Source organism: Mesoplodon mirus, assembly GCF_964341445.2.
Source record: "Mesoplodon mirus genome assembly, chromosome: 12".
Taxonomy (NCBI): Eukaryota; Metazoa; Chordata; class Mammalia; order Artiodactyla; family Ziphiidae; genus Mesoplodon; species Mesoplodon mirus.
In genome coordinates, this window is record NC_138988.1 from 80511972 (window position 1) to 80584060 (window position 72089).

The 72089-nt window shown below is 43.1% G+C and overlaps 1 protein-coding gene across 3 annotated transcripts; it reads left to right on the forward strand.

Annotated features, from left to right (window-relative positions):
* Positions 1-2164: 2164 nt before the first annotated feature.
* Positions 2165-28992, forward strand: TFAP2B (transcription factor AP-2 beta; the record flags this gene model as incomplete). 3 transcript variants are annotated; one of them, XM_082638734.1, is made up of 8 exons in its annotated part: positions 2165-2245; positions 6558-7016; positions 11805-11865; positions 19338-19557; positions 21110-21228; positions 23356-23497; positions 26380-26639; positions 28970-28992. In XM_082638734.1, 8 exons carry the CDS (start codon positions 2165-2167, stop codon positions 28990-28992), a joined length of 1365 nt encoding a protein of 454 aa, XP_082494860.1. The 3 variants fall into 3 exon arrangements, with proteins under 3 accessions (XP_082494860.1, XP_082494858.1, XP_082494859.1); XM_082638732.1 differs by lacking the exon at positions 28970-28992 and adding an exon at positions 5365-5391 and having other exon boundaries at positions 26380-27238; XM_082638733.1 differs by lacking the exon at positions 28970-28992 and having other exon boundaries at positions 26380-27238.
* Positions 28993-72089: the final 43097 nt, after the last annotated feature.

Below are 72089 nucleotides of genomic sequence, written 5' to 3' on the forward strand. Positions count from 1 at the left end.
TTAAGATTTTCTCCAAGTGCTTTTTATTTGGGTTGGAATGATCTTTAGGTAAAAAAGATAAAGGGGTTATTGGTTTGAAAAGGAAAAGACAGTTATTCCCATTAACAAATTTCTGTCTAGAGAATCTGAATTTCCAAGTCTATAATATTTATCTTGCAAAATATTGATCTGGGACTGATTTTAGTTCTGGAAAGGGAGGGTAAAAGCCATTTCAAATCCCACCACACAACAAAATTAGGAAGAATGCCTCCCCATGTCCAGACTAGCTCTGGGGGCAAAGAAGGAAATCTTCGCTCAAGCTCCTCATGGAAAATCTGTACAGATTTTGTATACTTTAAGCTGTTAATGTTTAACATAGAGGAAAGGAGAAAGGAAGGAAAAAGGAAGAAAGGAAGGGAGTCAGGGAGGGAGGGAGGGAGGAAGGGAAACGGAATGGAGGAAAAAGGAAGGAGGGGGAGGGAGGGAGGGAAAGGCAAAACATAAAAATTAAACAGGAAATGAAGAAAGGGTTTATTTCTGAAGTTCCTTCTGAAGCACCTTCTTCGAGTTCCTTTCATTTGGCTTATCTTTGAAAACCTTAAATTAAAAATCTGCAGAATTTTTCATTCTGCACGATATGAAGCATCTCCCTGGTTTTTATCGAATCGATATCCACCGTGGTTGGCCGGAGCCCTCTCTTCCGAGCGCACAGCAGCGCTCAGCAGTCCTGAGATTTACAGACAATCGCCCTTTGCAGATTCACTCTTATCAGGTTTAATAACTTCCACCCCAAATTGCCCTGGTCCCTCCTCATTCCCTCCTGTCATTTATTTTCTGCCCCAGGGGCAGAGAGCCTTCACTGGACTTCCCTTCTGGCTGTGGGAATCCTTCCGCACCCTGGAAGGAAGTAGAAAAAAAGTGGGGGTGGGTGGGAAAAGGGGCCAGTGAGGTGAGTATTCACTTTGTGATGAAATTCGGAAACACTGTGCCTTAAAGGGTGCCCATTTTCGAAGTTTGGTTAACTTTGTTCTTGTTGATGTTTATGTTTTCCTTTTCTTGGGGGGGGGGAAGCTATACAAATCACCTTACCAAGAAAAAATACACTCAAAACAAACAAAAAACCCACACACCGTATAGTATTTTTCAATATCTCCTTGAAAAACATTCTGCTTAAACCTTCCAGAGGTTCAGGTGACCATTTCTTGACTCTCCATGATTAAAACCACTTAAAAGTTATAGACAGCAGATGCAGATATAAAATGTCCCATGCCTCTGCAAAGAAGGCTTGAAATTAACATTGTGTGATTGTGCACGTATGTTGCTCCCTACATCTGAAAAAAGAAAGAAAAGAAAAAAACCTTCATAAAATGGAGACTTCAGCCAAGAAGAGAATGGCACATGGAATCCACTGAAAATACAGACAAACAACCCTTAAACAATAAGCAGTACAAACTGAGGTGCTTCATACAGTATTTAAGGTTTCAAATTTGTTGGGCAGAATGGCAGGAAAATATGAGAAATGGTCACTGTGGTGAGCCGGGTTTTTTGTTCTACAGTGACTAAAATACAGTGAAAAAAAAGAAAAAGTTGTGTAGCCATCAACACAGAGAGATCACCCTTAAAATCCCCAAATCCAGCTTTCAAAACCCTCCTGCTGAACAAACAAGAAGAGGAGCTTTTGTGTTTAAAAATCTCAGTAATCTTCCCCCTTTAAAAATCTGCATAGAAAATGGGGGACTGTTGGCATCCTGGTTTCTCCTTATGAACTGTAAAGACTTTAGTCAGTGGCTACAATGATTCATCATTTTCAATATAGAGGTTTTTAAATGTCTGTATTTATATTAATCACACTGACCGACTCTCTCTCCTTTAAATGCATGTTTAGAGTCTGTAGGCTCTGTGTGACCCAGGGGTGCTTATATAACTAAATGTGGGTGTCTGGGTATAAGTACGTGTTTATGATTTTTATAAATATATGTCTGTGGGTTGCATCTAACTCCTGTGTGTGTAATAATGTTTTTCTCTCAGCTGAGGCTTACTTCTCCAGCCTATTGTTTGAGACAACAGATATAAGTTGAGATGGGAGAGGAGCGTCGGATTTGGTGTGTATCCCCCATTTCCAATTATAGATGGATCATTACAGACAGCGGAGTCCTGAGAAGCCAGACATCTGCTCCTCACATGAATGCACTCACCTCCTAGAGACCCGGCTGCCATCATGCTCTGGAAGCTCGTGGAGAATGTCAAGTACGAAGATATCTATGAGGTGAGCCGACACCCCCGGTTGCACCTTAGAGCTTTGCAGATAGAGAATTTGAGCTTCTTGACACCCCCAACTCATCTATATTTTTAAGCTATTTGCTCGTAGATTTCCGGTCGGTTTTCTCAGCTTTCTCCAACTTTTAGAAAAGCTGGCTTGGGGAAACTTCGCTATTCTGAAAAAGGACTTTAAGGTGGAAATCTGACGACTTTAACTTAGGGGATTTCTCTTTTTTTTGTTATTTTATTTTTCTTTCTTCGTCGCCCCCCCTTTAGTATCTGATGGGGAGCAGTGTGCTAGTGAATGTGGGCAGAGAAAATAGAGACTGATAAAGGCAGAGGCTCTCCACGTTTTGAGTGTGGGAGAGAATTAGGTTTTCAAGACTACTTCGTAACAGATTCGAGCTTTTAATTTTTATTTTCAATAACATTTTTGAAATCGATAACCAACGGATCCCAGTAGAGGACGAACATATAGAAGGAGGGAGGTCGACGGATAGACGGACAGATGGATAGATGGATGTAGAGAGAGCACAAGCCAAGGAGCCGTAACAGACAATTTTTTAATTTTCTTTTTTTCTCGTGTTTTGCTTCTTTGAGAGTCGGGGCGTCCAAACCACCCCATGTCTTAGCATTTTTAACGAAAATTTCTGCCCGGGTCGAGTGCGCACCATTCTTTACCGCTGAGGCCAGGGAGACGCGGGTGGAGATGCTGCCCGAAGCCAGGCGGGAGCCTGCCTCCCCGCGGGCGGGGCGCGCCGGCCGTGCGCTCGGGTCTCGGGCGCCGACGGAGCGGCGGGGCGGCGGGGCTGCGCGTGGGCCGGGCTGCCGGGCGGAGAGGGGACGGCGGCCCAGGACCGCGGAACTTCGCTCCGAGCTCACCAGCCTGGGAGTCCCCGAATTAGGCGTGAGGGGAAGCGGGGAAGCGAAGACTCCGAGGAGACGTCGAGGGAGGGAAGCGGGAAAGAAAAACTTGGCGGAAGGCGAAGAGAAAGGGGCAGAGGAGTAAGGGACGGGGAAGGTAGAAGCTGGCGAGCGGGCAGCGGTCGGAGGTCGGAAGGAGGGGAAGTCGGAGAGGGGAGGGAACACGAGAAGCCAAGTCTCGAGCGATCGGCGCGGGAAGCGCTCGGTCGGGCGAAGCGGTCGCGATGGGACGCCAAGAGGATCCCCACCCCGCGGGGGACACGCCATCCCGCCGGCTCCGGGACGACTCCTGAAAGCCGGGCAGGGAGCCGCCGTGCGTACGCTAGGAACGGGCTCCTCCCGACGCCGCCGGCCCAGCCCCGCGACCCAGACTGCGGCTCCGCGGAGCCCACGCGCGCCCCGCCGCTGCCCGGCTGAGTTTCGCAAGCAGCGCCCGGCGCCCGCGCCTGGAGCCTCGCAGCTCTGCCCAGCCCCGAATCTTGATTTTGGGGTGTGTGTGCGTGTGCGTGTGTGTGTGTGTGTGTGTGAGAGAGAGAGAGAGAGAGGTGAGAGGGAGAGAGGAGATTCGTCTTTCTGCGGAATGATGATTGGGGCTTTCCTCTCCTCTTTGTGGTTGTGTATTGACTGTAACGAAGAGCCGCGCCTCCGCCTGGTGGGGTTTGTTTCTGTTCGGCCTCCTCTTCCTTCTTTAACAGGCGGGATAATGGTCTAGTCGAAGGAGCTAGAACTGTCCTAAAGAATGTGAGCGCCCGAAGTGGGCTTGGCACGGGTGGGGAAGGGGCCACGGTGTAAATAGCTCAGGGTATACAGAGAGGGACTTCACTGGGTTCCGAAAAGTAAGCAGGATAAAACTCGTTCTAAGAGTCTGGAAGGTAGACTGGCTAAATGGGAAAGGAGGGAGGGAGAGAAGAAAGCAGGGAGGGAGGGAGGGAGGGAGGAAGAGGGAGGGGTGGAGTGGAAGAGGGAAAGAGGGGAGAATAAAGGGGGAGGGAGAGAGAAGAGACAGAGAGAGAGACAGAGAGAGAGAGAGAGGAGAGAGAGAGAGAGAAAATCCTGCAGGTATTCCTATCTGCCTATTTTTTCTGCTCAAAAAATATAGGAGAACCCGCAGCCCGGTGGAAGGAGCCTATTTAAGTCGGGAGAAAGGTTGAACTTTAACAGAAATGGCAGTTAGGCCAGTTGAACGGGTTCCTGAAACATCCAAAAAGGTTTTCTGTTGCCCCTGGCTTTGCCTGGAAAGGATAAGTTTAGTGTACTTGAAGATTGATTGCATATATTTTAAATTGAAGTAAAAAAAATCACAGACTGCAGAAGCACTAAAGAGGGAAAGGCTGCACGAGGGATGGAAAGCCCCCATCTCGCCTCTCTCCTTTAATAAATAAGCATAATCTCCAGTATGCGTGAAAGTCTGCAAACGTCACTGTAAACAACCGGGCCCACCGGTTTACTTTGCTCTCCCCTCCAAAGGAGGAGGCAACGCCTTTTTATTTTGTTTTTTAATCTGCACAGGAAGCACCTAGGGCGATCCATTCTTCCCAGTAGGAAAGTCCCTCTCCAGAAACCAGGACACCTACGTTCTGCACAAGCCCCCAGCGATGCTGTCTCCCTCACTGCCTGGTCCAGGGGAGCAGGGGCTGCTTTACGCGCGTCCCCGGCTCAGTTAATTGAAGTTCTGCCTCTTTCCTGCTAAACTTTTTCCCCGGTCTGCCTTCGCCAGCCCCCTCGTCTGATTACATCTAGTAATTCTCCACTGAATGAACGTCATTTACAATAGTAGGGAGCTCTGCGCCCGCTGCTGCTTCACGCTCCATTTGTCCTCCATTCTCCCTTTAAAGTACTCGTGTAATATTAATAGTCATGAATATCAATTATTACGAGGAGGTGTAGGCAAGCGGAGGGAGGAAGGGGCGGCCGAGCAGTCTGAGCCCAGCTTCGGGCGGAAGAGGACTGCTTCTGGAGCCCCGAAGAACCGCAGAAGAAAAAAGCCAAAAAAACAGCAAGAGACCGATGAACAGCTCTGTGTGTGTGTGACAGGCGACGCCAATCTCGTTGGGGGGGGGGTAAATTTTTTTTTTTTTGATGGCTTGTCCTGGAAACACCTCAAGCTCGGCTCCTGTGTCCAGCTCGTTTCTCTGCTGGACTCCTTGATTTTTTTTTTAATCATTGTTTGATTTTGAGAAGTAACCAGGCTTTTTTTTCCAGATGTTAGTCCACACCTATTCATCCATGGTGAGTCTGGATTCACGTTGTACCAGAATTGCATGCTCCCTTCTCTTACTGTCTCTCTGTCTCTGTCTCTTGTGTGTGCAGTCTCACTCTCTCGTCTCTGTCTTCCTTCGAGCGCCTTTGGCTTGGTAATTTAGCACCATAATTGGACGAGGCTGCAGCTGCTTCTCTGCATTGTGTGTTCGTCTGAGCTCCATGAGTCAACTGGGGAGGGGGGGGAGGCCGAACAGAAAAACTTTTTATTTGCCATTGCAGTTTGGAAATTTAGGTGACTATTTCTCCAGAAAGAACCATGGGGACTTTACCATGGCATTTCCACAGAGGAGAGGGAGAAACTCACACACACACACACACACACACACCTCCCCCCCTCCCTTTTCACTGAGTTTAGCACTCCACTTAGGACCAGCGCTAAGTTGTCTGGGCCTTTTTTTGTTCGTTTTTTTTTTCCCCCTCCCAACCCCAGGTCCTTCATCTTCATTCCCTGGAGTAGGACAGCAATAGATATATTTAGAAAAGCAACCTTAGAAAAACTCCTGCGAACCACAGTTCAACTTTAACAGCGACTCAGGATATGATTTCGAATGAGATCCATTTCAATCAAACACTACATAAATTATTTAATTCCTCTTGGGTAGGGAGAGGGACTGGAAACTCAGATCAGGCAGATTCCTGGGTCTCCCGGAATGACCAAGTCGTGTGGGGAGCTCCTGGTCAGCCGGCTGGGTTAGGAAGAGGAACAGCACAGCTAATTAGTATGAAGTTTTATTTGTCATGCTTTGGGGCCTCTGGAAGAGTTAGGAAAATATAGTTTAAAACACCCAGAGGAGCAAATACCCTATGTCAGACTCCTGTATTTTTCGTTAGGGAATTGAGAATCTCCCCCCATACACACTGTTACTTTACCCTCACCCCTTTTGCCGGCTTTGCACCCCAACAGAGGGCTTAGATGTTGGTTAAGTGGGTGATTCTCCCCCTTTTCCCCCCAAAGCCTCACATTTGGAATTGCTGAAATCATGTACCCTCTGAGTCAGCTTGGGAGCCTAAGTTTCAGACTCTTGCGTCCCCTATCCCGGGAAAAAGAAGATGCCAAAGGCGGGCTTCTCCATTTGTCGATTGTATTTTTTCCTCCCCTTCTCTCTCTCTCTCTTTCTTCTCTCCGCTCCCAGGACCGGCACGATGGCGTCCCGAGTCACAGCTCACGGCTCTCCCAGCTGGGCTCGGTGTCCCAAGGACCTTACTCCAGCGCCCCGCCGCTGTCCCACACGCCGTCGTCAGATTTCCAGCCACCCTACTTCCCGCCCCCCTACCAGCCGCTCCCCTACCACCAGAGCCAGGACCCCTACTCCCACGTCAACGACCCCTACTCCCTGAACCCCCTGCACCAGCCCCAGCAGCACCCCTGGGGACAGCGACAGCGGCAAGAAGTGGGTTCAGAAGCCGGCTCTCTCCTGCCCCAGCCTCGGGCCGCCCTGCCCCAGCTCTCGGGCCTCGACCCCCGGAGGGACTACCACTCGGTCCGCCGGCCGGACGTGCTCCTGCACTCAGCACACCACGGCCTGGACGCAGGCATGGGTGACAGCCTCTCGCTGCACGGTCTCGGCCACCCCGGAATGGAAGACGTCCAGGTAATGGCACACAAACAAACACACAGTAAACAAATAACAAATGCCCCGGGAGGGGGGACACGCAGGGAGGGACAGCTGTGTCTCCTTTGGGGGAGGTAGTTTGCATCTTTAGAACAGCACCAGCTGGACACCACGTACGGAACTGTGTGTATACGTGTATGGCTCTCTAGTGGCGATTTCTGGAGGTCCGATGATGAAAGCTAGAAGCACTAGAAATGAAAGAATGAAGGAGAAAAATATATGTGTGTTTTGCTAGTTTAGGATCATCAGAATCAAGGCTAGATGTTTTTGTCTTGCCTTAGCTATGAGACTCCTTCCTGTTCTCTTGCGCTTCGTGCGAGCAAGCTGGGTGCCCTCCCCAACCCACCCGCTCTGCATGCCCAGTAGTGGGCCTGGGCCCCCTGACATGGCAGGTGGAGTCCTGACTGCCTGAAGCTACAGCGTGGAGGTGCAGGGACCTCTATAGAGGTTCTTGCTGGATTTGCAAAGACTTTGTTAAGCATGACAATGCACAGTGGAAGAAAAACATGTGCTATTTTGTCCAAGCCAGGTCTTACTTTGAATGTCCCATAAGCTGTTGAACCCTTTTCCAAGATAATTGAGTTCCAGGGTCATCATGTGAGAAATGGAAGATCTGTGAGGAGAGACCCAGAAAGTCATAATTCTGTTTGGGAATTCATGAGGACACATGTGATTTTTGGAGATCCTTTTCCCCCTTTGGACCATTAAACGACTGTGGAGCAATGTTCTCCAGTCCTCCTGTCCACTAATACCCTCTCCCCAGTGTCACCACCCCAGTTGAAGAGGCATCATATGTTTGTTTCTTAAAAGGCTCCAAACACTCCCCCACCCACTCACTATCCCATCTGCAACCTACACAATGGAGCCTGATTTGGTGGAGAATACTTGGTTAAACTAAACAAAGAAACATCAAAGAAATGATTTATAAAAACTCTCTGGGTGATTCTGAGCAGGTCTCCTTTTCCTCCCTAATTTAAATAGTCTCCAGAAAAGATAAATATGGTTGAAAGGTATTCAATGGATCCTTCGGTCTCATTGGCATGGTTGTATATATTAGGCATCATTATGGACATACCTCTGAAGAAAAGGAAAACAATATGGGAAAGCGAAAGGGTGCATGAGTCCTTCCTCTTTACCTTGCTGAAGAAAATGTATTTTGAACAGTTAAAATGTGGGGACAGAATTAAATGCTGTCTGTGTGTAGTCTATGATGGTTTACTGCTTTCAAGGAAGTTCAGTTATTTAATATTTCCAAAAATGACAGAATCACCTGAGTTGTGGCTGGATTTACCCATAGTCATAAGAATGGTAGTTTTGTTGATTTAGCCGAGCTTAACTGTCCCTGTCTGGAGATAATGCTCATTTCAGAATATCATATGAGAAAGGAAATATTTAATCGTTTTTTTTAATGCATTGGGGTAATATATGTCTGGGGGGAAAAGTTTTTAAATTAACCTTTCTGGGTACGGTTCAAAGTGCTAGATAATGGAAGTGGATCAACTCATCAGCGTTGCTGTTGGCAATGCTGCACTGGCCGTGTCACCACACTCGGCAGGCCTAGTGGTTTAGGCGACCGAACCCAGGGATTGCGCCCAAAGAGGGAACAGATTTCTTTGGTTTTAGTTTTTTGTTTTTTGAAAGAGAGAATCGTGAGCGGTTTGGAGTGTTTTGGTCAAATGCAAGGGGCCAGAGAAAAACAGGGCCAGGTCGATGTGCATTTGGGAGAGCACCCTTGTCGGAGTTGTGGCCGGAGCTCAGACCCGGGAGGTGGACAGAGCCCAGAGCAGAGACAGCGCAGGCCCAGGGCCCTCGCTGCTCCCCGCCCACCCCACCTCTCCCCGTTCCTCCCCGGATGCATCCCAGCAGGTCGCCTGGCGAGGTGGGGAGGCCCGCGGGACTTTCTCGGGTCGACCCTCACTGCAAGGGGTCTCGGGGGATACACTCCGCGCCTGTCCCAGGAGGGGAACGACAGGGGCTGGGGCGATCTCTGTCTCCGCCGCGATGACAGGCGTCCTGAGGCCGGGGTGTGGTTGACGTGACACGGGGCAGGTGACAAAGAAAGACAGGGGAAGAGATGGACCTAGGACCAGACCCTCGAGTCCAGAGGCTCTGCCTCCTCCGTCCGGTCCCGGAGGATCCACTTCTGACTTAGGGATCTGGAACGCGGTGGGGGGCGGCGGCTAAAGTTGCAGGAGCTGATGGCGGTTTCAGCGTTTCGCGTTTCCTGCAGCTACGGGATGCGTGGGCTGCGCCCCACCTGTCTGTAAAAGGGACCAGGGGTGCCTCAGCCTGGACCCCAGTCACTCGTTCCATCTCAAGGGCCTGTTGTGTGTGCTGGATCCCCCTACCCAATTCAGCCGCGGATCAGGCAGATCCCAGGGCGCTGCCAGGCCGGGGGCCCTCACACCCAGCGGTGCTCACCTGGCCTAGGGCTGGGGGGAGATGTTGTGTGACCCAGACACACACGCGGGGCCACCGCCCCGACCGTGAGAGAAGCAAATGAGGAGAGCTAATTAACCAAATGCTTCTAATAATTTTTTAAATGAAACTATAAAACCCTGTCAATTTCTCTTTCAATTTACTCACAGGGGCTATTAAACCAGCAAATCGCTGTTTGGGTTCTGGGTATGCTACATTCTACCCATTGTGTGTGTGTGTGTGTGTGTGTGTGTGTGTGTGTGTGTGTGTGTGTGTGTGTGTGTGTGTGTGTGTGTGTGTGTGAGCGCGCACGTGGGGAGGGGGGCGGTGTTTAAAACTCAGAAAAACAGCATCAGAAAGAAGAGAGCGTGAGGTGACACCTAGTTTGGAGCTTGTTTAGTTGCTGTGAACACCTCTTTCCTTCTTCCGATCTTTGCTCCTAACCTCTCATCACCTTTACTACCTAAGAGTGTAAACATATAAGGATGTTAAGTCAAAGCCCTACACACGCACACACACACACACACACACACTCAAACACACCCTAGTGTCTTAAAGCAACCCCTGGTATCACTTTTAACTAAAGAAGTCTAGTAATTACGAGTCTGAGTCGTTTTCTGGGCTTCCGCATGCAGTCCTAATTAAATCTTTACGATCCTCCCTGTGACGATTAAGCGCCAGCATGCTGCGTGAATATCCTGTACAAAAACCCAGCAGGCGTCCGTAATTAGATCGAAAATCAGACAAGAGCCTTCTCATTAACTACCACAACTACCCCACGTCGCTGATGAGGCGTATATACATATTTACGTACCGACGTGAGGGTGAGGTGTGGGCGCTCACGGTCCGGGGCCTGTGAGATCGCGGGTCTGCCCGCCCACAGATACAGGCGGATATTTCTGTTCTGCGTGGACACGTCGCCACTGTAGACACGTGAGCACAAAAGGCGTGAATCTTGTGTGTGCGCGCCCGCGTGCATGGTGGGGTCTGCTGGGAGTTCCGAACAAGTTACATGAAGCCTTTTTCTTTTTTTTTTTTAAGCTTTGTACTATTAAGTTGGAGATGGCATGCATGGAAAATGGTCCTTACGGAGAATAACAATTTTCCCCATCTTTCTGAGAACAGAAGAGTGGCTATGAAAAACGGAAAGAAACAAATGAACATGACCCCTCCATGATTAGATCATCTCGTTTCTAATGTGCTGCTTGTTTGGGGTACACAGTCTCTTTCTGTAATGAACACACCCCCTGTCTGGGGACGCAGCTTGAGTGGGTGGGAAGTGCTGTCTAAACACAACCCCCCTTACAAGCCCTTTGCTTTTTACTCCTCTGTAGAGTGGGTGACAGATTAGTCCAAACATAGGTGTCTAAGGATCAAGGAAAGCAGCTGTACATGGCAGAAAGGCCTAGCATTGATTTTCTCTTGGGAGTAGGGGGAGGGAATCCACTGCCTTTGGATGCCCTGGGATACACGGCTAGAACCCTGTTCTGGTGCATCCTGACAGTAAGAATATCATTCTAACAGCTATTTCCCCTCTGAGATGCAGCCAACATCTAGGGTCGAAACTTTCCTTCTCTGGGATGAAAATGGCAAGGAAGGTGAATGCTCTTTGCCATTACCCAGGTGCTGACTGGGAGATCCTCCGTGTGTGTGTGTGTGTGTGTATGTTGGTGTGTCTGTAGTTACTGCCTTCCTAACAGGTGTGCTTCTTGCTGGGTAGCAGAGGTGGCAGGGTTGGGAGGGGAGTAGATTGTGCAGGTCCCCCGCAAGCGATTGTCCTGCAGCAGGAAGCTCACCCAGCACAGGGATGTGTGTGAACTGCAGTGGGTGTGTGGTCCTGACAGCCTGCAGACGTGTTCCTATGTGTTGCTGTTTGCATTCCATTCCAAATTGCTCAGACTTTAATTAAAATCCTATAATGTAAACTATTATGTATTTGTAAAATGACTCTGGGGTTAAGATGCACTGGGATAGCATAGAAAACAGAAATTGCTCTAATATTGGTGAAAATCCTTCAGTGCCGCCAGATTTTCACAACTCATAAGAGCAAATAATATAAAAGTTTATGTGTCTATGTAATATCTATGTTTAATGTAATAACTAAACCAATCCTGCATCCCAGATGTCTCTCACAGTTTCCTTTTTCCTCTTCTTCCATTGGAAGAATTTATAATTTGGGTGAATTTCATTTCTGTGTCCATTTGGAGGTAATAATGGTAATAATAAAACCTCCCTTTGTGAATTAATATAAATGGAAATAACAGCAACTCCAGTTTGGAATGACATGATTTATGAGTGTGATTCTTTAATATCCAGTCGATTTGAATAGTGATGTTTTTATATTCACAGTCAGTTGAAGATGCCAATAACAGCGGCATGAATCTATTGGACCAGTCTGTCATAAAAAAAGGTATGGATTCTTCCCCCCGCAAAGTAAGAAAAGTTTCCTCCACGTTCATGTCTTTATGATGAGTTTTCACTTTGAAGGGTTTCATTATTTTATAAGACACAAATGTGTGTTCACAATCATAGCACAGCGACTATCTGGATGAAAATGCCTGTTGGGAAGAAGGAATGGGGGTGGGGGACCGCAGGGAGAAACCCGGATGAGAGAGACAGAGGAACAGAAACTATTGCCATTTTTCTCACGGTACCTTCGCTAGCAATTCTAGATACATTGTAAATAATTGAACTACCATCACGTATGGAACTGGCTGGGAGACGCTGCTTTCAAAAATATGCTATAGTTATTTCATTGATAACTGGAGTTTGTTGAGCTAAACCTTATGCCATTGGGGTAGCTCCTTCTCTCTTGGCCTTTGTATTTTTGGGGTGGTCATTTTGTTCCCAGTTCTCTGTGTTTTATGAGTTGTTTCTTCTGATTTTTTAAAATTGTGCCAAATGTGTTGCTAAATATGCTTTTCCTGAGAAGCTGAGCCGGGCTCTGCACATTTCTCAATCTTCCTACATATGCATTCATGATTTAGTGTGACTGTGGAATCACCCCATACTGTTAAAGGGCATGTGATATTAACAAATGTTTGCAGTCTCTTGTACAGCTGTAAGCAAAATAATTAACTAATTAAACTAATTAAATGTAATTACAATAACTCATTTCGGGCGTATTGCAGCTGCTTAGTTTTTCCCCCCCTCTTCTCTGACAGTCACTGAGAGAATGCCTGGCGATTAGGATGGCTGCCTGCCGAAAGGCCCGAATGTCACTCACACGCCACAAATTTAGGAGTTTGAATGTGTAAACAGTGCAATCTTTAATTATCACAAGAACTGGTATTTGGAGCTACAATTTTAACTACTATAACCCTTTCTTATCGATGCCGGAGAAGGCCTGTCCTTCTGTCTGGTGTCAACAGTCCCTAGCTGCAGTCACTTCTGATTCATTTGAGCCAGAGGACATTCACAAAAACAAGTAAAAGAGAAAAAGATGCTTCAGAAAGTAATGCAGAATCAAGCTGGTAGAATAGGAGGGTTGTGAAGGAAGGATTCCAAACAGGGTGAGGTGTTCTCAATTTTCTTCTCTCACAAAAGCAGAAAAAGTCGCTTTGAGAGGTGGGAGGTGGGAGGTGGAAGCTGTACCTGAAATGATGCCATTTGGCTTTGGAACGTAATATCCCCAAGAAGACTAGTAGGGTTTGGGGCAAAACTATTTTAAGTGTTGCTCCAAACATCTCTCCTGCTCTTCTTTAGATAGTATCGTTACGGTTTTTAATGCCAGGGTTCGGTTTTGCTGGGACACTCAGGCTCGTGCTTTGATTAGCAACTGCGCTGACAGCTCACTTTCACCATTTCCTCCTGGGTCTTCTCTTCTGGTTAATTGCTGGTTGATGGGAGGTGGGTATGGGGAGGAGGAGAGGCGCTTCTTCATTGGCTTTCTTGGTTTCTTTTCTGTTTTAGTTTCCGTCCCTTTTCATGGAAAGCTAGAACCCCTTAGCTCAGGGTTCTGTATCCTAGAAACAGCGTTGGGGCTGGCTGTAGGGCATGCCCAACTGATGACCAATCAGAAATGTTCTTAACAGCCAGGCCAATAAAAATATTTGGAACGTAGCTTACCTAACAAAATGGAGCTGAAAATATTCTTAGATGTGGGATGCTTTGGTTTCAGGGCTTGTATATGTTTGTCAGTGAAATGTGAATATGTATGTATATGGGTATCTCCAGGAATAAGAAGAGGAGAATGCTGACTAATGTCACTGGTTCTGTTCTGGAAACGCAGAGTACTTCTTATGGCCTCCAGAATCTTTTTTTTAAAATGTGCAGCTTAAAGTATCTAAGTGGCACCCCAGTCATTTTATTGATTTAGGGAGTGTGGTATGAATATAAAGTGTGAGGTCAATTCTATTATTTAATATTTCAGGTATTTGCTTTATTACATGATGAAAATATACTAATATATTTTTATCTTTGGAGAGCCATGGGCAAAAGAGGAATAAGTGGTTGATTTACTTTTCTAGATCACTGTGAATCACTTAAAATAAGGTTATGGGTTCATTAGCTCCTTCCCTGCCCTCTGGTCTCCCGTCTCTGCCCCTCCGCCACCTTTATGAGGGATGACTCCCAGAGATTAATTTCATAAAAGAGGAGGTGAGAACGTTTCCTGAACTAAATATTCTAAATTTCAACAACTGGCAAGGGACTAGGTTGCTTTGTTTGTTTTCTAATGGGCTTTTAGAGAGATTTAAAAAATTCTACCTCATTAATAAAAAAAGGCAGCAACTGGCCCAGGTTTAGGTGTCTCTGCTTCTGTGTGATGTATTGAAGGCGGAAGACTTAAGACATAAAGGATATATGTCTCTGTGTGTGTCTCTCTCTCTAATTATGGAAGGTCTCCCTCCTAAAATTTAACCAGTCCAATTTTCACCCGTGTTGCTATCACCCCATAGATGGTAGGTGAGCTCTCTTGTTATGTTTGCTATCTGGGCTTAGCTGACATTTCTGAAGTAATTTAGTTAAGAGGAAATGAGTTGTTCCCAGTAGAGAGAGCAAACGAGTGGAGTGAAGGTAGCCAGTGTGATAAATGGCTCTTTCATTTGAAGATCTCCAGAGCTCGTTTACGGCTAATTTTCTGTATTGGCCCCCTTTGAGCTATTAATGCAATCGGCAGGGATGGGGGCCCCTCTCCTCTTAGCTGCCCCATTAGAGCTCCCATTAAGCCAGCGAGTCTCAACTCCATGGCAGGAGTGGGGGGAGTAATGAAAGGTGCTTTTTAAACTCTCCTAATCTAAACCGGCAGAGGGTGGTTAATACGATTTGAAGGGGGCTGGTCCATGAGCAATCAATAAAGTAATAATGAGAAGGATTCGGTGCATTAACAGTCTAAAAATCCAACGAGACATTAAAAAATCATTGTTAACTCTCAGTTCCATTAAGATTAGGAATCTGGGCTGGGAGGGGGCAGGGTGGTGCCCAGCTCACGTAAATGATCACTGCCACCAGCCTACAGCCTAACCTAAAGGAGGCTCACCTAGGCTTTCAGAAAAAGTTTTTGGTGCAATTAGAGGCCAATATGCAATCGGCTTGACGCCTTAGGTAGCAGAAAAGATGCTGGGATTTCTTGGAAAGGCCAGAGTGGCTGGAGTCCAAGGTCCAAATGTTGTGACTGTGGGGCATCTTCATTGGTCTTAGGGATATCCTGTTTGGTTAGTTTCAGTTCAACCTCCTGTTCTCTCCCACTTTTTTCCCCGTTAGTTCTGGCCCCTTCCCCACAAAAACACTTTGATTGGTGTGGATTTTCTCTGGGTGGGGGGAGATATAGAAATTGCCAATTTCAATTACAAGGGGTTCTGTTGGGATTCCTCCTTCTGAATCTATTGGAGCCTTTGAGAAAGGTATGCGTTTCCTCTCAAATGGAGAGGTTCACATTTCCAGAGCTGACTTGGATCCCAATTGGTATTTATTCAACTAGAGACTCTCAGCTACGTTTCCAGCCACCCAGGGAGAAATCAGAGTTCATAGAATTTCAAAGCTGGAAAGGTTAGACACTCTTCTCCAACTCCCATCCCCACCCCCCAGTGTGGAAACTGAGACAGAGAGAAGACAAATGATTTTCTCAAGGTCCCACACACCGAGTAAGTGATGGGACCTAACTCAGCCTCTTAGGCTTTGCCCCTAAAGGATGCCAACACTGGACGTTTGTATTTTTATTTTTTTTTATGTTCCAGCTTTCTCTGTGGGAACCCTTTTATTTTTCTTTCCAGGATTTCAGTGCTCACATTTATACACATGCTCTTATATACATGTGGAATAACATTTAGCCTGCAGGTAGATGAGAAACAATGCAAGTATGAGGAAAGCAGTGATCTGCTGGTGAGAAATAATTATTTCAAGCAATGCTCTACCTCTTGTGGCTTCCTGGTGTAGTTTCCATATTTAAGTCCAGGTGCATTACAGAGGGACTTATGCTTCAATCTATTAGATGGGTTCATTTCTTCCTTCTCTCCCACCAGCAGGTCAGACCCACAGAGGACCTGCCTCCAGTCAGACACAAAGATCTCAAAGCTGTGATTTCATACTTAAGTTTAAAGAATAAAGATGAAGAGCTAACTTATTAACACTTGGGCTCTATAGAGTCCACTAATGAATAAGATTTTCTCCAGTTTTCCTTCCTCTCTCTTAAATAAAACTCCAGTCCTTGTAATGAAATATTGATCGGTTTTTAAACCTTTTTTTCTTCTCCTCCCATATAATGCAAGTTTAAAGAGAGGGGAGCAAATTTGGGAGGTGTTACGTCCAGAAGTTGGCCATGCTATCCAACTGAGAACTGAAGAGGAAGAAAAAAAAAAACCTCCCAGTTTTAATGTATGCACAGAAAATTGTAAACATGTAAAGAACTGAAAGCTTCACGCTGAGTTTTGCTATGCTCCATTTCCTTACCATTTCCTGCTGTCGCTTTAAACCTATCTTAGTCATCTCTGGGTTCCGTGAGCAGGGGCAGTGCACTCATAATTACTAACAAATCAACCGGGCCCTGTTGCTCCCTGGGTTATTGATAAGCTGGAGGAAAACAGAAGGGAAAAGACAAAGAGAATAAAATATGGGGTTAATCAGGTGAGGAAAGCATGTGTGAGAGTGGTGGGGAAGGTAGAATGGACTTAGAAAAGCGTAGGGACAAGAAATATGTAGAGTCTAGTTTAGGGGACCAATACAAAGGCCCGGGTGGGAGAGAGGTTTAGAACCTGAGGACGGGAGAATAGAGGGTGCAAAACAAGATTGATACTTAAATTAGAAAATAGAAATGTAACCTGAAGCACCTCTGCTCAAATAGTCTTGGTCTTTGAGGGGAAAAAACAACGCCACCCTCCTCTTCCCCCTCCCCTTAGACAGCAGAGTGCTGAGGGGAGCTGACTGGGTGGGTGATATTTAGGTGATAATGTATATGCAGAAAGGTACAGCCCTTGGGAGGGAGTGATATACATTCCCCAAAGGAAATTGCTCTTGTCTGGTAAATCAGGCAATTAACAATAGTGAAATTAGAGGGCAGGTTATAAAATGTCTCTATAGACCTAGGTTTTCAAGAGATTTGGCGCCTGAGACTGTGAAAAGCAGGTAAAATTCCAGTTCTCAGGAGATACTCAGTTATCCAGTCTGGGAAACAGGAACTGAACTTACTGTTTTCAGCTTAGTGCTAAGGTGTAGGGCAAGCCATTAATATATTCTTTCTAAATAGTATTTAAATTTTAAAATGTTGCTGAATATCAAAGATGAGATTTTTTATACATTTTATTTCTGTAGTTCATACCATATTAAAACTACAAAGGGCCATCTATATTTCGGGGAAAAGTTTTCCCAGGGTTACCATGATTATATATTATTTGCTTATAGTGCTTGAATATGAATCTGAAATATAGAAATCAGGACTGCAGTGAAAAAAAGACATATTAAAATAGATGTGGATATTGTGCAAGATAATTAAATGACAGGGTGTTCCCACCCCAATCACTGTTTTTTTTAAGTAAGTCACTTAAATCCATATCTTACTCAAATTTATTTAATACACTTCAAATTTGCACTGGTTCACTCTCAAATGAGAAGCACTTCACTGATGAGACTACGATGAGGAGAATCAGAAAGAAGAAAGCTCCCTCCATAACTCCCCACCACCACCTTGACGGGGCAGAAGATTCACTCTGGTACCTAACGTCATTCATCTGCCCTGAGACAGACTCTGTAGACAGATCCAGAAATCCCAGAATGTCTACTAAGAAGTAGAAAAAGGGAATGCTTCAGTCTTCCCATCCACTTTCCTCAGAAAGCCCTTTCTACAGGTGTTTGTAAGGGGCCAAATGCAATTCATAGGGAATAAAAAGATCTGGGACCTACCTGGCTTTTAGGAGTCTCTAAATAATCATGGAGGTCTGAGTGCTAGGATCTGTGGTAGAGAGAATAAGCTGTTTCAAGAACCCTCAGGGTGGTTAGTCTGTTCTAGACAAGGAAGGTTATGTAACTTATCTGGTGTGTGGGGTTCTAGGCTCCAGATGGTAGAAAGAGCACATCTTTCTCTTACTAGAATTACAGAATGAGACAGAGTCTTTATGAAAGAGGGGGAATGGAAGCATCCTTTTTCATGCCAGAAACATTGCATAAATCCCCTGGACTGGTGATCACCAAATAGTGCTTGAGGGGCTTCAGATCCCAATGGAAGTAGCTAAGGTGTAGGGCAAGCCAGGAGGGGATGTTGCCTGCCCAGTGGCTTCTAGAGCCTGCAGAAGAAAAATGGGCATCAGCAGTGTAGAAGTCCAAGGGAGCGAGACTGTCAGGGAACTGGGAGGCTGACCTTTCACTGTTCCTCATTCCCAGCTCATTCCCAGCCTCTGGTTCTATCAAGCCCCGCCTCTTCCTGAGGTGCAGATGACACTGAAACACAATTAAACAGAAATACAGGCTGAAGAGACTGAATGCGCCTGGGTAGCAGTGGCAACCAGCTGTCAGCTCTTATTAACTTCCTCATAAAACATACCTTGAGTGCGGTTTGTTATCAATTACTTGCCGAAATGAAACAACTGGGGCAAGGCAAGACCGCTGCTCACATGAATTAGAGTGATTGGTTGATTGATCAGGGCACCTGTTGTAAATCATAACTGCTCCAAACAATCACCAGCCGGTGCTTTACATTAATTTGTAAACAAAATTCATGTCACCGCAGAATTGCTTTCACTGGAGAGGAGCATTTGGGTTCATTTCTAAATGAATCTGTTGTTAGGATGTTGGAAAGAATGGGATCCACTGTAGAGAGATGAGCAGCTCTTTTGGGCCCAACTCCCCTGTTTAATGGTATTATTACTTGGCTGTTCTTGGGCAGGGTGACAGATGGTGCCCACCCTCCTGATCCTTGCCAGTGATGACCATAGATTTGTGTCCAATGGGAGAGGAGGAAAGGGTTCCCGTAAAGACCATTGGTATTACTATTTTATATCATTGATAGGGATGATCACCTCCAGGCTTTAGCACCAGATGTGATTATCAGGAGCCAGATGAGGACACTAAGATTCAGAGAAGTTTAGTGAGATGTTTAAGGTCACACAGCCAGCACGTGATGGAATCGAATCTGCCAGGTTTCACAGCACAATCCAAACTCTGGGCTGCTTGTTTTTCTTGATTTGTGTAGTGAGCGGGACAGCGGCAAGCGACTCTCACATGTCCACACGCATGGGGTAGGTTTCCAGAGGAGTGATGGCTTTTGCATTTGTTTGTACACAGTGCTCTGAACGCACCGCAGAACCACGGGAACAAACACTACCTCCTGCAGCTTTCCGCTTGGATCCTGCCCTGTGACCTCGCCCCCTGCGCACTCAGCGACACATTCTATCGGCCGGTCACCAGAATCGAAACCCGGTCACCTTTATGGCATTTTTTTTTCTCCCTCTGTAGTTCCGGTTCCTCCCAAATCTGTGACTTCGCTGATGATGAATAAGGATGGCTTCCTGGGAGGCATGTCTGTCAACACCGGTGAGGTGTTTTGCTCGGTCCCCGGCCGTTTGTCTCTGCTCAGTTCAACTTCAAAATACAAAGTAACTGTGGGGGAAGTTCAGAGACGGCTGTCGCCCCCCGAATGCCTCAATGCGTCTCTCCTCGGCGGCGTCCTCAGAAGGTAACCCCCCGTATCAACCACTTTTTATACTGCGCGGTTGCCTAGCAACCGGATCCCTAAGTGCGTGCAGCGGCCGCCAAGTGTTCGGCGCGCCCGCGCACGCGCCGCCTCGCCCTTCCGCTCACCTTGCGGGCCTGGGAACCTTCCACTTTCACTGCCCGGCACCTGGCGCCCCTCTCCCCATCCCCAGGACCCTTCGAGGCATTCTCTACCTTGAATGGGACCCACAACCTAAACTTACCTAAAACAGGAGTTTCATGGAGCAACCCCTTTCGTACCTGCAATGTACTCTGATCTCTACTTTGTTTGAAAGTGCACTTGGCGGCCGACTAAGTTGGTCCAGTCCCACTAATGCATTGTGCCCCGCAGTTTGAAAAGCTCTGTTCTAGACTTGTGTGACTTCCTTTCTTCAGTACCACCACCAGTAATAACAATGACACCACTTTAGAAGTATTGACAGTTATTCCTTGGGGCTATTCATATGCTCCCCGATATTGGAGAAAGACAATCTTATAGACTCCTTGTGGAAACTGGGGAAGGAGGTGGCTTTTATCTTAAGATTCAAAGCCTCCCCAAAAGTCCCTGCTAACGCCTGAACGCTTTGGTGAGTGTCCCTGATATGAAGGTGACATTGCATGAGATGAATTTTTCAAGTTAGCCTACCTTGGGGGTTGAAAGTCCCTTTCTTTCCTAAAAGTGGCTGGGTGAACAGTACAGCAAGAGAGGTCAGAGTAACTGTTTATTTCTTGTAGTTTTGCTCAGACCTTAGCACATAAAGGGGGTTCGTTGGGAAGCAGTAAGGGTGTGACCCACAGACTTTTCTCACTTTGAGTCCTTTTGCTCTGGTCTACTTTGTAGTTCAGTTTTCAACTGAGTCCTTTGAGCCCCATGATGTGGAAGTTTCTTTCAGTCACCCCTGGGCATTGATGGTGGGTGTATGAAACTTACTATGCGATTAAGTGAGATAATCCATATAAAGTGCTTATCACGTAACCAAACTCCCTCTAATGCTAGTTTTAGTGTTTTTATGATTACCATCGTCATGAGTTTCATGTTTCAGTCTTCCTTCCCCTTTTAACCCAATTCCATTTTATAGCAACTCTTGACCTCTTCCTCTCAAAGCCCATCTGTTTAGGCCAAGCCTTCTCCTTCTGAACCACACAGCTCGTTCCCCTTTTCTGGCAAGGTTGTACTTGCCCGGTTTCTGCTCACCTCACTGGCTCCATGACAAGGAAAGAGCTGGGCTTGTGAATGTGCAACTTCTACCTTCTCTGGACCGACAACCTACACCCTAATTATTCCCATCTGGTATCTTTTTTTTTTTTTCTCACCAGATAAAAAAAGTAAACGACTCAATTTTTTTTATGCTCTGTATTGCAGAAATTAAGCAAACCTCAGCAAACTATCAGCAAATAACCAAAAGGAAGAAAAAAAAAGTGCTAACCTCAAGTTAAAACCTCTTCAAGCTCCACTGGGCTTTAGATTGCTAAGTCTAAACTTTGTTTCAGGAACACTCTGAGGTTAATCAGAATGTTAATTCTTGCAATTTCAGAGCCAAATCGAAAAATGGGGGGAGATCTTTGCGAGAAAGGCTAGAAAAAATCGGTTTGAATTTACCCGCGGGCAGGCGCAAGGCAGCAAATGTCACGTTACTCACCTCCCTGGTGGAAGGTAAGCAAGACGTTTGGCCATTTCACGAAGTGGTGGAGCTTAACTGTCGGCTGAAGCCTGACATTTTACATGTTTTATGATTAACTGGAAATCATTGCAATTGTTGTGCCCTTTTGAGTTGGATGTCAAGCGATTGCTGGAGAGAAGTTCAAAGGTCCTTTTACTTAGAGGGAGCGGCAATTGTCCAGAGGCCAAGGGACAATGCAAGGGTCCCTGAGCTCTGGAGAGTGCTCAGGCCTAGTCTCCAAGCCAGTGTAGGGGGCCGTCTCTGCCGCCAGGTGCAGGACATGGTGCCTGAAACACCCTCTGTATGAACTCCTGCAAGAGTAACTCTGTAAGAAGCAATGCATTCAATACACCTTCTCCTTCCCAGATTTTACCTCTGAGTCGTCAGTAGTAGAAAACACAGTCGATTTTTGAAACTATTATTGCATTCATGACCTCTAATGGTTATTTTAAAACTCGTTTCACTCTCAGGGCCCCTATCTCCTGCTGATTACCTGGGACTTATTGTTATTGAAATACAGCTTTATAAGACCAGTGACCTAGGAAAAATATGGGGTGGGGAGTGAGGAAACATGGAGGGGAGTCGTGTATGATCTTCAGCTGTGAATTTAAAGGCCCATACTTATAACAAGCACACTCTAATTTGCTCATCATTTTGGGATTGCGGATGATATTTATGATATGTAATAAACAGGATCTTCTCCACAGTCTAGAACAAGAGGATCTGCATTTGAATGTGTGGGATGTGGAAGGGATAGGAAATAGAGCCAGATGGACCTAATGGAGGGAGTTGTAGAATTTCCTCTAGAGTCTAACATGTAGGTCTTGGTTTTTTCTTCTATTTTTATGGATGTGATATAATGACACTCCTGTGGGGAGTTAGTTTTTAGAGGAGGGGATCTTAGAATATTTAGGCAGCAACAATAAAGCCATCACATTTACAGGCATTGCACTTTGCTATCTTTAAGGCAAAGTTGCCTGGCCCAAACTTACCTCCAGGGACAGCGGTCTCTAAATTTCTCGACCACATTTATTAGTGGTTGACTCTTAGCCTGGGGGTTTTACTTTTTGCCCTTTAAGGTATTGCTGATATCACAATCTTCATTTTGAAAAGCAGTCAAAGTAATTTCAGCCCAAGACGGATTTAGGTGGAAAAGGAAGGAAACTGGAACACACTGAAATGCCAATATTCATTTGGCAGTTTTCAGTGTTATGAGTTGTTGTAAGCACTGTACCTGAAGTCTTTGGTTACTATGCTAATGATGATTAAAAGTAAGTCATGCTCCTTAAAAATAACGTTGGTATGGGATAATTCAACATATCTCTTTTTCATGTCGGGATCTTCCCTTGAACCCCGAAGGCTATGCTTTAAAGGGCAATAATGCTTTATTCGAAAGGGGCTTCCACATAAGTTAAGGAATCTTTCAGCTGTCCAGGTTTTCTATAGCTGCTGTGTCACCTTTGTGCAGTAGAAAGTCCTTAAGTAAGAGAATAATGGCAGGAACCTCTGAAGAGGAGAAACCTGAAACCTAACTGGCAGGAAACTGACAAGAAGAATAAATATTTCATTGCTGGATAGGGACGGATCCATATACGATTTACATATTCTTTAATATATGTGGACATAGACACACAGGGATCTATATTTGTATATATTAGTTATTATAGGAAGATACAAAAGATAGGAAGACTTTTACATTTTATTTAAAGCAGGTGTAACATGCTTTTAAAAAGAAAGGGGGAATCTGGCTTGACTATCCAGCTCACTGTCTATCTAGGTGCAATTGTAAGGTGGCTCCTGAGTGCCTGCCCTCCTTTCCCTTAAGACAAAGCATGGGGTGTGGGAGACCTGAAGCTGTTCAGGGGATGTCTAGCTAGGACTTGGCTGGAAGGACGATCAGGGAGAGGCTGGAAAGAGCGGCAGGAACAAAGTTTGTTCCATCAACGTTAATTACGGTCTGTGAACCACGTTTAGTTTGGGCATCTGTCTCATCTTTGCTATTAACCCTTAACAGTTGGCCTCTTTTGTAAATAATAACAGAATTGACCAGGGAACGCCTCCTGCCCTTGGGATGGTCAGGGACTGGGTGCTGATTATTTCCACTGCGGTTGTCTTTTCAGGAGAGGCTGTTCACTTAGCTCGGGATTTTGGGTACATTTGCGAAACGGAGTTTCCCGCCAAAGCTGTTTCTGAGTATTTGAACCGGCAGCACACGGACCCCAGTGACCTGCACTCCCGGAAGAATATGCTGCTGGCCACCAAGTGAGTGTCCTGGACTCGTGGTCCTCATCCCAGACTCCCAACCTGCGGAGCCGCCTCGCTTGGGAGGAGGCGGTGGGAGCGGCAGCGCAGACTTCCTCCGTGGGGCAGGGAAGCAGCTCAGTGGTGGAAAGCCCGTGGCTGGCTGGCTAGGGAACCCTCCCAGCTCCGCCCCCCTCCGCACCCACCCCTCAGCGTCGATTATGGGCTTCGTATTTGTGTGTTTTCTCTATTTCCTAGTTCCTGAGAGGATGGCTTTATTAATCCGAATCCAGGCTTTTTACAATTCACATCCCCAACCCCGGGGATGGCAGGCAGACCTTTTCCGGTTGGGTCCCTGTTCCAGTTCTTTCCTGCATCCCTGGATGCATATTTCTCCGTGGGATCCACATCTCCCTGTCTTATCCACACAGCCACGCGTGCTCGCTCAGGGTGTCTATATGTCACCCACGTTCACCCGTCTCTACCCGCAGCTCTAATTACTCTCTTTCCAACGTTGCTGTTTGGCATCTTCCACAGACGTAAAATTTACTACAACTCCAGAGGGGAAAATAGTAAATCTCTGGCTAAATTTAGGTCTAAGAGCTCATTTGAACTTTTACAGTGGGTTTTCTATTTATTTGATTTACTCCTGTCTTTGGCTTCGATGTCATATTGCTGGTGTTTTATGGCCGGCTCAAGCCTGCAGTGGGCGGCGCTGCGTGCGCCCGCACGTTTCTCTCGCAGGCGCGGCCCAAACAGCGGCGCTCATTTATTTAGTGCTGGAGGACGCGGTTTGTTACGTTGACAGCGTAATTTAAAGAAATATATGGAAGGCTGAAAAATCATTTGCTCAAATTTGTCCAGATGTTTTTGAGACGTGATTGGAATTTGATTGCCCCTTTCCGCAGGGTCAAAAAATATTAATGTCCCAGAACTTTAATTGCTTACAGACCCTGGTTTGGGCTTTGAAGATTTAAAATGTTTGACTCTAAGCATTTGTTCTCCTCAGTTCAGCATTTCCTTTTTGGCACTTTGGTAATGAGTACAAACTTCAGGAAAGCCTTTAACCATCTCTTCCAACGATCAAAACCTGGCACCCACCGTCTTTTTAGAAGGCTTTCCTCTGATGTACCAACTAGCAATATAACAGATCTTTATCAGTAGATTGCCCTCTTACCCCTTGCCCTGGTGGCTAGTGGCAGGGGAACTGTTGGTGCTTTATAAAAGAGTAAAGGTACTTCGGGGAAAAAATAAAACTAAAGTGGCTAAATTAGATGACAGGATTCCACAAACAACTCTGTGGTTTCCCTAAGGGGTGCTTGTGGCTTCTCTTAAGGCCAGCACTTCTTAACCTGGGGGGAGTATCAGAATCAGCTGGGGAGCATTTTCAAGATAATTATTTGTGGACCTAGCCGCAGGCTCCCTGAGTGGGAATCAGTGAGGGTGGAGGCCTGGACGTGTGTATTTGATCCCCACAGATGATTCTGAGGTATCTCTGGCTTAAGAACTGCCCTATTTAGGTCAGAACTGTTACCCGTTTCTTCCTGGTTGGGAGGATGTATGTATGCATTTCGAACAGAGAAAAGAGTAGTGAGAGGATTCCTGGTAGTGTCCTCTACCCATCAGCCTTAAAACCAAACACCTTTTCTGGCTGCTGCAGGTTGGGGAGGAGGTATTCCCCATCTAATTTGGCCATTTCTCCTCCTGGGAGTAATCCCCTGGGAAGAGGTGCCCCAGGGTCACTGACATGGGCCTCCAGGTATCTGCCCTATTCACCTGTTGGCCAGGCCAGGTGTCACCAAGTGTCAGACTATCCCAGGGAGGCCTGTGATTGGCGTTCTGTGGTTTTTCTTTTCTCACCACCCTGGAGACCAGGTGGAGGCAGGCTGGCAGAAGTCTGCCAGCCTGTGAAAGGCTATGACCTTTGGGATGCCATACCTCTGACCACAAGGTGAACCAAGCCACTGGACCTTCAGGGCTAAAATCCTTTTTTCCGCCTCCTATATCAAAAATTTCTCAAATAAGTTTAGTCCATAGTTAGGCACGCAGGATTTCTAAGGCTGGGAGATTCCTCTAAATTGTCAGTGCCTTGAAATAAAAACCTTCAACAATAAAATTCTACCCTCCCTGGAGTCTTAACCATCTACCTTTAGGTTTTATTTAAACAATGTGGGAATCCTTTTATATGGACAACAATATTGTTGTACAAAGATCTTCGGTAGCCTATACTTTAAAAGAAAGGGAAAACGGGGGGTGGTGGTGGTGGGAATACTTCCCTTCTCAAATGCTGCAGGTAAACAGCTTTTTGCTTTGAATGGAATCAGCATTCTCTCCTGGAATAAACAGTTGCTTGCCCTGGGCCACGCAAGGCTCCAGCAATCTGCTTCTGTGCCAGGGACAGGCTTGTGGCCCAGGGCCCTAACTCTTTCCCGGCTTTTTGAGTCTGATCGCCAAGAGGTTGGAGAGGCAGGGGAGAGGAGGGGGAAAGGGCTTTTAGAGGAACTGTCAGGTAAGAGCTAAAAATTACTGAAGATTGCAAATCAAACGCTAAAGCTTAGCACATTTCCCAAAACGGGGGTTTATGCAGTCCTGGAATGAAGGGGGGAAAGACGGGCAGGGGGCGGGGGGGAAAGGCCAGGCTTTGGGATGGAAGGGGTGCCTAAATCCCCACCCCCGCTTTCCTTCCAGTCCCAGCTGCTCTAGAAGGGAGAACGCTGGGAAAGGAAACAGAGCGGAATCGCCCGCATTAGCCTCGCTCTCCGGCTCTCCCGTGACCGGGCGCCCCTGGGCTCGTGTGAGAGTCTCCTTTCGAATGTCAATGACAACGACGCTGAGGGTGTTTTTTTGTTGTTGTTGTTGTTTTGCTTTCTTATTGTTGTTGCTCCTCTCCCGCCCCTTTGCAGGCAACTTTGTAAAGAATTTACGGATCTGCTGGCTCAGGACCGGACGCCGATCGGAAACAGCCGGCCCAGCCCCATCCTGGAGCCGGGGATCCAGAGCTGCCTCACGCACTTCAGCCTCATCACGCACGGCTTCGGCGCCCCGGCCATTTGCGCCGCGCTCACGGCCCTGCAGAACTATCTCACCGAGGCGCTCAAAGGCATGGACAAGATGTTCTTGAACAACACCACCACTAACAGGCACACGTCTGGGGAAGGCCCAGGTAGTAAAACTGGCGACAAGGAGGAGAAACACAGGAAATGAAAAATTTAAAAAAAAAAGGAAAAATGTTTTAAATACAAAAGGAAAACAGAAAAAAATTAATTTTAGCTTTAAAAATATTGGATTGGCTTTGGAAGAATTATATTAGGTAGAATACACATACAATCAAAGTTAAAAAAAAACAAAGCTAAATAACTTAAAAAAAAAAAAACCTTGAGGCGTACCACGGAGCAACAGTATCGGTTCTCAGTGTCTATTTCAAGATACACTTGGAGACAACCGTCCGGATTTTCCACTTCGGTTCTTTCGAGCTTAGTAATACTGATAATAAAAAGAAAAACATGATTTTTTTCCCTTTGGAAAATAAACATAAGACTAAACGTGAGAAAACTCTTATTGGAAGAAAATCGGAGAAACCGTGTCGGTGTCAGTGCTTTGAGAGCTGGTTGACTGAGACGCACGAACTTTTTAAATTTTTAATATATTTTTAGGAAACTCTCTGGCAGTCCCCGCCCTTCCACCTCACCTCGCCCCTCTCCCAGCCACCCTTTTTCTACGTTGCCCTCCCTCCCTCCGGCTGTCACGGGCATCTTCCGGGATGAAAAGGCGTGTGGTTAGCCCTCTGGTGCGCTGTTGTGGTCCCCTCGGTGACCCCGCCCCCGCCCCGCCCTGTGTCCATAACTCAAGGGGGCCCAACTCCGGGCCTTTTGCTTAATTAGGGAGGGCGAGGGCGGGCGGGGCGGGAGGCCCGCGGGGACGCAGGCGGTGGCTGCAGCTCTCGGGCCGGCTGGCCGAGGAGAGGCTCCCGTGGCCGAGGAAAATCCGGACCAATAAGTTGATTCAGACTCCTCATCAGTTCTTTTCCGAAACGTTACTAGTTCCCAGCCTTGCCAGCATCTGCCTACAGAGCATCTTGCATTTGTTATCATATGTGTCATCTACCAATTTTAAGAACAATAGTAAAACCCAAACACAATATGAATACGTTGATTAGTATGTAATTCCTTCGGAGGGGTATGTACCATTTCATTCTCTTCTGTTTTCCAAAGCTTTGCCCGCATGGTTTATGAGCTTCTTCAAAGAGGACTTGGGCTTCCTACACAATCTATAAGGTACAGAGAAAAAAAAATTCCGATCCCTTTTTAATCACAGCCTGTGTGTCAGAATTCTGCAGGTGCACTTCTTTAAAGAAGCTCAAAGGGAATAATTTAGAAAGTGGCCAATAAGAGATTGAAGCAGCTTTGAGTCTAGTTGCTAACAGATACCTCAATACAGAATTCCGGGGAAGTGGGGAGCTGCTAAATGAATTTTAGGGGAGAGGAGTAAGTGTTCTTGGAGCCCAATATTTTAACATTATTGCCTTGCCTTTCAAACGGATTCCATTTCCTTGGGCTCTTTGGCGATTGTGGGGAAAGCAGCAGCTTTGCTAGTGGTCGAGTGGTCGCGGGGAGGGGGGTGGTGCAAGCTCCCGTGTTTCAGCAACAATTGCTTTCTTACAAGATGCTTTATGAATGAGGCGTTTTTCCCCCTCCCAGACGTGCACTTGTTTTTCGCAATAATGGTAAAATAATGCAAAGTGAAAGGAGATGTATTTCAGCTTTGAATGTTACTGTCTGGATACACTGGGACTATTCCCAGTGGATAAAGTTTCATACATTTAATATCTCTCACTTCTGGCAGCCCTGCTCCTTTCTTGGGCTTCACCTGAGCATTATCTTGAAATAAGATCTGAAACCCATTGTTCCCACCATCCCCAAAGCAGTGGGAAATCCCCAGGGGCGAAGGAGTGGATGACCTAGGTCTCTAAATAGAGTGTGCATGAACGCATCTCTTTAAACAAAGTAGGCATTAGGACCTTTGCAGCATCCCTTGAATATAAAGATCCAGAGGTTTGTTCTGCAGGGTTTACAGTTAGGACCCACGGGGACTATCAGGTCTGCTGCCCCATGGGCCTTGGCCTGGGGAGGGGGGAGGTTAGAGGGTCGGATTTAGGAACCTGCTGAGTTTTGCACTGACATTTTTATGGGGGGCTGAGTTAGGGAGCTGGTTTCAGACCACCAGGAGGGCCCAAGCAATGGCTGATGTCAGACCCCAGCCCATCCACGTCAGCTTCTTTGGGGGCCTCTGGGTGTGCAGGGCTCAGCCATAGATGAGTTGATAGGAGTGCAAAGGCCGGGAACTAGACCTCAGGGAGCGTGTAGACACTCCATCTCTTCCCAGCTCAGAAGCCTGCGCCTTTGTCCGAGGGCCTGGCCGCTTGCATTAGACGTATTCTGATTGCCAAAGGCCGGGAGAAACCGCACTGAAAACCATCGTCTCCTTTCCTTGCAGGGCAACGCGCCCCACGCGTGTGACGTGCGAGAGACGCGATGGACGCGCCTTGCTCTTACTGTGCAGGTCCCGAGAGCGTGGGGGCCACTCGCGCCCAGTCGTGTTGAGGACATAGATCAGCCGCTGGAGGGGCCGCGGGCCGCGCGGGCCCTTCCCGCTCTCGGTCTCACCCTAAGGGCTAAGGCGACCGAGAAAGCCCGGTGCTCCAGTAGGTAATGGGGCGGCGCCCCGCGGGCTGCAGGCGGGAGGGGTCTCAGCGCTGCCCGAGCCCCTTTCTGCCAGCGGCCGCCCCGGGCGCCTGCTTCCCGAGGGCGAGTGGCCTAGAAATGTCCAGGGGATCGGAAGCTTCCCCCGCCTTTGCCGGTACGAAGTCTCTCCACCCTCAGGCTCCCAAAGGCGGGTGATGGGGTAGGAATTGTCTTACTGGGCTACGCAGGCTCCTTCCTCGCCCTTCGCCCTCCTCCGGGCCTTCCTTTGGCGCCCGGGCTGAGCAGAGCGCTTAGCATCTCTCCCCCGCACCCTGCCTCCACGCAACGTGGAGAGAACCCACTGCCCCCTCTCCCTCCCTCACTTCTCCTTTCCTGTACGACCCCCGCCCCCTTGCTTTCGTTAGCCAGGCCTGCTACGTTTATCTGATAATTGAGTTATTAAAAGATTTGGTTTCCTTGGGCCCATAAATCAATAAACACTGGGATTAACCCAAGAGTTTGCCTTTTAAGTCAAGGGAAACGTTTAAAGCAAGCCCCTTTGAGTCTTGTTTTCAAACTAAACAGGTGAGTTGCAGCTCTCCCCCCACCCCACCCCTGCACTCTTAAGACACTGTATCCAAGCCGCGTGCCCACTCCTAAGTGCCGGTCCCAAACCAAAAGGTAGAAAGCAAGAGTCAGGACGTGGCAGCGCTGCCCTCACACTTTCCCCTTTGCAAGTTCCTTTGGAGGTTCTAAAGGTCTCCTGACCATTCTCTGTCCAGTCCTGCCTCCTCTTGCACGTATTGTGGCTCTCCTGGAAGCAAAGAGAGAGAAAAAAAGGGCTGTTCTGGGCGAGGATTCTCCCCTAGTTAGCTTGCTTTTTTTTTTTTTTTTTCCTTCTCTCTGGCACCACATCCTTACCTTTCTCCACCCCTACATAAAGAACTGAAGAACCTTTCAAAGACCTGGCTGTTTTATTTTCTTTGGCCAAGGAAACCACTTTCTCTCAAGCAACTATTTTATATCCTATGAAAACTTCGGTCGAATGGAAAACCTGAAATACCCCAAACTTATCTACACACTGTTCCTCTGGTACAAAGCCTTACTTAAAAGGGCAACTCGTCCCTACTTAGAGTGTTTATAGGGAGTTTGTCCTCACATCTGATATCCTGTATGCGTAATACATTCTGTGGAAAGGAAATAACCTTAAACCATCTGATGTTGCCTCAAGAGCCCAAACAGTGTTTCCCCTCCTGTGCTGATGTATGTTAAATGATCAGGTTAAAAAAAAATAACAAAATTCGTTTTGTTTTCTTTTAAAAAGTAGAATGAACACTGTTCTTCTTGAAATGCCAAAATCGACTCCTCTGTTGAGTTGGTCTCTAATTCACCAACATTGTTTTTGACACACAATCGAGAAATATCAATCTATTGACTCTTCAGGAGAAGAGCTCTGGAGGGTATCCATGTTAAGTTTGTACATATTTATTTATGCTTAATTTAATGGGAATGTGTAAATATGGCGAGCAGGTAGTTTGGGATTATTTATCTGTGAATCTATACCTCTGTGAATGGGTGGTTAAAAAAAAAACAAACCGCTTGACCCTAGGTAGAATCCTATCTGAATTTTTCTGTTCTTTATAGACAAGCTGTTATGGTAATGGGTAGAAATTGGTTTATTGTCCAGTGTTGACCTGATTTACATAAATAAAAAGATTGTTGTGTTTTTGTTGTGTTTTCATCTTCAGTTTCTTGAGTATAGATATTGTTTAATTCTACAGACAGAAAAAATTTATAGCCAAGAATTTTTTTTCTTTTTGTCCCCCCATCATTGAAACACAGGTAGTGTTTTCCTTACAATAAATACAATAAATTTTGCCTCCCAGAAAAATGGACACTTTTGTTTTCACTAGAAGGTGTTTTTGATTTTTTAAAATTCCAAATTGACACTCTTCTCTCCTATTTCTAGCTGGATTTGCAATAAAAGCCCACGTTAACTGCATCTCTTGGTTTATATTGCCCTTTAAAAAAATGAGGTTGTCAAATTACTTACTTCCCAGGTTATTAAAAGACTCCGTGTCCCAGGAACGAAGGGCCTCTGGGTCCAAGTCAAAGATGATGCTCCCTTCATGTTGCTGGTGGGATGGCATTCTGCCATGATGTCTTTGACGGAGATGGTGCAGGAGAGAAGCCCACAGGGCCAGGTATGGGCTCCTGCACCCCACACCTTGGGATCTGGGGGGAGTTAACTGGCTCATTTCAGGACTGAACCCAACCCTGACCTCACCAGCAGTGCAAGGCCTTCCATAAACAAATGAGGAAAAGCTCCCTTGACCAGAGGAGGAAAGAGGCTGTCTTAGGAGGTTTCCTACCTTAGGCTCAGAGGATGCCCAGGGAAGCCAGAGCTTTTCTCATTTGGGTTAATGGGCTGCAGCCCAGCCCTAATGGGCTGCAGTGATCAAACATCTTCTCAATCTGTATTTCATCCCAAGGCTTGGGTGTCTTCCCTGAGGCTAGGAAAGTAAATCCGTCCAAGCTGTTAAACGGTATGCACGAGTCACTGTTTCTCTTTGGACCTCAAAGTCTTTATCTGTAAAATGTGGGCCTCCTAAGGTCCTTTCCAACATTGTCTAGTTTAATTATAAAAAGCAGGAACAGCAACATGTATATACATTTAAGGATAACTGGCAAAGTTAAATCTCGATAACCCTGGATTAGGAGAGTGCTTAGCATATAGTTGGCACTCAGGTAATTAATAATATGCCTCCCATATCAATTTTCTGTTTTTCAGATGACTCATTCCCAGTTGGACTTCCCTATAGGGAAAGACAGAAAGGACAATGGAATCTGCTTTTTGTGAGATTTCCACTTCTTGGCTTCCCTATTAATTAAAAAAGGGGGGGTATCATGGCTAGAATTATAAATGAGTGAATCAAAAAGGGAAGGGAAGTAGAAGGAAGAAAAAAACACAAGGGAAGTGTGATTAAGAGGGCGTGCAATCCATTTATTTAGAAAGAAAACAGGTATATGATTTTGTCTCTGGCTCAAATGTTTTACATTGAGTTTCCTTTTCATTTGCCTTTTGGAGAGTGAGGGGTTGGTTATCACTAGGATTATACAAAGGCGGTGATGAGTAATTTCCATATCCTATGGCAAGTTTTCCTACTGAAGGGTTAACACCAGCTCTGGAGAAGCAGACCTTCCATCTATTATTCCATAGGTAAATTCCAGACCACTTCCTTTCCACCACCATTTGACAAGGATCTGAGACAGTCACCCCAAACTCAAGGTCCAGAGGGGCCTGAATGTGGGGAAGAACTTGAGGAGAGGGAAGGAAAGACAGGAAGCCAGAGAGAGCCTTGCCTAACAAAATGGCCCTGGGCTGCTAGTTAAGAGCTCCTCGCCGGCCCTTTTGTTACTGTCTTAACCAGGCTGCAGAAGGAGTAAGGAAAGAACGGCAGCTGGAACCGCTAGGCCGTGGACCCTGACCACAGGCCCAGCGCGGGGACGCTGGGTGACCTTGGAGGAGGTGACCTGGAGGCAGCCAGCCCAGGTGCGCGGCTTCCAGTGGCCAAGAAGCCCGCCTGCCTGCCCGCCCGCATTAGCGGCTTATGGGCCCTGATTAAAAATAATGGTAGGAGGAAGAAGAGCCGATTATTTTTTTATGAGGCCACATTCTTTCACTTCATTTGCAAAAACAGTCCCATGGGGTCCTTTCCCAGGGACCCCGGGCAGCCAGAGCTTAGAGCCACCAGATATACTGGCCCGATGGGACGTGTGTCTTCTTGGGGGCGCTCATGACTCCCGACACAGGCTGCCTTCCATGCGTGGACTTCGAAGGCGGTTGTCTGTCATGTCGAAGCCTCAGAAATTAAACGTGCAGCTCACAAGTCCATTAATTTTAGCTTCCCATTAATCTATTTATAAGTGAACCAGCAATGGCTCTATAAATACAGTCCTATAAAGTTGAACTTCCCATAAATCTTCTGAGTTGTTTATTTACATGTATTCCCTCACCCTCTAACAAGCTTCGTTTCAACTTGGGGAAGACCCGAGCCGACCCGACCCGCCACGGGGTGGGCTCACCCCTCCCCAGCTTCCCCGCAGGAATCGTGGGCGCCTTGGAAAGGAGGAACTGCGCGGGGGCAGAACGGAGGGCGAAAACTCAATTTTCCTTCTTGACTTTGTTTCCTTGTGTCTATCCCAAACTCATGCTCTCCGTTATTTCCCATCACAAGCTCCACACTGATTTATACCGTCATAAACAGCATTCTTACGACTATAACTTCTCTCATAGCTTGGGGTGAGCTCCTTCTTCACTTCCCTGGCAGCCACTACTTTTAAATCAGGCCTCGTAAATAATCCCAGCGCTTCCTGAGGGCGAGTTCAGTCAAACGTCTCCTCGGGTCCACTTTCTTGGCACGGGTCCCTCCCCCAGGTCACAGGTTGGTGCACTCCCACCGCCTTTTCTCACGTTTCCAGGACGCAGCCGCGGACAGCAACGCGGAGACTGGGCACCAGCGCTGAGCCATTCACACCCCTGGCCCAGTCTGCGTGCGTACGTAACGCGCGTGAGCCGCCCCTGCCCGCGCGGAGCGCACGCACGCGGCGCCCCTGCCCGCGACTAGGCACGCTTTCAGGGTGGCAGGGCCGAGTGTCAACGAGCGCGCACGCGCGGACGCCTACGCACGCGCACGTACGCACGCGCCGCGGCGCCCCGGGGCGTAACTCCGGGCCTAGAGATTACCCAGGGCGCGGTCGGCGCGTCAGGCTTTTCGCTCCGCGCCCTTGAGGTCAAGATTGCAAACGGCTGCGGCGTGGGCATCCTTTTTCTTTTTCTTTTTTTTTCAAACTGTTTATGCTGAGATTGAGGGAGCCTTTTTGTCACACAAGTTCAACACGTTCTACGCTGCCACTGGTCTCAAACTAGCAAAGTCAAGCGGCGATTTTTGGCCCATTTGTTCGGAACCTATTTTTCTTGCCCACTCTGCTGCTTTTCGCTTTTTCCCTTCTCTCGGACGGGCTGCAGCCTTCTGGAGCTGACTCAGGCGAGAGGCGTCCAGACTCAAACAGGGGTCACACATGCTGCTGCGAGAGGCCTCTGCATAAAAATGCCCTTTAAAAATTTTAAAAAGCAGCATAATAGCCAATGGACTTAGCAAAGCGTGACCTGCCCAGGCCGCTCGGAGGGCAGCCCTGGCAGTCAGTCATCTGTGTCTGGACCACCAGTTAACGTCTGGGACGTACCTGTTCGCTGACGTATTAGCAAACGTTTCAAGGATGTGGCTGTCAGATGTCATTAGCCCACGCGTTTTACCGGGAGGAGGGCACGTCCAGGGCGTGTTTGCATAGAATATTCTGGGGAGGTCAGAATCTGACCTCTGGAACAGTCAAATGTTCCTTCTTGTACAGACATTTATCAAATGACTGGAGAAAAGAAGCTGGCACATGAGCACTGGGATACAGAGGCATGGAAGGGACGCTTGCAAGTCTTTGGGGAAGCTCGGACCCAAATCGGACACAAGTCACCCCAATGAGTTCTAGCTCTCCCTGCGTGAACCATCAGGTCCTGAACGCTAGAACCTGGCGTCCGGATGCGCAAGTAGAGGCCGGGCAGCTCGGAAACACCTGATGACCTGGAAGAGCCGGTGGCTGTTCAAGTGGGCAAAGTGAGTGTGACCATCATCTGAGTTTCCAAGGAAACAGGATTTTAGATAGCTTCTACACAGCAGTGGGTTTTACTGGGAAACGGTCCACCCTTATAGGTTTGGGAAGGGGTGGGGAGGGGTTGTACAAAATGGCTGGGAAAATGCCAGTCAATGCAGAGAAAACAAGTGTAAAACCAAACCAAATCTTAGTGCTCCATTAACCAATAACCCCCGCCACCACCTCCCCCCAGAAAAGGTGCTAGTGCTAACTTTGAGATCAAAGTATCAATCTTGGACCAGGTTGAATTTTGTGTATATGTTATCCTCATTGATAAATGATTCTACCAGAAACAAGGTATGAGACCTTTTTTGGGGGTTGTAGTTAGGGCTTTATCTCTCTCTCTCTCTCTCTGTCTCTGTCTCTGTCTCTGTCTCTCTCTCTCTCTCTCTCTCACACACACACACACACACACACACAATATGGGAATTCCCTAATAGCAGGACTACAAAAACATCCACAACAAAACATTTACCAGTGTGAATTTTCTTTTCCAAGGGAGTCCTATGTGTTAAGGAACCCAGGAAAGGTTTCTTTGTTGTTTGTTTGTTTGTTGTTTTTTAGGTTTTAGGGCTCTTGCATTCAAGAGAATTCTTTTGGCCAGAGATTCCTAAAGATAGGAAACTACCAAGATTTGAGGCAGAAACACAGTTGACTCGTTTATGGGTTGTTTCACGCGCTTTCCCTTTTGCTGTTTTTAAGAAGGGGTTAGGGTTAGGGAAGGGGTGGGTACGGCACAGGCCTGAGCCCTACCAACAAAATGGGCCCACTGAATGATTTCATTCACTTTTATGTGCAATATAAATATTCCTTTCTTCTTCAAAGATAAGGGCCATTCTAGACAATGGGGTCAAATAGTCCAAAGAAGCATCAAGCTGACCTGGGTCCCTGTGACCTTTACCCTTCCTTTAATTCTCAATAGTGAACATCTGTGTTTGGTGGCTAGTGTCTGAAAGTAATAAAGACAATTAGAGCATTTTATTTTTTCTTGGGGGAGGGGTTTGGATGCTGGTGTGGAGAGGTAAAACCTTTATGATACTAGTCTGCAGGATGAAACTAGGGGAGTAGCAGCCGTTAGGCCTTGCTGCTTTGTAGGCCCTGAGGAGTGGAGTGTGGTAATCGTGTACACTGAAGCTGTAGGTAATTCATATTGCTCCTTTCTTGATGAGGCTGTGGGCAGTTTTTTCTATCATTTCTATCATTTGTCACCTCTGCACCAGAAGAAGATAATGTCCACCTCTCCCTGGCACTGTTCTGAGTTTACTTCCAGCTGTGAGGACAGTTAATGAGGTTCCTGAATACATCCTCACTTTCCCCCTACTTTTGTGAAAGCCTTTCTCTCTCTTGCACCTAAGAACAAACTAAAGCCAAACCAAACCCAAACAACTTGACAAAACACAAACACCCACCACATGTTAATTTATTGAAAAGTATTTCAGCTTCCACTGTGTAAAACTTCAAAGTCCACCCATCTTGAGGCCATTTGAAAGGGGCTCAAGTTCTGAAAGAATAAGATATTCCACAGATAACCAATTAGAGAAATTTATTTCCAAAACAAATATCGAGTGAAATAACACGTTTTTCTCAGTATGTGGTGTCCCTGTGGCACTCTGCTGTGGGTTTTTGATGATTCAAAGCTTGTTTCTTGTAAAGGACATGTATCTGCTCATGAATGAGCAAACCTATTACTAATACATGCATAAACTTACATAACAGTTTAAGACTCTTGCGGGAAGTTAAAGTTGAAAAGTGACAAACTACACACACATGCACACACACACATACAGAATCTCAGTTGCAGTGAAACATTTTTCCTAATGGAGGTTTTTGGAGGAGTCCTATTTTTAATATTCTAAAATTCGTACAAAGGGTATGTCTAAGAATCAGAGGATGAAGCCTTAAAATGAGGGTATTGTTTTCCTGTCAACTAGACACTGGATGGCTTCTCTGCATGTCCTCACTCGAATGCGTACACGGGAACATGCGTCTGCAGTGCAGTCGTTCTGCGTTTAATCTCATATGTGCACGGGCACACACAGAAGACTGTTTTCATTCATCATTCCTCCTTGATGTTAAACATGTGTTGGGAATTTTAGAACTCAGACTTCTCCAGATCATATTTGTGACTTTGTTCTCACACATGCAGTTTAGAAACCTACAAGGTGATAACTAGGTTATTCTTCCTCTCTCTCTCTCTCTCTCTCTCTCTCTTTTTGCTGTTAATAACTCTGTCCTTCCTCCTTTCCTCTCCCCCACTGGTTCCCCCCTCCCCAGCATTCTGTCAAGCAATAGGCTGTAAAATAGTTATCCAGACCAGCAGCCAGGCAAGTGCCTTTTGAGAGTAATTTCTGCCCCAAGCGTTTAGCCCAGGGCAAAGCAAGCGTGCTCTCTAACTGATCAACCTGGATATTTCATTATTCATTAATTTACTGTTTAACCAAATCCCACTCATTATCAGAGGCAACGCTTGGCAGAGCCCAGCGAACAGTAGCAGTTGGTGTCAGGCGTGGAGAATTGGCCCATTTGATCCTGGGCTGTTTTATTATTCAACACCACTGACTGGGAAAAAGGTCCATGAATAATAAAGAGCCAAAGCGTGTTTGAACTGAGAAGCATGACACAGCCTTACAAAACAGCAGTTAGGAAATTAAAGGCAAGGTGGCCCAGACTTTGCATTTTTTATCTTGGCTGTGGGCACAGACATTTATATCCCTACATTGTTTTCAATGATTTTTTTTTTTAAGTCCTGAAGACAGAGGCATTTGTTTCAGTCAGTCTCACCCTTTCAGAACAGACCATTGAAGAACTCAGGAGCAAACTCACACGGTAAGAAACAAACATGCCTCCAGATGGGAGCTTGAAAACATAATTTCTAACCTCATAATCAGTTAGGTCCTTTGTGGCCCTTCTCAGCTTTGGGGAAGATGTGGGTGATTTTAATTCTCCTTTGGACCTGCCGTCATTCATACCCTGGGTTGGTTTAATAAGATAATTCATGATGCTGATCAAATGCACGTTAAGTTCCCTTTCTGTCCAATGGGTTCCTTGACAAGTCTTTGGCTTTATAAGTACCTGGCCACAAAAATACATGTAGCAAGGGTTTTAGAGATCCTATAGGTAACATCTAAAATCTCATTAATATGAGAGAAGGGCCTATGAAATATATAGATGTGAAGGGAAAGTTTATGTTCCCCCAGAAGCACCTTTTTTTTTTGTTTGTTTACACAGGCAATGGAGGTCATAAATTCTTTCCAGCTCTGTTAGATCTGTAAATGCAGTTGTATTGAATACACCTGTTGGATCTACTGGTGGTGGGCCTGAAAGTAGGACTGTCTTTAGAACTGACCCGCCCTGTCATTCTACTCACGTATCCTTTTTATTCATTGCTTTATAGTCCCTGAATAAGTATGATGAGACAGAAAACAGTAATTATAACAGTACCTTTTGTATGGTGCCTTCTACTGCCTCGCAGCCCCTTCCTTTTATTCACATACAGCCTACCTTACACAGAGAAATAAAGCACTTGAGCTGTAGCTCTTTCATTTAAATGAGCATAGTTGTGTAGGAAGACGTTTCTAGGGACCAATAAAGTCCATATGGGCTGCCTATACTCATAAAAGTTATATAGATATAATCTTCCAGGATTCTTCAGACTTGGTCAGGGTAGAACTGCCTTGGTGCTAATATACTTAGTGAGACAAAAAAAGGCCCTGTCCAAAGGTGGTGCTGGTGAGATCAAACCTCAAATGATTTTTACTATAGAAATCTGTAAACCAATGTTGAAAGCACTAGGGGGAGGCTTGGCGTTTTCTTACCTCAGGATGGTCTCTTGTTTGCCTTGGATGCATTCGGAAACTGTTGTCAATGTGTTGAATTTAAAGTAGGACAGAATGTTAACATGGAAAAGTTTCTTTTAACGACATCAGCCTGACCACTTCATTTTACAGATGCTTAGAGAATGGCTTGTCCAGTTTCATGCATGTAGCTCCTGGCAGATTGCCATTAGAACTTTAGTTTCAAAGTGCTCTTTCTTCTACAAAAGATCTTAGGACTTTGGTTTTTATTCTAAATAAGTGTCAAACTGTTTTTCTACATATCTTTCAGTAGTTTTGAAGAAGAGGCCTTAAAAAATTCTGATCCCATGGGACTGAAGTACAGTATTTTAAAGACAGATCCTTTACGACAGATACTCTCTTGGCATTACAATTTTTTGTATTAGTTACAAAAAGAAGGTGAAAATTGTTCCTCCAACTTAGTTGGGATTGGAGGGTCAGGTTCATAAGATAAAGAACTCCCTTGTTTTTCCCTCCTAATGTGGTGGGCCAGGTTCTTCACTTATTTTAAATAAAAGTGAGTGTAAGTTAACATAACTCAGTGTGAACATGATTGAAACTTGTGGCAGATAAAGATAATGCTTTGACTTCTCAGATCATGCCAGTCATGATTAAATCTGAAACCACACACCTTTAATATGATCACACGTGAAGAACTCCCAAAGTGAAGAAAAGTGGACACTATTAGCCAATTCATCTATTTGAGAATCACAAGGTCTCTGTTCTGCCTTTTATTCCAGTCTTGCTCCAGATTGAGGTATTGAATCTTACCCTCCGGGGAGGTGTGACTTTAGGACTCTGAAGCCTCACTGATGCCCCTTTCAGTCCTTGAGATTTATAACTTGGAAGAGTCTATAGGAGCAGTGTGGGAGAAACAGGTCTTCATACTCCCTAGAGAAGAGACACTGTGTTGGAAATTTGGAAGGGGAAGAAATCTTAGCATTTTTCTGGGCTCGATGGATCATAGGGACAAACAGACCCAACATAAATATCACCTCATCTGAGAAACACTTCTTTCCTAACTCCTTTACCTCCTGTTATAATTACTTGTTTTAACTTCTTGTCCCAGGGTTCTCAACCTTGGCTGCACATTAAAATCACCTAGAGAGAGTTTAAAAAAAAATACTGATGTCCAAGTCCCATCCTCTGATTTATTTGATCTGAGACACTGGTATTGCTTCAAAAGATCCTCAGGTGATTCTAAGGTACAGCTGAGATAACAAATCAATGCATTATGTTCTCAGAGCACTAACTTCATAACAGGACACTTCCCCAGTGTCCTATTATGAAAGTCTCTCCCTGGCCACCTCATATGATAAACTCCAAGTGTAAAGACCACGTCTTAGTCAACTTACATGAAACATGTAGACCTTGCTCATTCATTCAGCAAACTCTTGCTGAACAATTTCTAAATTGCAGAATTTGGGGACACATCAGTAACAAGACAGACATGGACTTTTACCTGTGAAATGTACAGTCTTTAGTCCTTGAAGGCAAGTATGTTGACCCTGCCTTTGTGGATCTATCTAGGGTTATCTGATAGTTGGCCAAGAGGCATCTTAGTATGACAGATAATTGTCAGAGTGCTTTCTCTGTGCCAGCCATTGTGCTAGTTCCTGGCTAGGTTAGGGCAGATGCACAAGGCTGTAAGGGCTCTCTGTTTGGACATGGTTTTATCTGTGCTTTGCGTTGGCCCATCCTGTGTTTCCTAAACCCTGTACATTTGTGAAATTTTTGTTTAACCCTTACCTACACAATGTATCTCAGATTTTTAAAATCTAAAAGTTTTTGACAGATTGCTAAAATTCCTGGTGGTTTCAACTCCTAATTATGTACTTTAGATGGTAAATAGAATGAGTATGTATTGATATCTATAGATTGTTTCCATTTCTTTTACTCTAGTTCCACCCCAAGCTAGGACATAGTATATTTTTCAGGTAATAATGAATTTGAAGTTTATATCTGCCTGTCTTAATATGGTATGCCTCATCAACATTTCCTTCTAAATCAAAGTATCCATTATATAGATAAAATAGTTGTAACATTTGCATTCCACTTTATGAAGTATTTTCATTGACTTAAGTAACATCATGTAATTTGGTCCTCGCAACAAGCTGGAGATGTAAAGTGGGTGCAAAAGCACCTCTCTTGATTTTATTGGATGAGAAACCTAGGTTCAGGTTGAGACTCAAGCTCAAGTTGCAGGTAGTCGGAGAGCAGATAAGGTCCACGCTCTTTCTATCATTCCGTGCTGCCATACTTAACAGGAGGCTTTATCTACAGGAACCACAGAAATTCACAAATACTGTACGAAGTTTTGTTACAGAACTTGATATGCAAAAACGACAGTGCTAGTGTTTTATTGTATAATAGCATGATATATATTTTAACACATACTAATTTATCAACTGGACAAAAAGGTGTATACATTTGTGAGAAGTTGGAACTATAGAATATTTTAAAAGGATGCAGCTTTACCTCTTTCAAGTATACAGAAGAAGCATACTTGAAATAATTAAAGAATCCTTTCAGAAATTCTTAAGAGTACTCTGGTTAATAATAAGATTGCTTTGTAAGCATACTCTCAGTTATTTGTATGTAAATGAGTGCTCCTCAAGTGCTCAAGAATACTAAAGGCAGTGTATTCTCTTAAACAGTTTATGTACTCTCCCTGTAATCTGTATTTACACTGGCCAATTGTTCAGCAAGTCTTTTCTCCATTGATATGGTAAAGAAAACTTCTGCTCAGCCAGACCTTTGTCAGGTCAGAAATTCTGATTTAAGTGAGTCTGAATTAATGAGGTTTTACTTTATTTGCAACTAACAGGTTTTGAACCATATATATGCTTTTATATACACTTATAACTTTACTAATATATGTGTTTTTATACATGTAAAAATATTCTGCAGAGCTACCGACTTGATTTACCAATGAACCTGAGACGTTTCAAATTATTTTATAGCTTCTTAGCATAGATTTGCCTTAGTCCATCTGTAGCAGTGGAGGAAAAATTCTGTTTCCTTAAGTGCTTTTATGAGGGTGCCAAAAGGTATAAAAATATGAAGCCATTTAATAGCCAGGCTCTTTGAAAATACCGAGCATACACAGTGTGCATGCTAAGTTTAATCACACTGATGGATTTACATGTAATGTCTCAATTCCAGACTCCCTCATTAGTGCAGTCAATCTTGAAGTTCTCCCCGGTGAGTGAAGGGTGAAGGTGACTTCGACACCCGTGAAAGAACGGCTGGATATTGGCAACACCCAGAAAAAGACAGTGGGAAAAAAGCTCTACCATGTGAAGCTATAATCCTAGCTGTGGTCAATGTGTTGAAAGCTTTATATTTCCTGACCACAGGATCTTTCTATAAAATGAACAGGGAGAAGGGATATTCCCAGGATTAGCCAGCTGGCTATTTCTATATGCTTATTAAAATTTCTGGAAGAAATGGTGGGGCCTTCAAACCCTTTTAAAATATATCCACTTGAGAAATCATAAATTTCCCTCTCACCTGAATTTAGTGCAAGAGGGCTGGATAAAATATTTTCAGACTTAACTTTTGACAGTTGCAGCAAAGAAATGGGAATACAGAAAATGGTGGTAAGAACAGCGGTAGTAGCAGAAGCAAGGAGAGAATCCAGATGTCACCTTCATAGGAAATCTTTTTCTGTTCTAAGGACCCGCAGGTCAGGCTTTTTAATTTTGGACAAAACACAGTTTCATTCCATCCCATGCAGGGTGCAGGGACGATCTTGTCCTTTGGAGGCTGCATTTGGAAACGACTGTCTCTTTGTATTCAATATCCACATGCTATTCCCCTAGCTTGCTGAGTGAATCCCTGCACAATAGTGGCGTTAAGGAAACCACAGCGCAGGCAATGCATTTGACTCTTTGTTTAGGGAAGAAAAAGCAACTTAACAATTAATGTTCATCAGTAGACACTGGTCATCAGGTATCCTGTAGAAGTAGCATTAGAATCAGGTCCACTCATGAGACATCCTCAGAGTATTTAGTCAGACCTGCCAGGCCCGGGGATATTCTGTTTCATGGTGTTCCTCCTCCTCCTCTTTTTTTTTTTAGAAAGAGACTTAATAAGTGAAGCCAAGATGTTCACTTTTTCTCTCTTTTAATCTCCCTCTTTCTCTTTTCCTCTCTTGCTCTTTCTCTCTTCGTCTCTCACAGGTAGATAGATAGACAAATAGACGTAAAAGATAGATGTAGAAAATGATCTTCATCCTTTCCTCCTTCCTCTTCGCCTTTGAATAGATCACTGAGCCCACCAAATCTTCATGTTTAGATGTAGGACTCCCAGGATATACCTAGGGGAAATCTAATGTACTTTTCTGTCTTGAAGTTTTACCATTCCAGTTGAGAGACTATGTCTTTTTCTTCTAATTGGTATCTTCAGAACCAGTGCATAAGCACGTGTATCGGACTGGTGCCTTGAGCAAATTCGAAGGATATTCTTTTGTCTAAAAGAGTAATGAAAGTGGTAATTTATATTTGTTCAGCTTTATTACAGTTTATAGTGTGCCTTCACCTATTTTGTTTCATTTAACCCCCACCACAAGTTGTCTGGAATATTATGAACTGCACAGAGTTGGCTGAGTAAAGGGAAGTCAGGGAAGGTTAATAGGCTTTGTCCCGTGACAAGCAACGAAGAGATTTTCAGCTCATTCTCTGGAAGCCTTCTAATTGGCAGTGGACATCCTGTCACACCAGAATCTTCTAAACTACAACAGAAAACCACACTTATCAATCCGACTATGATAATTTAGGTAAATAATGAAAGAATGAATTAGATGAATTTTAAATGTGTGCTTCCAATCATCTAGCACCTAAGGAGAGGTGTATGTCCAGGTCAAGGGCAGTGGGACAGGAGAAAGAGAGGGCACTGATTTTTGAGAAATATCTCTGCTTTCTGGCATCTAGCCATCAGTACTTAGGGCACAGGAAGACAAAAAGTAGCTTATATGATTATCCACAGAAGGAAGGAATGAAGGGAATATAAGGACAGAAAGGAAAGCAAGATAGAAAGACAGAAATAAGAAATAAAGAATGAATTAAGGAATGGGCAAGTGAGATCATAGTAATACCACCGTTCTTTATCACAGAAAACCTGATATTTAGGGCCCTAAAATATTATGTTTAAATTAGAGTCGGCCAGACATTTAATAAGACTTTGAGACAAAAAAAGCCTTCCTCGGGCCTCCCTGGTGGCGCAGTGGTTGAGAGTCCGCCTGCCGATGCAGGGGATACGGGTTCGTGCCCCGGTCCGGGAGGATCCCATATGCCGCGGAGCGGCTGGGCCCGTGAGCCGTGGCCGCTGAGCCTGCGCGTCCGGAGCCTGTGCTCTGCAACGGGAGAGGCCACAGCAGTGAGAGGCCCGCGTACCGCCAAAAAAAAAAAAAAAAAAAAAAAAAAAAAAAAAAAGAAGCCTTCCTCCCCTCTAAGGTCTCTTCTACTTGATTTTTTAAAAAATTTATTTTATTTTTGGCTGCATTGGGTCTTCGTTGCTGTGCGCAAGCTTTCTCTAGTTGCTGTGAGTGGGGGCCACTCCTCGTCACGATGCACGGGCTTCTCATTGCAGTGGCTTCTCTTGTTGTGGAGCACGGGCTCTAGGTGCACAGGCTCAGTAGTTGTGGCTCGCGGGCTCTAGAGCACAGGCTCAGTAGTTGTGGCACATGGGCTTAGTTGCTCCACAGCATGTGGGATCTTCCCGGACCAGGGCTTGAACCCGTGTCCCCTGCATTGGCAGGCAGATTCTTAACCACTGCACCACCAGGGAAGTCCCTCTACTTGATTTTTAATGCCAGAAATTTCCCTGACATGAGGCAAAGCTTTTCAATTCTCTACTACAAATTAAAAAAATTTAAGTGCAAATATACAGGTAAAAGAGTATGTGGCATGGATGACTTTCAATCAAAGTATAAATGATGATTTCAGCTTATTTTCTGTTTGGATGTAGGGGAAGTATTTATAATTAAATATTCTTTGTGTCTTTGACAATGTGATGGAGTTGCTGTTGAACTGAAAATGAGTGGAGGAAGTCAGCAGAGCCTCGTAACATATCAGTGGAGAAACCTGGCCTCCACTGCCTTAATGTGGGCCATGCGCCTCCTGTTGTGATACTGTGAGAAGAAGAAAATGTCACTTGCATTGTCACAATGGACTTTGATATCTTGCAAAAAATGCATAATCTGAATTTGATCACAGGGAAACATTAGACAAACCCAAATCTAAGGATAATAACACATGACAAGTGGTCTGTTTCAAAAGTGGTCTGTTTCAAACTGCCCTGGTTCAAGTCTGGCCACTTGCTTTTTCTGTTATCACCTGGTATCACGTTGATCCATGGCCCATGCTGATGCATTCCATCTTACAGTGGCCCACGTAGGCTTGGTCACTTATTTGTGTCAGGACTGATATATGAATTATGGAGAATTCTTAGTCCCTCTACTACAAATTTTAGCATTTGAAGTGCAAACTCCTTATCTACTGATTTTCATGGCTTTAGCTATTTGTTTCATATTTCCTACTATATGGATTCATGTTAATGCTGGATATATGATTAGCCTCTCATTTGGTACTTGTTTAGTTATTCTGTAGCTGCCTGGAAATAAATGTCTTTTCTTCATGGCTTTAGCTATTTGCTTCATATTTCCTACTATATGGATTCATGTTAATTCTGGACATATGATTAGCCTCTCATTTGGTACTTGTTTAGTTATTCTGTAGCTGCCTGGAAATAAATGTCTTTTCTTTGCAGTGGTAATGGAAAGGTTTTGAAGATTCTCTCAGATTTAAGGGTGGGAAATAGAACAAATTTCAAGCTGAGCACTAGTTAAAAAAAAGTCTCCCCCACTACTCAGAAGTCATTTACTTTATTGTTACTTCCTGTGTTTTGCTCACCGACCCCCCATGACATCAGCAGCCCTTGGTTAAAAGCTGTTCACTGGCTGCCTCGACAGGCTTTTACTGTTTAACTGTTTCATGCCCAGTTGAATATGTCATATACCCATGCTTCCAAGTGTTCTCAGTGAGTTTTACCATAACACATGTTCTAGGTCCAAATCATAATCTTTAAAGACATGTCTGTTTTTTAAAACTAGCAGGTTTAGAATTGAGCTATAGGAAATAAAGGGTGGCAAATGCACAGAATCCGTGGGGCTTTCCTGAAAACTTTTACTGTCAAATTTCCGTCATAACACAGGGCCCATCTGGATAGCACAATGACAGTGGGAATTTTGGGGTTGGAAAGGGGGAATGTGGGATGTTTCTGCCTCTGTATAAACATTCTGAGCCCTGCCTTGCTCCCAGAGAGCTAAAGGCTGTACAGCTATCCAAGCCTCCACCTGAGTGATTTCTGCTGTATCTGAGTTCGTTCTGTGCCAGCATCAGTCAGAACACAGCCGTTAGCAGGAACTATCACGAATGTGGGGAGCAGCGACACAGTAAGAGTGATTCTCCCTTCAGCAGCAGCGGGTCCTTGGGGTCTCTGTAAACATAGCCTCCTATCAGGCTGGCTTACAGATTGTCATAGTGTTTACAGATTGTCCTGAAAATGAGATGTCATGTGAGGGGTTCCCGGGGTGCAGCTCTCGAAATGAATTCCGTATGAAAAATTAAAGTGATGTGGGATCTTAGTACAAGTCAAAAACCTATGCAGAATTGTAGATGAAAGGAGTTAGTACTGTAAATTATGTTATCATGGACGGGGAACATTTATATCAATCATTAGGGCTGGAGGATGAATTTATATATGGGTAATTGATGAGTCACATTAAAAAAAGGCTAATGTAGATAATAGGTGACTAGAAAATAATACCCCTGATGTTTGGGCCTGAAGCTGTCCTCTGAGTCACAGTAGCTAACAGTCAGGAAGTTATTTTTAACTGTGTGTGTAAGAAAATGCTGAGTACCTTTTCCTTTAGACATCCCTGAACAGCCTAAGTCATTACAGGTGCTAAAGCCATGTAAGGATTTTAAAGCACTCCTTACAGATTCCAGAAGAGAAGGCTTCTGTGTGGTCTGTTTTACTGCAAGCACAGTAAAAATTAGTGGGCTCTATTTATTCATTACTAATCTGGTGGCAGAGATGTATCTTAATTCCTCATGTGCTTTAACTGCTGCTGCTATCATTTGTTGAGAAATTTTCCCTTTTTCCCCCCTATTAAATCTTCATTCCAGGAGTTGTGTTTATTTGGCATTAAGTTAAAAGGAGAGGATGTTGTTAAAAGAAGGGACCACTTTACTGTTCCTATTAACACAGTATCTTGGTACCTACTGCTGCTAAAACCCAATTGATTCAATCTCTGAAGTCTGTCATCAAAGGGTAATTAGGAAACTGTTGGAGTTCACAGATATAATTTTTTTAATCTAAAAATACGTCATGATCAAATGGTTGAAATTGTGTGCAATGTTATTTCCCTTCTCTAGGTTTTGGTAATAGCCATATCGTATTTTAATTTTATTATTTTTCCATGATATTTATAAAATATGTTAGCTTCTGTCCTAGAGGTACAAATGTATTTAAAAAAAAGAAAGGAAAAGTTCTTTTGATAAAGAGTTCCATCTACATTGACATGTACAAGTAAGAGCATTTAAAATTGGAGCAGATGATGGGAAACATCTGAATATTAGCCACAAGATTGAAGTGGTTAATAAGGATGTATCTGGCCATGTTTTAAAACTGAGGTGCAGAGCATAAACAGAAATTTAATGAAACCCAAAGAAATACTAAATAGTGCATTCTTTTCCTTAAGAGTGATGATTTAATTCCTGAGATTTCCCTTTTTCCCAAAGAATTCAAGTGACGAATAAGGTGAAGTTCTTTGAAGTATCTTAAATTTTGTATTGTATTATGCATAACTGAGTGAACATTCCCTCTTATGGACTGAATGTTTGTGTACCCCCACTTCCCAAATTCATATATTGGAACTCTATCCCCACCCCCAGTGATATTATTAGGAGGTGAAGTCTATGGCAGGTATTAGGATTAAATGAGATCATGAGGGTGGAGCCCTTATGAATGGGATTAGTGCCTTTATAAGTGTGATGAGAGAGAGCTTGCTTCCGCCCTTTGCTGTCTACCATGTGAGGATATAAGGAGTCAGCAGCCTGCAACCCAGAAGAGAGTCTCACCAGAACCTGACCATGCTGGCAGCTGACCTTGGACTTCCAGCCTCTAGAACTAAATTTCTGTTGTTTATAAAGCCATACAGTCCATGATATTTTTGTTGTAGCTGGCTGAGCTAAGACACTCCCTGAGAAAACCCCCTTAGCTTTTAAACCTGGGGCCCAAATCAGTGTTTCTTTGTAATATGGGTAAATTTGTACCTCGGACATTGTATCTCACCAGCTCCTACCTAGCTCCCTGGCTCATGTAAGGGGCTCAGAAAGACCACCCCTGGTTATTGGCTTATTTTGATCTCAACCCAAGTTTCAGATGTCCTAGGAGTACCAGAGTTTAAAGCTGGTACTTTTTTGAGGGTACCTGAGAGAGTCAGGTGAATACTGTGGTTTGTTGGTTTCCCCCTCTTGTCTCAGGCATTCTGGAAGTAGAGAGTTATGGCCACTCAGTGTGCCCTGGGCAACTCCAGATAGAGGACCATTTTACGACTACCTAGGGTAAAAGGCACTAAAAGCACCCTGAATCAGATGAGTGGAAAACCATCCCAATAACATATTTTGGATAAAAATGAAAAAGAGGAAATGGGACCAACATTTATATTTTAGTGACGTTACAGTTGTTTCAGTGGACAGCTGAAAGAACAATGATATGTGATTACTAGGTATAATTAAGCTTTTGAGAAAAACAAAACAAATTGCTATGTTATCTCTCTAAGCTATGAAAATAGTTAAATAGCACATTAGAGATTATTTTTATCAGTATGAGAAGAACACTAGATCAGTGGTCAAGATACTTACTTGGGCATCATTGCTGGCTCTGTCACTAAGTAGCCACATGACCTTGTAAAACTCTTCTAACTTCCTCAAGCCTCAGTTTCTTCACCTGTAAAATGAGAGAGCTGGGGTAGACCAGTTGGACTGTGGACCCTGCCTCCCCATGCCTTACAAAGGCATTTTAAGAAATAATAATCATCTGACCTTCTTTATTTTATTTAATGTTTTAATTCTTCTGTTGAGGTATGTACCCAGGTGACAGCTGGGGGCTCTGTTCTGTCAACTTATTAATGAAAATATTACTGGGTTTGTTCAGAACATCTACAGATATGCTAATTGGCAGTGGCTCCATTCTTCTCAGGGAACGATTCCAAGTGAAATATTTGGAATTGGTTTGAAATACTTCTTCCTAATCCCTGCCTGGGGGATTTATGTAAAAGAATAAAAAATTTACCCTAAGTCAGAAGATTCTCTGGTCTGATCCACCTCTTCGAGGACTTTAAGAGCAGGAGGGAAGGTTATGGCAGTTTTTCATTTTCTACAAGAATGTCAGCACTTGGAACAATAATGGAGTCTGGAATTGCTCTTCATAAAAGTGTATAAAATCATCAGCAGAATGGAAGGGAAATGCAGCAGGTGAGATCAGAGATATAAAAATAATTTTACTATTACAAAGTAGTTTTCTTTCTTTAAATGGCATGCAGGGCTAATCCACCCTGATATCCATGTTGGGTATTTATCTGGTAATATATTTCTTTGCAAATAACTTCATACTATATTACTATTGTGATAAATTCTCCTTTATCTGGAGCTTTCCCAAGTGGTGCAACACCTTAAGTAAAGCAGCTTCTGTCAATGATGCAGGTGACTGTGCATACTGTTTAGAGCTCCAGACCATGGATGAGGCATTCCATGAAACATGACATCCCAAAGGATAGTAAAAATGACCTTTAAAATCTTGACTAAGTTTGCAAAAGAAATGGGGATAAGGCAACTCGAGTATCCCAGGACAAGCCAACCACAATGCCTGCAAGGAACTGGCATTCATGTAACCCTAAGAATGTAAATTGAATAATAATTTTGTAGACTTTAAAGCCACAGAAGATGCCTGGGGTCAATGTTAAATGCAGAAAAAAAGATACTGTGCTTAAAATTCTGTTATAGAAACTTGAAGACTTTGTCAGATTTCCAAGGGTTTCTCTAGGCAGAAAAAACCCCGTTTTTTGTTCAACACATGCATGATATATTATACATGCACACATTCTAGGGGTTTATGGGTGGTGGTAGAGGGAGCAATTATGGACTGCTGTTCAGAGAAAAGGCAAGAGAAAAGACAATTGCATTTTGATGTCACAAATATTTCAAAGACAAGCTGAGACATTTTTAGAAAGGTAAGATGGTGAGCAGGAAGATGCAGAGCTGTCTCCAAAGAGGTTTGCCCAGAGCCCTCCAGATCATCCTCTGGAGAGTGGTCTTAGAGTCAGAAAGAATCATTGCAGACCTGGCAGTTAAACTTCCTTCCCTTCAGTCTCTGTCTGGAAATGGCGCTTCTCTTTTCTGTGTTTGCTTTTTCTCTTTTCAAGGAAAGTTATCAGCCCTGGCTATTCATTCCACTTCAAAGAGCTTCTTTAATTTACAAAACTAAAAATTTTAATTATTTAATTCCAAATTCCTCACATTCAAAAGTCAGTAAATCAGGCCTATTCTAGTCAATTTCTATGTAATTCAGTTCAATTCAGTGCAATTCAGAAACACAGCCTACATTTCTAAACATAGGGGTCAATATTGGAACCTACAAGAACTGTTCTTCTTGTTCCTAAGCTAGCTAGATGCTACAAAGAACACTTCTGGCATCTTGTAGAGAAAACTCTTTACTTCTCCGGAAATGAAAACTGTAGATTAAAAGTTTGGCAATAATTTATCCTGACTCAAACAAAAAGAAAGATGGGCAGCCTTGGGCAGTGAAAAAGAACAGTGACCCTGCAGCCAGAGAGGCATGTCTGGCTCTACCACTTACTGATTGTTTGGTCTTGGGGAAAGGTGCCTAAAACCCACGCTTCAGCTTTCTCATCTGCAAAATGGGTTTATAATATTTATAGGAATATTATGAACAGTTAAATGAGCAGGCAGCATAAATCACTTGGCACAATGCCTGGCAAATCACAGAATTCAAATCAGTGCTAGTTTAGCAAGTTCCCCCTACTTCATTGCAGTCACATTAATGGAAATGTGTTCCGTCTACAATTGTTGACTCAAGTAGTGTATAAGCAAATGCAGCTCAATTTGGCTCTGAAATGTGGCACTCCCATCTTGGTGGGCAGAGCCGCTAATGTTTCCCAGCTTTTTTGTTTCTTATTGGCACCTGCCTCTTCTACTTTTCCTCCTCAGGCCACAGATCTCTGTTCTGAGGAGTGTAAACTAATTCAACTCTCATTGGTTATACAGCAAGATTACTCTTTGCTAGTGGCCTTCAATGAATGGTTCAGAGGGATAACATAGAACCCACTACCTGCTAAACTATATCCCTTTTTGTACTTTTTCTGTATTTAAACTTCAATATTACTGTTCCACTCTATTATCTAACTTGTTCAATTAAAGATTTTATTAGTCCTTTGTACACTTTTGATGTGAATAATTATAAATATATGAAACTATATACACACTGTACTATCTATGGAATTACATTGGTACCCTTTCTTTTTAAATTTTATGTTTCTTGTTTCCTCCTTTTAAACACAGGTCCCTGGGTAGGGGTTTGATTGGTGATTGGTGGGAGGGATAACACCTCACTGAGGCTGATGTCTTCCAAACTAATACCACTTATGATGAGACTTTTTTACTTTGGTCAACAGATTGCCTCTGACATAGCTGAAGACTAGAGGCCTTCAATATAAATCCAGCTGATATAATTCAATTATAAACTGTTTGAGTATGATACCCATGATGTGCTTGAAATGGAAGTGTGATTTTTGCTATATGTGGCCTTTTGCTATATGTTTTAAAGAGATAATGACACTTCATGGGTCTGTCCATTTAGGGCTCCAACCAACCCACAGGCCAACCCCTTGGGACAGCCTGAGGCCACAACTTGCTCCCAGGGTGTGTTTGCTGTACTCTGATTTGCTGACAGACATTTCCTTAGCCTAGATCTCCATTAAAGAGGCTGAAAAGGGGCTTGACTGGGGTCATTTATCTTGGGAAGTGAACGCAAGAAAAGGAGTGGGGGACTGGGAGGTGAGAAATCAGGAAGAAGGAAAAGCCAATCGAAAAGTGCATTATGGAGCCGATCATGATCACAGCTGTGTGCAGTCGGGAGGAGGGAAAGGAGCGTGTGCCCTCCAACTCCAGACCGCACGGGTCCCGAGTTGCCAGGGGTGCACATGCATGGGAGAGGCTGCGTGTTTTCCGCCCACCCCTCGTGGGGAGGGGCTTGGGAAGAGAATGCAGCGTGGTACAGCAGAGGTTCTTCCTGTCCCCTAGGGAATATCTGGAGGAAACCAAATGTCCTGAAAGGCGTAAGAAGTCTCTAATCCAGAAGTGCACGTTCCCTTCCAGCCAGTTGAAGAAGGACCTAGTTTCCCTGGGGAACTGTCTGGTTTGGTGAGAAACCGGAAACTTCTGACTTTACGGTTCAGGTCCTTAAGCTTCAGTTACCTTAGGGTACTGTCCTGGGTTACCCCAAGAGCAGAGCCTGCTACAGAAGTTGGGTGGAGGTCTTTTATTTAGGCATTTTCATCTCAGGGAGCCAGAGTTCAGGAGAGGGGTTGATACAGGGAATGGGGAGAGTGAACTCAAAGATGCAGTAGGATGCGTTATTGTTTGGTCACCCAGGGGCGATGGGGGCTTCATCCTGCCGGGACTTTTTTTTTTTTTTTTTTTTGTGGTACGCGGGCCTCTCACTGTTGTGGCCTCTCCCGTTGCGGAGCACAGGCTCCGGACGCGCAGGCTTAGCGGCCATGGCTCACAGGCCTAGCCGCTCCGCGGCATGTGGGACCCTCCCGGAGCGGGGCACGAACCCGTGTCCCCTGCATCGGCAGGCGGACTCTCAACCACTGCGCCACCAGGTAAGCCCCCTGCTGGGACTTTTGAAGGGCCTTGTGAAATGCATCTCTTTCATTATCCTCCAGGTTTAGGGAAGTTCAGTACATCTCCTTAGGTCACAGGGCTATTAGAGACAGAAAACAGATTTTAATCCAGATCTGGTTGAATCCCAAGGTCTCTTCCTCTTAACTATAATATCAGGCTACAGTGCTCACTTATATTGCATATTTTCCATATGATAATTGCATACCTATCCAAAACCCACCTATCTAGGAGATAGTTAGATGGTACACAAGAGCAGAATTATCACACATTTTTAGTTATTAGGCATAGTTTTGATCTCCAGTGGAATCTTTTGTAAAGACTGTCATGTCATTATGTCCTGCCAGGGCTAATTCCCAGACTACTAAACATAATGTAACAGTTAAGGTCTCTTGGAGGAAAGCATTACTTGTTAGGTGCATTGTCATTGTTTTAGTTTGTTTGTTTACATGGAAAACAATTAGGGAATCTAATTTCTAGAGAGATATGTGTCATTATAAAGACTTAAGAGCATATGAGATGTTATACACCTTGGACATTTTTTTCTGTAATGAGAATGAATACAGCCATCAAAATAATGTTTTGATTAATCATAACATTGGTGATATTTTTGAGATTGTCTGAGTCTGTTCCTAGCTTAGTTGTTTATTTCGTAGGCAAGCTTAACCATCTGTGGATGGTGTTTTTTGATGTTAGTGGGGAAGTTGTTTATCTGTCTCTACAACTGCTTAGGGTCTGCCTAACCAAAATTCCAAAGGAGCAATGTTTGTCTTTAATGTCTTAAGCTTCTTTTTGGTATCGGTTTTCCCTTTCTCCACACTCTCAGATGCCAAGTCCATCTATTCAATCAAGAAAGTCTTTGTTATCCATCATATGTATAGCTCGGTATGGATTTAAATCATTGTATTGGTATTTATTGCATTTATTACCCTTTGCCCCTTCTGGTCTCACTCCTTAGGCTCCGACAACCCTGAGTTATCTGTAGTAACCTAAATCCAGCATGCTGGCTCTGCTCTTTGCTGTACTCAGGAGGTCCCCTTTGTAAGGCTCTCCTCCCTCCTTTCTGCTTGGTTATCTCAGCACATCTTTCGAGACTCAGCTCAGGGGTAACCACGTTAGGAAGTCACCCCTGATACTCCTGTCCTTTCCAGGGGGTTAGGAGACACTCTTTTCTGGTCCTATAATGCTCTGTATAGATCTCTATTATTATACTTATCACATTGTTTCATAGCTGTTGTTGGCATTACACGGTGGTCGTTTTGAGGGCAACAACTATGTTTTATTCACATTTGTCAGCTCAGCACCTGGTAAATAGTAGACACTTCATATATGTTTACTAAATTGAATTTGAACCAAAATTTAATATTTGAGGGGCAGGAGTTCTTTCTCTAGCTCCTAAAATAATCAAATAAAAGACTGCTTCTTCTGCTTTCCCTGGTGGAATATCAATATTTCTATTCTACAACATCTTGCATTCGGGGTTTATAACTTGGTAAAAAGTTAAGCTTGATATATATAGTTTCACTTGATTAAAATAATTTTAAATAATAGTGGTGCTGTAGAATGATGTTGGCATGGAGTAGCAAATGTGTTTCTGAATTTTAACTGACACAAGAAACCAGTTTTCGAACCAAAAGCATATCCTTTGGTTTTAGTGACAGTGTGTGCCAATTCTGAGTCATTGCATGGCCAACTATAAGCTTTAGAATATTTAAAAAATGTCCATGCTCTGTAGATGGTGCAATATCCAGAAAGTTGTAACCTTGAACTTCTGTACTCACTGTTCCTTTCCCTGCTCCTTGCAATTCCTTCATTTTGGGGACCATTACCATATATATGTAATCACTTATATTTGAATGTTTGAATTTAGCGCTTAGGCAACCTACATAATTCTAAACTTTAAAGACTGCATAAATACATGCTTATGGATATTAAGGGAATTTTCAATTCCCACTTCATACATAATCATGTCATGCATTCTAAAAGCACAGTGTAGGGGGGAAAATCACAAATCAAAGTCATTTATATCTAATATTGTTAGTGAGAAAACTTTACTATTAAAATGGTAAACATCAGTTATTGCCATCACAATGACAGCTTGGTAGAATGAACTAAAAAACTGGGAGCCTAGACGTGTTTAAATAAAATACGTGTTTTGTTGCATTTTAATTATTTAGAATTCTGTTCAAATAAATATGTGGATATACATATGATTCACTGTTTGCTTGTACTGCCACTGTTTCAGAAGCAGTTTTCTCATTTTGTTCTCTACTGTTATCACTACCAGCCTATATTAAAAACTTACTCAGTGACTTCATTTCAAAAATTTTTCTTTCCACAGGGTCCGCGATTTACTGGCTTACTCTTATAATTTTTTTCGATTACTCAGCTTTTGTTTATCCAGTTTATTCTGTGTATTTCTCTGTGCATATGATACTTTGTCTCAACTTTAATGTCTTAGGTTTATTCAGTGGTATCGACTAGGTTCCCAAATGGGAGTTTATGTGTATGTGTGTTTGTATGTTATGTATGGGGGGAGTTTAAAAAAGAAGAGATGGTTCTTTCCACTTACTGTGTGTATCAGTCAGTGTTCAACCAGAGAAATAGAATTGGTAGGATGGGTGTGTGTGTATGTGTGTGTGTTTATGTACATGTGTAAAACAAAGAATTGGCCGACATGATTGTGAGAGTTGGCTTAAGCAAGTTCAAAATCTGTAGGGCAGGCAGGCAGGAAGGGAAGATTATGGTCAGGATGGTACTCAGTGGGCATAGGCCAGAGCTGTTGTCCACAGGCAGAATCAATCACTCTCTCTCTGTATCTTTAACTCTTATTTTAAGGCCTCCCAATCAGGCCTGTCTAGATTATCCAGCATACTTTACTTAAACTCAGTTGATTAGGGACACCCTTTAAAAACATCTGCAAAATCCCTTTACAGCAACACGTAGATTAGCATTTGATTGAATAACTGGGGGCTGTAGCGTAGCAAAGTTGACACATCAAAAAAGCAATCACACTACACTTACACTCTGTTTGGGAGGAGGGGGAGATAAGGTATACTTTAATGAAGCAACTGAGCAAGAGGATAATCCACAACTAGCAAGTGCCGTTGGAATGCAAAGGATATGAAAAGTTATTGTTTACTGAAGTTAGTCTGGGAAGGCTTCAAGCTAGGTCTTGAGCTAGATTTGAGTATGGTAGTTGATCTAGAAGAGAGGCTATGGAGAATGTGGCAGATTGAGAAGGATGATTATAGGCAGATGGGTAAAGGATGAGGATCAGGGACAGGAATGAGATTAGGTTGATTGGCCGGAGTTACAGACCCAAAAGTCTCTATGAACTAGGTAGGTAATGTAAATTAATTCAGTGGGCAGCCATGTGAGGCAGTTAGGAATGGTGAGACTGTGCTGACCTGAAAAGTCGTACCCAGTTTAAAGTCGTTCAGATGAAAACAAACAGACAAAAAACGCTGTTTGAGCCAAACAAATATACTGGGGGTGTTGCTGTAGAATGAAAATGTTCCCCACCTCCACCTGTATTTGGAGGTGGCACCTTTGAGAGGTGATTAGGTCATGAGGGTGGAGTCCTCATGAATCAGATTAGTGCCCTTATAAAAGAGATCTCAGAGAACTCCCTTGTCCCCGCTGCCATGTGAGGGCACAGCCAGAAGATGGCCATCTACAAACCAGGAATTGGACCTTCACCATACACTGAATCTGCCAGTGCCTTGATCTTGGGCTTCCAGCTTTCAGAACTGTGAGAAATAAATTTCTGTTGTTCATAAACTACCCAGTCTATGGTTCCAGTATTGTAATTTATAAGAAATATATATTTGGTATTTAGATGACCAAATATATATTTCTCATATATATAGTAGTTCCCCCTTATCCATATGGGATACATTCCAAGACCACTAGTGGGTGCCTGAAGCATACACTATGTTTTTTCCTATACATAAATACCTCTGGTGAAGTTTAATTTATATTAGGCACAGTAAGAGATTATACATATATATTAAGACCAATAACAACACATACTCAATAATTACCATGAGCCATAATAATTACTACTAAGCATTTTCATGTACTAATTTTTTTTAACCTATCCAGTGGGTACTATTGCTATTCCTAGTTTACAAGTGAGAAAAGTTTGGAACAGAGAAATAAATAATTTACCCATGGTCACACAGCTAGTAAGTCACATTCTCTACATAGATGCCTCTGGTTGATGCCTGCCTTAGTCAGCTCAGGCTACTACAACAGAATACCATTAAGTGGGTTCTAAGACCAATTTCAATGTGGGGAGAGGGGTTCCCCAACACCAAAAAAAATTTTCAGACACCAGCAGGGTGTTGGAGAATTCAACTCGATTCAACTCAATTCTGACACTACCTGGAGATAGCATCAGATTCCACAGGTTAAGGGCTCAGTCCTACAAGACTGCCTCCCAATTCAGGGCTGATCCACAAGTCTGCAGACCAGAAATTGAGTTTTCTTCTACAGTTGCTGCACGTTATTTATCCATTTCTCTTTCACCATTCCTTAATCTGCTTCTGACTTCTGCGGAGCTGAAAGAAGGGATGATAGGAGAGGGGCACATGCCACAGGAGGGGCACCTGTCCTGTGGATATAGATTCTCTTGGCTGCTGGACACCCTCTGTCACTTCAAGAGTCTGATGCTGTCATTCTCATACAGGGGCCCATGGGTTCTTTGAAGAGTCCCCTTTGGGAATACACTCTAGGTGCCATTTTAAGACTGACCTCTTGTCCTCTAGCTAGATGCCTCTGCAGCCTGCCAGGTAGCCTTCTTGGGCAGAGTCCTTTCAAGATGTTTCAGGTCTTTGGCTTTCAGCAGCATCAAAGACTCTGAGAAGAACAGGAAATCTTGTTAGCTCCAACCTCCAAATATATTTAGAATCTAACCCTTCTTACCACCACTACTGATGTCACTTTGGTCCAAGGCACTGCCCTCTTTTACCTGAATTCCTGCAGTGGCCTCCTCTGGCTATCTGCGTCTGCTCTTGCCCCTCTGGGACCTATTTTCAGTATAGCAGTCAGAGTGGCCCTTTTAAAATATAAGTCAGATAGTGATCCTTCTCTGTTCTAAGCCCTGCAGTGGTTCTCTATTTCACAGTAAAATACAACATTTTTACAATGGCTTGCAAACCATTACATGATTGGCCCCTTCCCCTTGCCCCTTTGACTTCATCTCCTACTTCTATAAGGCTTCAGCCCTGTGATCCAGTCCCAGCCACCTCCTCGCTGTTCTTCAATCATGACAGGCAAGTAGCCTCCTTAGGACCTTTGCATGAGCTGTTTTCTCTGCCTGGGATGATCGTCCCTCCAATTATCCATAGGTTAATTCTTTTATTCATCAGGCATTTTTCTCAGAGGCCATCTTGCCAATGAAGATCCCTTTAAAAATCCCCTCTCTTATCATCCCTTTAAAATTATAAACCCACAGACCAGTCACTCCTATTAGTCTTAATGCTACTCTCATTTTCTTTTATTTTTTCTTAACACTCTTATCCTGTTTAATATGTTAGGCAGTTTTCCAATTTGTCATGTTTATTTTTATTGTCTGTCTTCTTCTTATGAACGGAAGCTCTACAAGGGCTGTGGTCTTTGCTTGGTTCACATATGTGTCCCAAGTGTTGAATAGTGCTTCACAGGAAAGAGAGTAGATGTAGATTTTGTAGATATATATTTGAATGAGTGATTCATGGTCAGTTAGGTCATCCCTTGTCTTCAGCTTTGAGCCTCAGGAGAAATTTCCAAATTCCTAGAGAACAGAAAACGTCTCATTTAATAAATATCCTGATGTGTAGAGTTTTTGTAGTGTTTTTGTAGACATTGTCTCATTTGGTCCTTATAACAACCCTGTGAAGAGAAAAGGTCAGTTTTCCTTTCCCTTGGCTACCGTTCCCTTCCTTGCTCCTTGCGCTTTCTTCCCCACTCTCTTTCCTTTTCTTACCCTGTCTTTTTCTTTCCTCTACCTGTATTTTTTTGAGTGCTTAGCCATGCCAAGTTCATAGGAGTTTTCAGAAGAGGGAGGAGATGGACTTTTAGTACAGGGAATACTGCAGTGGGGATATGTAGGAGGTACAGTCAGCCAATATCAGGGCACAGGGATGCTTTCCTGGGTGAATGATGTCTAATCTGAGACACGGATCATAAGTAGGCATTAGCTAAGTGGCTGAGGAGGAGCAGAAAGGGTACGGAGAGCATTTCTGGCAATGGGGATAGTAGATGCAAAAACAAAAAGTGGAGCATGGTGCTTTCTGGGAACTACAGAGTAGTTCACTGGCTAGAAGAAAAGGGAAGACAGTTGAAGGAGAGGGATGGAGGAAAATGGGGCAGGACACATACTTTGAAAATAAAAAAATGGGGGGTCAAAGAGTTTACATCACTTTCCTGTGGTCACGTGATAGCAGAGCGAGAACAAGGTCCTTCTCTGCCTTTTTGCCGCTTCATTGAGCTCACATCATGCCACATGTCTGAGCCCTCCTCTTTACCAATACCAATGAGAGAGTAAGGCAGACAAAGAGTCCGATTGCATTCATCTCTTTACCCAGAGACTCCATGGGGAAAGAGCATGTTCTCAAGTAATAGCCTTCTGAGGGAATATTCTGTAGACAAAGGACATTCAGAGGGGAATATTTGGGCTGCATGGACATAATCCACATCTTTTTATGTCTTCCCTGGCTTTTTATATTATTTAACATTTTTGATCATTGGATTCTTTCGTTTCTTTGTACATTCATGAACTTTGCTTCTTAGGCCTCCAGCATAGTGAAAACTGGCCTCGCTGGGGAAATTCTTGCTTCTGGCTGGGTCTTCACCAGTGGACTGTAGTGTAGGCAGCTTTGCAGGAGTTGTTTTGGAACCTGATGGATGCATGATGGCACATGGTGATCTTGCTGCATTTGCATTTCAGCTTCTGCAGCGTAGTACCAATGGTTTGTTAATAACTTGTTCACTGTATTGTATTTTATATGCTGCTGAGATATTTTGTTGAAGGATTAAAATACATGATAACAACTAATAATGAAATAATGATGGGTTCCAAAAGCTATTTTTATATACTAAAGAAAGAAATGTTCTAGTCATAATATAAAATTTTCAGCTGATACAAGAAGCCAGTTCCTTGTAATACAAATGTAGTTTTAGCTGTATATTTTATATTGCTGAAAAGTTGACTTCAGCAGTCTTGGAGAGCTTTCATATTTGCAAAAGGCCTTTAAATCATAGACTGTCCTATGATTTGTCTTGTGCTGTTTTACTCATAAGTGAAAATTGGAGGCAGTTTCAGAGAAACTGGAGACAAAATTAGGAAAAATGGAGTTTTAAGCAATTTATTTAGATTATTGTAATTTAAAAAATCACAACTCTGCCAATCATGATCACAAATATATTAAAATATTTAAAATATTATTAGGAGCTTCCCTGGTGGCGTAGTGGTTGAGAGCCCGCCTGCCGATGCAGGGGACACAGGTTCGTGCCCCAATCTGGGAAGATCCCACATGCCGCGGAGCAGCTAGGCCCGTGAGCCATGGCCGCTGAGCCTGCGCGTCCGGAGCCTGTGCTCCGCAACAGGAGAGGCCACAACAGTGAGAGGCCCGCATACAGCAAAAAATATATATATATACATTATTAGTATGTTAAAATGCATAGGAAGAAATTCTAGAATGAAATGTATCAAAAAGTGGAATGATGGACTATTAAAAAAAAAGCTTTTCTATATTTTCCAAATTTTCTACCATGAACATGAATTACTTTTATAAACAAAGAAAAATAAAATGAGCATTTCATTTTAAGAGCAGAGAGCAGATACCTGTGCTGTTGAACTGAAAGCATTTTTCTGGAATGGAAGAGCTCCAGGTAGACTGTGCATTTATGAGCTCACTGCCCCATTCATAGTATCACTGCTCAGTTAGCTAATTTGCCTCTTTAATACAAGTAGTATAATAATGGACAGACATTTCAGTGCAAACTGTTTGTAAGAAGGGCTCCTGCTGGCTGTTTGGACCACTCTGTTTAGAAGACTAGAAGACTAATTAGGAAAATCTCAGGGGACTTCTACTTTTTCAGACATTAGAGATGGAAGGAGTCTGAAATTTTGATTAGTGAGTTTTGGTGGTGAAAAGTTAAAAAAATGTTAATAGACTTTATTTTTTAGAGAACTTTTAAATTTAGAGAAAAACAGCAGAAAGCACAGAGTTCCTATATACCCATTCACCCCTGTACACACACACACACACACACACACACACACTATCCCTTATTAAAATCTTGCATTAGTGTGGTACATTCGTTACAATCAATGAGCCAATATTAACATTAGGGTTCACTCCTTGAGTTGTACATTCTATGGATTTTGACACATGTATGATGACATGGATCCACCGTTACAGTATCATAAAGAATAATTCCACTGCCCTAAAAAATCCCTTTTAAAAATCTTAAAAGCATATGGAGTCTGTATTGGCTTCCCATTCTGGTGCTCCCCCTCTCCTTTTTCCTTTTTCCTTTTTTAAAATACCCTCACCCTAATTAGATTTTGAGTCCGTGGAGAGTGCCATGGATACTCCACTTATGACCCATTAGGAGAAGAAAACCACTGAAACAATCATCTCACTCTAATGGGAAGTTCTAGGGCTTGAAATATGGCTGGATCCAGGGACCCAAATGAGACTGTCCATTGAAATCTAGCCTCCCAAACATCCTGATTTCAACCGTGTTGTTTTTCTTGTTTTCTTGTGTTAGTTTCCCTTCTACATACCTTCATTCTATCCATACAGGTATTAAACTCAAGTCCACTTGATTCTCTAAAGCCTTCTCAGAAGCTCCAGACCTTACCCATTTCACTCTTTCTGTATTTATGTGACATTTGACAGTCTGTAGCCTTCAATGTAGTATTTAATTATATGCTGTTACTATTTGTTAATGTTTAAAGTAATTTGATCTTGTCTCCATAAATGGAATGTAAGTTTCCAGAGGGTATTGATCAGAGGGGTTGGGGCCATCTATGTTTATATTTCTTTGGTAACTCCTATATATAGTACAGTCTATAAAAAGCCTTCTTTTTTTTTGATTTGCAAATTTTTTTAAAAAATTATTTTATTTATTTATTTTATACAGCAGGTTCTTATTAGTTATCTATTTTATACATATTAGTGTATATATATCAATCCCAATCTCCCAGTTCATCCCACCACCACCCTCCCACCACCCCCGCTTTCCCCCCTTGGTGTCCATACCTAAAAGCAGTCTTAATGTGTTAAGATCTCAGACCAAGTGGTAAGTAGAGGCATTCCCTGCACTATTCAGATCAACTGTTTGCATCTTCATGTTCACTCACGAATTGTTAACTCTTTTATCAGTGAGAATCTTTCAGACCTAGGAATTTAAAATCTATAGAATGAACATTTTTTAGGGTTTAGCAAAATTAATTATTCATTAAATTTTGGCTAAATTGAATTTATTTGAATTCAGAAGTGATGATAGGAGCCAGTAGTTCCATGTTTAGAAAGAAACAGGGAAAATAGTTATGAAATGTAGAACAAAAAGTAGGTTGACAAAAATTATGCCTGAACAATTTTAACTTTTATAAGTTTCTGGTAAGTATAAATATGAAAAATGTTCATAGTATCAATAAAAGAAAATGAGTATATTTACTTATAAATGTCCTAGTGATTTATAAACTGGGACAAGCCCCATTCTTTTTGAGCCTCAGAACCTCTTCTGTAAGATAGGACTAATAATTATAATTATTCTAGATACTTTCTTGTGACCTCTCTTGGCTCTAACATGTTAGAGTTTTGGATATTTTTATGTTTTCCTCTGCATTGAATAGATAATCAAAGATCGTGTGTGTGTGGTGTTTTTCTGTTAAAATCTTCTTAACTTAAAGTGAGATTGTACAACCAAAGTATAATTATCCAAGGAATCTGTGAAAATACTGACAGATTTAGCAGAAGGAATACATTCTAGGGGGTTCATTTTGGAGTTCAGATGAAGACATTGGAAACCTTAGGCCAACTCTGAGAGAGATTATATTATTAAAGAAATTTGGACAGAATATAAAGGGTTGCAAAGTAGCATCACTTTATGAGGAGCAACTGTTAGTGATAATGTAATGAGGACTGTTCAGCTGTGGGTGTGCCACTGGGGAGTGCACTTTGAGACTTCTGAGTGAGGGAGACTTTGGATGGGGCCAGTGTTGAATCATGGGCTAGGCAGAGCAGGTGTGCAATGGTCCTTAATTATGTAACTCTTGCATTTTTAAAAACTTTATCTGTCTGAGTCTTATCTTCAAAGTGGAATTTAGCCTTTTGTTTGTGGCACCGTTGTACTATTCTTCTACGTACGAGGTGCCCAGTAGCTGCTTGTGGAGTGATGATATGAGTGACTGCTGGGAATCCACCAAGGGAGCCGTATCTTTTGACTTGCAGCAGTCAGAAATAAGAGGGAAGTGGAAAGCCAGTGAGGTGAAGGACTGAGCTCTTAATAGTGTTAGGCTCTGTGAACAGACACATGTGGCTGGAAACATTAGAATTCACAGCCTGAGAAGAATTCAAGTGTCTCTGTTCCACACAGGTAGCTGATGCGGGCAGCAGCTGCTTCCTACTTCAGGGGCAAATCAGAGAGCTAGAAGAAACAGCTCTCAAGTCTGAGGTCATTTGCTTTCTTCTCCTTTATGCGGCTGAAAGTTCATTAATAATTGTATTAGAAACTCAAGTAATAAGCCTGGATCATTTTTAAAAGGTGATAAATATTCTTGAGTTTTTAGCAAAATAGACCCAACCTGAAAGGCACTGCCTTAATGCCAGTGATCAGACTGGACAGTGCGTGTTACAAAGGGGTTTAGCAGTGGTTGATGTTAATCTCTAGGGACAGCTTACCTGGAATGACCGGGGATGGAAAGGCATTGAGTCGTCATTGGCCTGTTACTTCTCAATGCTTTGTAGCTGTTACTTAAGACCAAGTGTTATGCCTCTTTTGAGCTGTGTGGCTACTCAGAAAGGAGTTTCCTACAAAGTCCAGGGATAAACAAAGTAATCATAGCATACTCAAACTAAATATATGAACTAAATAGTGTGTTCCTTCAAAGAACCAGCAATTAGAGTTGGAGGAATCATCCATTTACACACTTGTTTCTAATAAAATTAGAAACTTTGAAACAAATACCCATGGGACTTTTCAACCATCTAGAATTCCAACCTATTATATTTGAAATAATAATCGTGCCTGGAACATAGTAGGTGTTTGAAAATATTTACTGAATAATTGAATGATTATTTTCTTCAACTGCATCTTTCAAAGCTTTATAATTCTCCCTCGAGTGTTTACACAGAAAGCCCTAATTTCTACAATGAGGTGAGAGAGTTTGAGTATCTATGCAGGGCTTATTACTGCCGGGAAGTTTGCTAAGCACTTGACATATTATTTCATTTAGTCTATACTACAACACTGTGAGGTAGGTATTTTAACCATATTTTACAAAATAAAAATTGAAGCTCAGCATGATCAAATAGTGCAGAGTTCCAGAATGGTGGAATTAGGATTTGGTTTGTTTGCTGTGCCAGAGCTCTTTCAATTCATGTTGGTCTCTTGTTTTTACATATTGCAACCATGTGAATTGAGAGGATAAATAGCTCCTCCATTTCCTCTTTCTAGAAAATCATCTTCTCGCATTATTCTCTGGTTTCAAAAATAAATCTGGCAAAAGTTGCATGAGTACTTATTTTGGAGAAAGACTGTGAAACAGTTTTGGAGAAACAATAGGGCTTTTCTCCAAATATTCTCTCAAACATTTGAAAAAGTATCATGAGAAAGCATGGCTCCAGGGCTGATGGCATCAGGTTCAGTAAATTGTGATGCTTCCAGTTTTCATTGGAAATGAAATGCTTCCAGTTTTTATATTCTTATTGATATTTAAATCATCTTGTTGAGAGTTAAGAATATATACTCTGGAGCCACATTGCCTGAGTTTGAATCCGAGCTTCTCCACGTATTGGTTAGTTGACCTTCAGAAAGTTACTTAACCTCTGTTTCTTAGTCTCCTTCTCTGTAAGGTGGGGATAGTCATAGAACCACATGGGGTTATTATGAGGATGAAATACATTAAATTTTACAAAGCACTTAGAATAGTATCTAGCACATAGTAAGCTCTATATAATATTTGTTAAGTAATTACATAGATTTTTCTGTTCCTAAAAGTGAGAACTTGTTTTATAAAACATCCCTTCAATATAAGCAAACCTCAAAATTCCAGTTGTTTTCTGTTCAGGGAATGACAATAGAATTATGCTTCGAATGAAGACCCCATATATTATCAACATAAAAGAATTAATGTGTTTGATACCCTGTATGTCTTATTTTTTTTTGTTTGCCTTAGAAAAATTGGAATGGAGAGAGTTTATTCTTTTGAATTTATTGCTTGACTGTCTCTACTTACAGAGAAACATCACAGTGACCAGTACCAAGCTTTAATCTTAGTACAGATTAGGAGGTGGGGATTTGGCAAGATCAAAAGCACAGGACAGCATCACAAAAGATAAAATAGTCTCTGAGGTTTGAACTAGTTACAAAATGGTTACATTTGACATAAATGACATGATAATTGCCACTGAAAATACGTTTTAAATAATTGAATTTCTAAATGCTAGGCTGTCACTTTTTCTAGATGACTGAATTCTAACTCAGGGAGAAAGTGACTATGAAAGGACTGAGTTGATATCTGAGCAGAATATCAAGAAATATATTGTTTTTTAAAAAATAAATAAATTTATTTATTTATCTTTTTATTTTTGGCTGTTTTGGGTCTTCATTGCTGTGCACAGGCTTTCTCTAGTTGTGGCGAGCGGGGGCTACTCTTCGTCGTGGTGCGTGGTCTTCTCATTGCGGTGGCTTCTCTTGTTGCGGAGCACGGGCTCTAGGCGCGTGGGCTTCAGTAGTTGTGGTGCGCGTGCTGAGTAGCTGTGGCTCCTGGGCTCTAGAGTGCAGGCTCACTAGTTGTGACACAGAGGCTTAGTTGCTCCGCAGCATGTGGGATCTTCCCGGACCAGGGCTCGAACCTGTGTGTGTCCCCTGCATTGGTAGGCAGATTCTTAACCACTGTGCCACCAGGGAAGTCCCAAGAAATATATTGTATCTAACCCTCATTTCCTACACACAAGCTTTTACAGCATTTATCAGAAATCTGTTCCTGGTGCAGATTTTAACTGATTGTAACTTTGAAAATGAGCAGAAAACAGGATGGAAGCAAGGGATACAGAAACTGCCAGATTACCTGTGTTGCCTCTTTGGAATCTAAGATCCTGGAGCTTTAGATTCTGTCGTCATCAAGTCGTGACATTTCAAGTAATTCTGACCTTTCCCAGTGTTCCACTGAGGGCTAGGGACCCACCAAGTTAAGTATATACTTATTCATCTTTAGGAAGATATGTTGTTTCTTTGCCAACCAGTTCAGGGAAACTTCCAAGCATGCAGACACATAGGTGATGTCTATACAGCATGCAGAGGGGAAGAGAGAGGAGCTAATAGAGAATACCTTTGGCTCGGCTTTCCTGCCTGCCAGTGGTGACTGTTACCTTCAAATATAGACACTGGAGCTTTAATCTGTGCCTTTTGTGTAGTCCATTTGGCTCTCTAATGAGCATCTAATTCCTTTAACTATGCATTTTGGCCAATAAAGTGACTTTATCTGTCAGAGGGACAAATATAGTTAGTGTTTTACTTAGTCATAGTGAGGGTCAGATAATTAACTGAATCAGAGGAAATTATGAAAAGATTAAATTTCTTTTTCCTATGGAATATTTTGGTTTCTTATTTAAAATTTGAGAGGATAGGGATTTGATTCTATATTCCTCTGCTGAATCAATATATATTCTTAGAAAAATCACTTAATCTCTTTGGATTTCAGGACTTTTATTTCAGAAATGTAGAGTGTATGCTATTTCTCAGCCATTTGCATATGTTAGAATGATATATGAGGTCCTATCTAAAAATTTTCTTTAAGGACTTTGGATAGATGAAGGGTTTTAACATTAAAAGAACAAAAAGTGCATCTAGTTTATTTAAAATTTCATTTATAGGATATTGGCATTGACATTAATGTTATGGCATCTCCTAGTCCCTGCCTGCTTCATCTAGAAATGAGGGAATTGTGTTCCAGAGGGGACTCATGCTTGCCTTGGATCTGTAGCAGAAGTGCAGCTAGAACCCAGGGCTCCTGACTGAGCCACACACAGACTGAATTCTGCTCACAAAGGGTACTTTTAAAAATACTCGATTCTCCATGGAATCTGGAAGCAAGCCAGTTGCTCTGTGATTTTTATCCTTTTTGGTTTTTTTTTAGAAGATGTTGGGGGTAGGAGTTTATTAATTAATTAATTTGTTTTTGCTGTGTTGGGTCTTCGTTTCTGTGCAAGGGCTTTCTCTAGTTGTGGCAAGCGGGGGCCACTCTTCATCGTGGTGTGCGGGCCTCTCACTATCGCGGCCTCTCTTGTTGCGGAGCACAGGCTCCAGACGCACAGGCTCAGTAGTTGTGGCTCACGGGCCTAGTTGCTCCGCGGCATGTGGGATCCTCCCAGACCAGGGCTCGAACCCGTGTCCCCTGCATTAGCAGGCAGATTCTCAACCACTGCGCCACCAGGGAAGCCCTTTTATCCTTTTTGGTATGAATTTTTAGCTCTAATTTTGCACAGGTTGTAGTGTTACAGAAGGGGGCTCTTGGAAGACAGCAAGATTCATGGGCGTTTAGCCCTTGTGCCGCAATAAAACGATGCAAGAAGAGGAGGGGCCTTTGTGGGCACGTGATGACAAATGTAATACATCACAACACAAACTTCTACCGGCCCCAGCAGCAAAATGTGTGATGACCAAAGCCTCTGAAAGCATAAGAGGGAGAGTGTCTGCTGTGAAGCTTTCTCTAGAGAACAGCTCGCCAGCTCCCAATTTACTTGCAATATTGAGCTCTAAGTGGCTAAGACAGGAATAAACTATATGATTATTGGTGAAACAGCAACAACGGCAGCCTTCATGTAAGCAAGACAGCAAAGCAATTTGCACATTTGGTAACATAAGTTGAAAACCTCTTCTAAAAAATTATTAAATTTTATACTTCTCTTTTTTTGCAGTCTCTACTTTGCACCCCCATAGAACCAAGTGTTACTCCGTTTATTATAGCATGAACACAATGTATTGTAAATTGTCTATCCCCAGTACTAGCTTGAAGTTCAATGGAAACAGAGGCCTCAAACTTCATCTGGCGTCAGCACGTAGCACGTGCCTCATAAATATTTGCTGAAATAATGAACCAGTCCCTAGTTTAATAATGGCCAAGAGTAAGATTAAGATAGAAAATGATGATATATAAGATAAAAAGTCATCTGCTTCAATTAGTTAATCAAACAATCAGTATTTTTGAGCCGAAGATAAGACTGATGTCAGGTAATTTTTACGTTACTTTTTCTGATAGCATGTTTTGGAGGTTTCTCCTCCATTAACTTTGCTCTCCACAATTTATAGGTGTTTTGTAATACTACAGAGCAGATTGAAGCTGCTCCATAACCTTCATAGGGGGTTAATGTCTTCTAAACCTAAGTCATTGAATCATGACCTAAAACGAAATTTCTTCAAGGTGGGTTTGGTTGATTTCAGGAGCTCTGTGCACTAGGAGAGAACATTGTGGGGTGACAATAGAGAAGATGGAAATCATGGGAAAAAATGAAGGTGGCCAGCTTGTGGACCATCACGGGCCTCCAGTAAATCAGGAGGGCCAAGTCAGTGGTGGGGTGAGAGAGATCTTTGATCTGCAAAACGGAGGCTATGAACCCAAAGAAATAAAATTAAACACCCCAAAGTTAATTTCCATGAGAGCATCTAACCCATAATAGCTAACCATTCGAAGACTGAAGTTCTTATAGGCTAGGAAAGCATGCCATTCCTTGTCTCCCTACCCCCCACCCCAAGGAGTAGGCCAATAAACTAAAATCAATGGTTTGGAGCTTTCTTCCATTCTAAAGCATAATAGTATCTTCACAGTAATTTGAATAGGAATTAAACACTAAGAGAATAGGATAAAAGATAAGCTAAGTCATATCAAGTCTGTTATTTTCAGCATTGCACACACTCTTTCATATCATGCTGTGATATCACTTACAAGTTTTCCAGTTGTATTTTATTTTTACTACCCCCCTCCCTTTGGGTTACATATATACCGAATGGATGATCTGAATATATATTTTCTAGTCTTTCTTTCTCTCTCTCTCTTTTTTTCTGTAATACTGCAGCCAATGAGGCAAAAGGCAGTCCTAACCATTTTAAACACAGCAGTTTGGCAACTTCTATTTCCCTAGTTCAGCCGACTTTGTTATTCTCCTACATGTTTATAATTGCTACTTTTCAGCTCTCAAGTGAACGCAGGTAGAAAGAAAGCTAGTTTGAATCCGAACCTGATGCTAGAGGTCCCAGGAAGATTATTTCACGGGACTGAGAAGCCTTGTGAAGTGTTTAAACAGCAGAGCATTTCTAGTGGAGTGCAAGGACATAAAAGTGAAACCACAAACCCAAAACATTTTGCAATTACTGGCAAAACTGTGCTTCGTCCGATAATGCTGGGGAATAGCTCAAGCAGAGGAGAGAGTTGCTAAAATGGCAATAAAGAGCATACATACATCCTGACTCTCTAACAGCTGATGGCTTGTGTCCGATTTCTTGTCTTAATGGTTTCCCTTGAAATTCGGTAGGAGAAGTACATAAGACAAAGGGGGAAAAAATTCTATTCTCTGTCTGAATGGGGTGATAGACATTATGGGTTATTTTGGGAAGCAAACTAAAAATTGTAGTTCAGAAGCTTAAATGTGGACCGAGGGACTGTGTCCTGTTTCTCCCTGCTGGGTTCATTTAGGATAAATCCCAGGCTGTCCTGCGTTTTAGTTGGAGACACTCACAGTGGGGGTGATTGGACTTTCTCTGCCCTAGGCACAACATATGCTACTTCCCATCCCTTTAATAGGCATTAGTTCTGCAGACAGCACTGGTCAAATGTACATTATTCACAATCACTTTAATGCAAATACGCAAGGCCGAGGGAGAAAATATGTCACAAAGAGGCAGTCATCCATTTCTGCTCTTTTCTGGTTCCCTTTTTTTACAGGCTCTCTCCTATATGTTTGATTTTAAAATAAATACAGTATAAAAATAATAAAAGAATATGTAGCATCTACTGTGAGAACTATAAAATAGGTCCCTAACAATTCCCCAGAAATGCCTTTTGTAAAATTCCAATAACTAGAACCCTATAAATTATTTTGTTTTTATTGTTCTCTTTTCTTTGCGCTTTCTCTCTCTCTCTCTTTTGGTGACTGTGTCTTTTTAATTAAGTGGAATCCCTGCATGTGCTCCAACACTGTCACATTTGTAAGAAACAGAAGAGGAATCAAAGCCAAGGGTAGAACTATATTTAATCTGTTAAATGAAAATAAAACACACAATTAGTTTTGTACTGCAAAAATTAGCTTCTGCCTCATTTTCAACCTCTATTTAAAGAACTGTTTGATTTCTCAATAACAAAGCATCTGATCTGTAGCAGAACATTTCTAAGACAGATTTGCAAATGTGTATTACACAGGCATGCATTTTAAATCTGAGCAGAGATTATGTGGTATTTGTCTGTCTAAACCATGAAGATATAACTTACTTTGCTGGTAGTGAACCTGAGTCTTGCAAAATCATCTGCCAAATATGGGAAAGACTCCTGGATTTCTGGTACTCTATTTCTGAGAAGTTAAACAGTTCTGTTTTGTTTTAGAGTGTATCCAGTGAATTTATTTATATACAACTATTTGTCACACAAGACAACTTGACATGCTAAGCCTTGCTTTACATTAAGCACATGAAAGTTCTTATATGTGCAGAATGAAAAACTAAAATGTAACCATATGCACATGATATTTCGAGGTACATAAAATTGTGCCAGGGACCCTGAGAAGCCCATATGCGTGAACAGCAATACAGAACTAAAAAAATATGCAGAGTAAGGAACATTTGGAAGACATTGTACTTCTTAAAATAATACAATTAAAATGTTAAGCAAATCCTACGTTAGTCTAAGGTACAAGTGTAGCAAACATTTGCCATATGAAGGGAACAATATGCTTTTATTGTGACTCCATTCTGTTAATTTAATGATCTATGTCAATGTGCTTACATATCATGTAATTCACTATCCTGTCTTTTCAAAAGCAGTCACTCTAATCTACCTTTATGCTTGCTATCTTATTGTTATGCTTATGATTAACTTAGAGAGTAGGGAAAATAAAAGCCAAATGAAGTGTCAGGTCACCGATTATTCTTTATATGTCATTTTAATGTAGTCTTAACCGAAGATAATTACATTAAAAACATAACTTTTTTTTTCTTTCTCCCAAAATTATTTTTTAACTGAAATAGCCAGTTACCCAATAGTTGGGGGAGGTCTCTTCAGTTGTTGGTGCCTGGTGATTTACATGGACACCTATTAATGCTAATGGAAGATTTGTGCATAAATCTCTCTCTTCCAAAAGGATAATGGCCTCCTATTAGTCTCCTATAAAAGGGGCATAAGCAAAGTCTGTCTTTATATATGACCTAGGTAGTGAATTACTTAAGGGAGATTTACATCACATCTAATTAAATAGTTTAATGATTTTGGCAGAATTTTGTTTACATTGTTATAAACTTAAAAAAATGCCAAGTATGCCTTTAACTCTATATAAACTGCCAAAGTTAATTGAGGGCACTATCATCATTAATTAAATACCTGGATTTTCAGAAACAAACATATTGTGATGGTGAAAATAGATCTCTTATTGCGCCTAGGAAAAAGAATGCACGAAACTTTTATTTCATTTTCAGTTTTTACAAAGCATTATCCTATGCCCAATCCTGGTGAAAGAATCAAAACGGTTATTTTGGATTGTATTATATCCATTTGCATTTAAATTTACAAAGAATGAAAAAGAACTAGATTTTGAAATAAAAAGGAAATGATCTTATTTAAGTGAATGACACAGCCAGCATTAGAAACAGGATTCCACAAGACTGAGATGAATAAGAGGAAAAAGATACATGTGAAGTGTTACCCTGAAGGCTCATCTAATAGGCCTTAAGTAATTCCCAGGCCCTTGAGAGGCTCAGAGTATTATAGTAGTTAGCCAGACACCTGCACAGTGCTAAAACTAACATTTGTCAAACTGACATAAATGGAAATGTGTTTCAGCACCAACTTCCCGTGTCTACACTAGTTTCAGCACCAACTTCTCATGCCTACACTAGTTTCTCCTTTTTTTTTTGCCATCCTTTTGCTTCTTCAGGCATTTAATCTCACGCTTAACAGAAATAGTTCTTTGGAAAATGA